The sequence below is a fragment of the Pleuronectes platessa genome, chromosome 8 (genome assembly GCF_947347685.1).
Source record: "Pleuronectes platessa chromosome 8, fPlePla1.1, whole genome shotgun sequence".
Classification (NCBI taxonomy): Eukaryota; Metazoa; Chordata; class Actinopteri; order Pleuronectiformes; family Pleuronectidae; genus Pleuronectes; species Pleuronectes platessa.
Genome location: NC_070633.1, coordinates 16,795,032 through 16,858,096, shown reverse-complemented (window position 1 = coordinate 16,858,096; position 63,065 = coordinate 16,795,032). Strand labels below are relative to the sequence as shown.

General features: G+C 42.1%; 5 protein-coding genes across 7 annotated transcripts; 4 read left to right on the top strand and 1 right to left on the bottom strand.

The window, feature by feature from the left end:
- Positions 1-2,366: 2,366 nt before the first annotated feature.
- Positions 2,367-15,972, top strand: kdm2ab (lysine (K)-specific demethylase 2Ab). The gene is made up of 23 exons (XM_053428730.1): positions 2,367-2,602; positions 3,048-3,086; positions 4,533-4,671; positions 4,787-4,865; positions 5,025-5,071; positions 5,184-5,362; positions 5,645-5,751; positions 5,858-5,951; positions 6,048-6,201; positions 6,509-6,624; positions 7,180-7,306; positions 7,410-7,702; positions 8,145-8,222; positions 8,545-8,805; positions 9,076-9,204; positions 9,357-9,443; positions 9,637-9,861; positions 10,242-10,271; positions 11,444-12,462; positions 13,357-13,520; positions 13,701-13,847; positions 14,011-14,226; positions 14,345-15,972. Exons 2-23 carry the CDS (start codon positions 3,051-3,053, stop codon positions 14,524-14,526), a joined length of 3,909 nt encoding a protein of 1,302 aa, XP_053284705.1. The 5' UTR covers positions 2,367-2,602; positions 3,048-3,050; the 3' UTR covers positions 14,527-15,972.
- A 3,562-nt stretch (positions 15,973-19,534) lies between these two features.
- Positions 19,535-28,192, top strand: ankrd13d (ankyrin repeat domain 13 family, member D). 2 transcript variants are annotated; one of them, XM_053429540.1, is made up of 16 exons: positions 19,535-20,140; positions 20,257-20,392; positions 20,470-20,594; positions 20,824-20,869; positions 21,681-21,824; positions 21,947-22,136; positions 22,402-22,468; positions 22,913-22,994; positions 23,188-23,249; positions 23,352-23,482; positions 23,956-24,113; positions 24,473-24,586; positions 24,691-24,863; positions 25,264-25,340; positions 25,866-26,099; positions 27,638-28,192. In XM_053429540.1, the coding sequence occupies exons 1-16, from the start codon at positions 20,057-20,059 to the stop codon at positions 27,699-27,701; spliced, it is 1,887 nt and encodes a 628-aa protein (XP_053285515.1). In that variant the 5' UTR covers positions 19,535-20,056; the 3' UTR covers positions 27,702-28,192. The 2 variants fall into 2 exon arrangements, 1 of the variants encoding a protein (XP_053285515.1); XR_008339580.1 differs by lacking the exon at positions 27,638-28,192 and having other exon boundaries at positions 25,264-25,497; positions 25,866-25,975.
- Positions 28,193-31,282: 3,090 nt separating this feature from the next.
- LOC128445400 (signal-transducing adaptor protein 1) lies at positions 31,283-38,544 on the bottom strand. 2 transcript variants are annotated; one of them, XM_053428035.1, is made up of 10 exons: positions 38,423-38,544; positions 38,146-38,329; positions 37,497-37,568; positions 37,190-37,306; positions 36,933-36,989; positions 36,258-36,460; positions 35,928-36,059; positions 35,223-35,292; positions 32,545-32,641; positions 31,283-32,475 (listed from the first exon to the last, which is right to left on the bottom strand). In XM_053428035.1, exons 2-10 carry the CDS (start codon positions 38,245-38,247, stop codon positions 32,273-32,275), a joined length of 1,053 nt encoding a protein of 350 aa, XP_053284010.1. In that variant the 5' UTR covers positions 38,248-38,329; positions 38,423-38,544; the 3' UTR covers positions 31,283-32,272. The 2 variants fall into 2 exon arrangements, with proteins under 2 accessions (XP_053284010.1, XP_053284009.1); XM_053428034.1 differs by having other exon boundaries at positions 31,286-32,475; positions 38,146-38,300.
- A 4,934-nt stretch (positions 38,545-43,478) lies between these two features.
- LOC128446077 (zinc finger CCHC domain-containing protein 7) lies at positions 43,479-48,802 on the top strand. Its single transcript, XM_053429033.1, has 8 exons — positions 43,479-44,263; positions 44,578-44,630; positions 44,949-45,059; positions 45,573-45,743; positions 46,007-46,042; positions 46,277-46,381; positions 46,677-46,794; positions 47,862-48,802. Exons 1-8 carry the CDS (start codon positions 43,888-43,890, stop codon positions 48,332-48,334), a joined length of 1,443 nt encoding a protein of 480 aa, XP_053285008.1. The 5' UTR covers positions 43,479-43,887; the 3' UTR covers positions 48,335-48,802.
- A 298-nt stretch (positions 48,803-49,100) lies between these two features.
- On the top strand, positions 49,101-61,206 carry LOC128446076 (E3 ubiquitin-protein ligase RNF38). The gene is made up of 12 exons (XM_053429032.1): positions 49,101-50,610; positions 53,962-54,014; positions 54,166-54,347; positions 55,056-55,488; positions 56,175-56,312; positions 56,428-56,616; positions 57,717-57,878; positions 57,965-58,068; positions 58,590-58,671; positions 59,003-59,124; positions 59,503-59,602; positions 60,223-61,206. Exons 1-12 carry the CDS (start codon positions 50,322-50,324, stop codon positions 60,283-60,285), a joined length of 1,917 nt encoding a protein of 638 aa, XP_053285007.1. The 5' UTR covers positions 49,101-50,321; the 3' UTR covers positions 60,286-61,206.
- The last annotated feature ends 1,859 nt before the right edge of the window (positions 61,207-63,065 follow it).

Genomic DNA, 63,065 nt, shown 5'->3' with positions numbered 1-63,065 from the left:
TTTTTCAGTGCAACCACAATGAAGAGACACAGTCACTCCTCACCCAGGCTCCTTCAAACGGAGCCTGGGTGATGTTTTTCATTCAGCTTGTGAAGGAAACACTTGACAATGAGAGGCCACCAGCTTGATCTGTACACCAGTGCAGTCTGCTCCGTCTGGCTTCTGTCCACAACCTTTCAATCCTAATGCATCTATTAACGGGTTTTTCTTCAGCACAGGCTGCAGGAAGAGCTCAGCTGAAACTGTTGGAGTCTGTTTTTAACTTAAATGCCAATGATTTTAATGGTGATTAAAGATTTTATGTTTTTTAACTACTGTTTGAAGAGTGCTTCATTTGCAGAGTCATGCTCATCTGCCCAGCTTGACTCTGTTAGGGACACAAGGTAAATATGTAACTGAATTTTTACTCTTTTTGGATGACTGGAGGATCTCTGTGAATGTTTTTTGTGGGTGCAGCATGTCTATACAGGATATTTTTTAACCACTGTGTTGCAAAGTAAAACCTTTCAAAGACAAGTGTTAAAGAGGAGGTAGGTTTTTCAAACACACACACATGCACACACACACAGACACCCCTAAAACCACTCTTACCCACTTCTCCTTTTTGCTCGATTCATTTCCTCAAACCGTCCATACATGTAAATTATTGTCTTGCTTTGTGTTAACAATCATGACTCGCAGTTTAATTTGTGTTTTTTATTTCCATCTTTTAAAATCTACAGAAAAAGATGATGATTACTTTGTGCTGTGCCATCATTGGGATTGTTGGGTTCTCCTATCTCTACAGCTTCTTCTCATGAGCGCTCATTCACAGGTAAAACACCTGCATCAGCCTCTAGCTTTATGAATTCTCTACTTGCACTTACATGTAAATACAAAAATTTGTCTTTATTTGCTGTTTTCTAGGAAAGATGCTGTCTCCAAGAACAATAATATTTCCGGATATGCCCCCAGTTCCACCCTCCACATTATTTGAATCTGTTATAAAAAGGTATATTGAAATTTTTTAACCATATCTGTCCTGGACACTTACCTCTGTATTTAATATTTGATTTAAAAAGATTTTCTTGCTGTATGAAGTGTTTGAAAACGTGTTATAAGTGTGTAGATCTTTCTCAAGCTGCCACCTGACGAGTAATTGTTTGGGGTTGTAGTCTAATGCCCCCTGGTGGTAAATTAAGGTAAATTTTATTTAGAGAAAATTTGAATAACGTAAAATTATTATTATGCTTTAAAAGAATGAACGTGATCCTTTTCCTTGCCTTGTAAGCCACCAACGTCAAATCTTTCACATATATAAATTATGAAGCTCTGGTCATACATATATCACATTAAGTAGTATTTTTTTTATTGTTTGATGTCATTATTATTTTAATGACTTGTGTGATTTTGTTGTTGTGTGTGATCTGTATGAGTCTGTGTTGCTGCAATGCTTGTTATAATGGTCTTCTGTGTAACTCGCTCACTGGCTGTGTGTCAATCCAGTAAAGCCTGTTATGTAATAAAAGATGTATGTGCGTTAAACCAAGTGTTGGTTCATGCTTCCTGTGTGTGTGTTTGTGTGTCTATCGCCTGTTTGCACTGAAGGATCCAAGATTCTACCGCGCAACACATGTTAACTGTCAAAGCTCTGTCCATGTAATGTCTCGTTTCATATGTTTATTGTTCATTTGAGCGCGACATAGCATCCGTGCGTGAAGCTTTTCTGACCTAATTTCATCCCTCACCACGGAGCCAGGCCCCGCCCACCAATACTGCGTGGGGCGGGTACTACGCGAGGGTGCGTTGGTTTTTCTGCTTCGTGTTTGGAGGAACCTGGAGCAGTAAGAAAATGGTGTCAATGGTATGAAGATCTGTACACGAGCTGATGAATCAACTACTCAGCAACAATCTAAATTATATAATTATTTACCGTTTTTAAAAGGGTAAAATGTTTTCTGTTACTAATCCATCAAATGTGAAGATTGTATACGTTTCTTAGTCACATATAAGTAACATTTATATTGTTGAACTGTACAATAATAATACATATGAAGACGTCACCTGTTGGGGCCTCTTTTTTCTGTGACATTTGTCTGCAGTTGGAAGACAAAAAAAATAATTAATTGAAAAAAAAATCTGTAGATTTGTCAGTGATGAAAATTATCACGAGTTGCTGCCCCCCCCCCCCCCCCCCCCCCCCCAATATATATTATATAATATATTTTATTTGTATTATTGCGGAGGGGCCATCACACCGGGGAGACTGAACCAGACACACTTGCACTTTAACATATTGTAATCTTGTTTAAAGAGCACCTGCATTGACCAATGAGAGCGACCCTATGCTAATCTTCAGTCACAGCGGTGGCAGGAGGGGGGCGGATCCTGACGGTTTTATTTTCTTGTGGCGTGTGTATGTATGTGTGTGTGTGTTCTGCACAGCTGAAAATGGCGGCTCGGAGCGTCGAGTCGTCCTAACTTTGTCGCACCATAATAAACACAACGCTATGCACAGCTGTTAGCTCATAACATGGGGACGAACTTCACCGATAGGCCGCCGCCGCTCTAGCTGGGAAACGTTACTTTGACCAGTACTGTTGAAAGGAGTTACACCGACGAGGTAATGACCAAGAAGCCTTCAGTTGCCGTATCGATGCTAACGTCAGCTAGCTGGCTAGCCCCAGCGTTAGCCGACGACTTATGAAAGGGATTGTCAACTGAGCTAGTTTGCGTTAGCCGATAACGCTAACGAATAACGCCACTAAATACACATGTTTGTTGAGTATTTCTGCTCATGCGCCTTCGCCGACACATGTCCTCAAACAGAGACTCGTGCTCAGCGTCAATGTTTGTAATTGTGTGTATTGCTATCATTAGCTCGCAAGCTAAAGCAACACTGGAAGCTATTGCTAGCAGAGCTATGTAGCTAGTCTGTACACAGGGAGCGATGTGTGTGCGTTTCTGTCCGACAGGATCTAAAAACACACCATAACATCTCAGCAGCCATTGACTATTTAACCGGAGTGATTTAACACGACTCGCGCAACTTTGTGTTTCTTCCACAGATTATGGCGGATCCTCATACGCGGTACAGCAAACGCCTGGTGAGTAACTCAACCATACTGGTAACTCCCGGAACACTTGTTCTATGTACACAATGCAATTGTTAGGTGTTTCCATCTCCGCTCGGTGTGTGACATTAGCATTTATACTACATACGAGACTGTTCAGTGGATAAGAATGACTGGGATGGTCCACGGCACTTTCTGTCGGGGCTTCTCATGGCAGAGGGGCTCTGTTGTTGTCCCCCCTGATAACGGTAATGAACATGTCCGAGGACTGGGTTCAGCAGAGGGTCAGGTTCACGGTGTGACCTGAGCAGCTTCTTTACTGTGACATCTTCACCCCCTGACTGTCTATCACCTCTTTGCTGTAAAGTGATCCACTCAATGCTTACAGACTAATCTGTGTGCAACCAAAGGGCCACAATTAATACTAGGGTTTTGGAAATTAAATTTTTAATGGAACTTAATTTTAAAATATGTGAAAAGATGGATTCGGCCATTGTTGACAGGACAGGTTTTGGAAAGCATTTGAACACGGCCAACACATTGTTAGTAATTTAATGATATCCTTTATTATGTTAGAATATTCTATGCACACAACAGCAATTAAATAGGGTGTGTTCAATCCTCACTTATCAAAGTAAAGTACCATCAGAGTTTAGATCATACCACATTAGTCGTACAGCGATGGGGGTGGGGATATCTGAGAGTGGGGGGTATTGTGCTTGATTCATCTGTCTAGTCAAGCAGAGCTGCATAGGGTGAATGGTAGAAGGGGGGTAAAGGGAGGGGGCTGTGTGTGGAAGATTAACCCCAGCTATTGTTTGCAGTATTGTTTGGTCCCCACATTAACTGATCTGGTGGCTGACTGACTGGCCGGCTTTGATTGATTTATTGTGATTTATTCCCCTTTTTTTTTTTCTTTTCTTCATCTTCTTTTTTTTCTTCTTTTTTTTTACAAATGGCAGCTTTAGGTTCTTTCTGTTTCACTTATAATGGACAGCTCCCGTGGGTGTCACCTTATGTGTTTGAATTTTTTTCCCAACAAGAACATTAAAAAAGATATTAAACAATGCGTTAGAGGGTTGTTGTATCAACAAAATTATAAATCTGTCTTAGCTTGATAAGCTTCAAGTGGTGGATCGGAACTACTCCCTCAGTCAGGGAGTTTTTCTTACTATGGGTTGTTTGGTCAGAAGTTACTAATTACGCAAATTCCCTCTGTGTTGTGAATTTGAGATGGATTTTGAATTTGTTTGCAAGCATTCCTTTGATGTCCCTTTTCAGTGTTCTGTTTAAAATATGTGATCTTGAAGTCAGCATTGCTGTCTATTTGATATGCTTCTATAACCCAGTGTATTAATGCACCCCATATTCGTCACTGCCGGAAGCTCCAGCCCTCTCCTCCTGTCTCCTTTTTTGTTCTGTACAAATCATAGTCTCCATGTCTGACAGAGGTTAACAGAAACTTTCTTTTGTCCTCAGCGTACAGGCACGCGGCGCCGCTACCAGGACGATGGAATCTCAGATGATGAAATTGAAGGGAAACGAATGTTTGACCTGGATGAAAAGTTGCAGTGCGACCGTTTTCGGTCAGATTTGGTCAAACACATGGACGGCAAAGGTGAGATGTATAAGTAAACATTTTCTGTTCCACTGAAACCATCTCAACATATTTGCGTGTTTTTTAAGTTGTCTTTGTCTTTTTTTTGTATGTCTCTTTATGTATGTCTCTTTAGATTTCACATTTGAATACATCCAGAGGGAAGGGCTCAGGGAACCAATCATCTTTAAGACAGCTGAAGGTCTTGGTCTACAGTGAGTCAAATTATTATAATGTTTAGTTGCAGGTTAATCTCTCATATTTGCAGGTTATTTTAATTAAAATAATAAAAAGCAGATACCAATTTAAAAAAGTGTCCAGAGAAAATGTAAAACTGTAAATATATATTACAAGGAATTGTGTCTTTTTTGCAGAATGCCAGACCCTGATTTCAGTGTGAGTGATGTCAAGCTGTTTGTAGGTAAGTTTAATGTAACATATAAGATTTATCTTGTAAATTTCAGGGCAGAAAATTTGATTTGTATTTAATGACTTTGTTCTCACTTGTTGAAATCCTTTTTAATCTCCTACAGGTAGTCGACGAATCGTAGATGTGATGGACGTGAACACTCAGAAGGGAATCGAGATGTCAATGGCTCAGTGGCGACGCTACTATGAGACGCCACCATCAGAAAGAGAAAAACTCTACAATGTCATCAGCCTGGAGTTCAGCCACACCAGGCTGGAGAATCTAGTCAAACGTCCGGCTTCGGTAAGAGTATACAAATGCCAGATATGAGCAGGGTCACCTTCACACCTGAGGGTTTTACAGCAACCCACATGCGCACATTGATAGTCAGTGCTTTTACCTACTGCCAAAGTTAAAAAAGGCGCATCAGGAAATGACACTTAAACAATAGTTTTTCAAATGAATGTGTTTGCTGGCTTGAAAATATTTTTATCTACATACAAACAGTGGCGTAACTTATCAGGAACAATCTTGGGTGTGGACAGTTTGTAGGTTTTATACCTATTTTATCTCCTAATCATCTAGGTTGACCTTATTGACTGGGTGGACAACATGTGGCCGCGTCATCTCAAGGAGAGACAAAGAGACTCCACAAACGCCATCATAGACATGCACTATCCCAAAGTACAGAAGTGAGTAAACCAGAAGCCTGTGGCCTTATTATAGTAATGTACAACACTCACATCTCAACTGTCTGTCGTTTACATCAAACTGTTTGTGTTTTTTGTTATCCCTCAGGTATTGTCTCATGAGTGTGCAAGGCTGCTTCACAGATTTCCACATTGACTTTGGAGGCACTTCAGTCTGGTACCACATCCTGCGAGGAGGAAAGGTCAGCATGGGTGTCACAGAAAGTTTTGAGTCAATCATAATGTTAAAATTTAAGTAAACTTGATTGTGGGCTAACTTTTACCTGTGGCTCCTGCAGGTGTTCTGGCTGATTCCACCCACACCACAGAACCTGGAGATGTATGAGAACTGGGTTTTATCAGGAAAACAGGGAGATATCTTCTTGGGGGACAAGTGTCATGACTGTCAGAGGATACAACTCAACCAGGGCAACACCTTCATAATCCCATCAGGTCTCTCTCTGAATACAGCATAACACATACAGCATACAACATGCATACAAAAATCCACATAAGCCATTTTCAGGAGTATTGGATACAAACTTTACCCGCTGTTTGCTTTTCACATATACACAACGCAGCAGGAGGTTCTCTGCACATCCGCGTTCACAATAGCATCTCTAAATAAGACTTTTGCGTTTCACATATGCACCTTTTCCGGAGAAAATACTGAGGCTATGCGGAGCTCAGTGCATGTCTGAAAGCAGTTTTCCATACAACGCCTAAATGTCTCATACATTTTGTATCTTGTACCCCGTAGGGTGGATCCATGCTGTGTACACGCCAGAGGACACGTTGGTGTTTGGGGGAAATTTCCTCCACAGCTTTAACATCCCGATGCAGCTCAACATCTACAGCATTGAGGATCGCACACGGGTGAGCAGCTACTCACGTTCATTGTAGAATTTTGATATAGTTGATGTATAACAACCCCGCTTGCCACATATTAATAATTGCTTTCTGTGACAATGTGGAATTACTCACAATAAAGTGTAATTATATCAATGTTTCTCAACAATGTGACTTTTAATTAATTTTGAACACCCATAAAGAGATGCTTATATATTGCTTTCTTCTCAATCCCAATACCCAAACCTTATCTCAGGGTATCTGCGGATACTAAGTAATTATGAGCTGCCAGGGCTTTCTTTTCTCAGCTTTATCATGCCAGTATTTGAGTATAGAATGTCAAAGAAACTATTTGTAATGTTAATTGGCTGTCTCATATTAATGTCAAACACTGTAACAACTTATGACTTATACTTCTGATGAAGAGAAACTGCTTCAGTTTAGTTTTTTTGAAAAATACTTAAAGCAACAGTAGACATACTAGACATTTTACTCTCAATGATTTTTTAATATGAGAGTCTTGGATATGCTAATATTAATAAACTGATTTTTACAAATCTGTTGTCTGCTTCTCTCCTCTAGGTGCCAGCAAAGTTCCGTTACCCTTTCTACTATGAGATGTGCTGGTATGTCCTGGAGAGATACCTCTACTGTCTGACAAAGATCTCCCACCTCACACCTGAGTTCCAAAAATACTCCCTTGGCAAAGGTGAGGAGAGATTAAGAAAGCAATGCTGCATTCATTTTATTCAAACAAAAAAAAATGTCAGTACATAAACTTTACGATAACTATCATGTCCTCCTTTTTTTAGGACTGACACGGGCTGACGTTGAAGCAAACGATCCTCCTGGGAATGGCAACTCCAATGGAATTGACACTGAAACTGAAAATGCGGAGATCACATTAAAACAACAAAAAGAGGAAGAAGAAGAAGATACAGAAGAAGATGGAGCAGCTCAACTTACCACACCACAGCATTTGATGACCCCATTTGAGCTGGAGGGACTGTGCAACCTCTTGGGGAAACTGGAGGAGTTGCCAGACCACAAAAAGTGTGTCCCTGCAGGTATCCAGGATGCTGCAGCCCTGCTCGAGGACATGAGGGTGGGTGTCTCCCAACTTCGTTGGGCAGTTCATATCACAATATTCTCACCTTGGTTACACTACAATCATTCATGCCTCACACACACAACATTAATTCGATTTTTCTCTGGTAAGAGATAACGTAAGAGTGTGTGAACTGTTCAGGAAATCGATGGTCTTGTCATATTCTAAAGTTGGAAAAAGAGGGTGGAGAAGTTGTCTGCCAACAAATATCTGTTTAAGAGTATATTCACACAATGTTAATCAATGCAATGTGCCCCCCTGCTACTACTTGTTGTGTAATGCTCAGTACGGTCAGTTAATGATGCTCAAGAGCGAAGAGAATTTTAGGGAAAAGGGGCAAAAGTTTTACAACTGCTTTATGTTGCTGTGTCAAGGTGTAAGTCCAGATATGTTTGATATATTTATGACTGACTGATTTCTTGTTTAACTGCTGCTCCAGGCTGTTCTGAAGGAGCATTCAAACGATAACCCCAAGCTGTCCTACACTGGAGAGCCGATTGTCAAGTGGCCAAAAAGAGTGAGTAGAAAACGACTTTTCAAACTCTTTCACTGCGAATAGTTATCACCACCCCTCAGATGTTATCTGTTTGTGAGCAAATATTGTAGATTTAGAGTAAATGCTTCAGGTCGTTTCAAATCTTCTTTTCTTATCTTATAATATACAGTTTCAGTATTGGTAGTGAAAGCTTCAATTATTTTTCACATTATTTTGACAGCTAATATAGTTGTTATTTATTTATTAGTTTTTCATTCAATTTCATAAAACAAAACTCATCCCTTTTTATATATTTGCGGGACTTAATTCTAAACAACCTTTTCTTGCTGTGTCCCTCATACAGCCGTCCTGGTACGAGCCCTCCACTCCTCCTCCCCCTGTCATTTACCGTCCTCGCTTGGCCCCAAACCTCCACAAGCCTCTTGGTCAGCAGCCCATCAGACGCTTCTCCCTCTCTGCCCTGAGGAGAAGACGGGTGCGGTGCAAGCGCTGTGCCGGCTGCTGCAGAAAGGAGTGCGGCAACTGCCAGTACTGCCACGACATGAGGAAGTTTGGTGGGCCTGGACGCATGAAGAAGGGCTGCCTCACGAGACAGTGTATAACGGTGAGTCGTCAAATCCATCATTGTCTTTTTGTTAGGAACCAAATAATACTGCACCTTGGCACATGTGTGGCCGCAGCGTACCAGGACCACATAAAGGACCAGGGACCGACCTTTTTTTTTTAAGTGACTGATGTCTAACGTAATGTCTATATTCTTTTATAACTGCAGAATTATTTTTAATGAAGACTTTTAATCACAATAATCTGCATCATGTCTAATGTTTCCATATGATTTACTTTCAGTCTAAGTTACACTTATTTCTTCCTCCAGCCTGCTTTGCCAAACACAGCTCGATGTGCCATATGTAGAGAAGGTGAATTAGATGAGTCGGATCCGAGCACTTTCTCACTCATGGAGTGCTCCGTCTGCTCACAGATTGCTCATCGTCAATGCATTAAGGTAATCTGCTTCAGACACATTGAAGACCATAACATTTATACATAATCCAATTTTGCATGATCTGGTTTGCTGCCTATAGACATGTATTTTAATATAGTAGGAGTTTAATTGTTGGTGTGTCCAATTTTTTTTTTATCTGCGCTCTCTTTCAGGAACCTGGTGAGGGAAAGATCAACGACGATTTACCCAGTTGCTGGGAATGTCCCAAATGTTGTCAAGGCAAAGGTTCAGGATCAGAGGTAACCGAACATGTCTTCTCCTTCTCATTTCTCTCTCTGTGCATTCTCTCTTATTAAGACTCTAGGACACGTTTCCTTTCCTCAGCAAAGTTTAATTTTTGTGAAACCTCTGCCAGATGTTGATACTCAAAAGAACAATGTCACCTTTTTTTTCAACCACACCTTCCATCTCTTCCCTTCCTTATCACTCCAGTCTTCCAGCGATGAGGATAGTGGGGAGTCAGAGAGCTCATCGTCGTTGCCACCATCCAAACTTGCGTACCGGGAAGGCATTGGTGTCAGCGATGAGGTGAGACGAGGGGAGCGTACCGGACCACAATCCCGACCCACAGCACCACCACCTTCTCAGAAACTCTTACTGCAGCATCAACAGAATCGCAAAAGAGCTAGTGCCCTGGAGCTTAGACTTAAGAAGAAGGTAAAGTGTAACTTTTAACTGGATTTAAGATGCATATTTAGATGATTTTAGAATTTTACAATGTTGAAATGATCAGAAGCATGTATTTATTTGAAATGTCTTGATTTAAAGCTTTTTGTAAAGTTTGTCTTGATTGTTGGCATATCTCTTGTTTAGCAATACCCCAATTAGTTTTCCTTTCAGCTGGTTCAAGAGTAAGATGTCAGTCCTATTTTGTTTCAGTTTAACATTGGTTTTGATCTGTGAGGTCACTGAAAGATCTTTAAAAATCGAAAGATATAAAAAATAAATTGGTAGATGATAATCTTTCAGTGAGGATTATTTGTCTGTACTTGATTATTATTTCTTATCTTACCCGAATCTCTTTCTGTTTATTACAGATAAAACTGGAGCGTAGCAAGCTCTTAGTGGTAAGTAATTTTTAGATTTAGATGCATTTATTCGTCCCAAACACATGCACAGTCATGCAAAGGCACACTCATGCAGGTAGGGAAATTTAATCTCTGCTTTTAACCCATCTGGTGCAGTACACACAGAGCAGTGAGCAGCCGTGTACAGCGCTCGGGGAGCAGATGTTGGGGGAGTAAGGTGCCTTGCTCAGGGGCACTAGACAGGGTAGGGAGACTCTTGGATTTTTGGACAGATCAATCCAGGTTCGTCCTTTGTTGTCTCTCCGTGGAGTCGAACCAGAGACGAACCAGAGACCTTCTCTGCCCATAGTCCAAGTTTCTGCCACTAGACCACCGCCTCTCCCTTAATAGTAATATATATATATATATATATATATATATATATATATATATATATAGTAATATACTTTTCCTTCAGCGACTCTATTGCATTGAAGTAATACAAAGATAAAACTTCTCTCTCGACAACAGATTTCCATCAGTTGGATTCAAGGGAATGAAGATCAGTGTAGTACTTAATTAGGGGCACTAACTAGAGGAGACTGTTACACCGTGATCCCGTCATCTGTACGAAACAATGAGATGTAGAATGCAGGTTATTAAAAAGGACAATTAATCACCAAAACACCCAAATATTCATGTAGGCTGAAGGCGTGTAGCTACACTTTTTCTCAGCTGCCTTTACCTTTTTGCTGTCATTGGGCAGTGGCTTCAAAACTTTCCATTAGCAGTGGCTGCCTGCACAAAACCAATTACTCATCTCAATTTCAGTAAATAATTATATTAATAAACTTGATAATTGTTCAGTCGTCATTAAAAAGTTTAGCATTTACCATAAAAACCACACTGATATTTTAGGGGCTTTATGAATATACAAGTGAATGAATTATTTACATTGAACGTTTTACAAAAGAGTCACTAAGATGGATTGTAAAGTCACTAAAAAAAGGCAACAATGTCAAAGAGAGACTAGACATGTTTTATTACAGGAAGGAGGTGAACACCAACAATTTTGTTTGTCAATGATGCAGTCCATGCATGAAAGTATTTTTTTTTTCATATAATGAAATTGGCACTGGGTAATTAAAAAACGGTTGTAGTTGGAGCACTGTATTTGAAACATCCATGCTCTTGTTTAATTGGCCAACCTTTTATTTTTTCACTACCTACAGAAACAGTCAGCACTAGATCGTTCTCCTAGGCTGCTGAGCTCCAGGCTGCTGTCCAGGCTGCGCTCTCCAACCAGCAGACTATCTCAGGGCAGAGGTCTTCACCACGGCTCTCCAGGAAGGACCCATTCCGTCCTCCAGCAGCAGTCTTCCCGCAGTCTGGTACCTGAGTCTAAGGGAGAGCCCCGCAGAGAGAGGGGAAGAGGGGTCAGGCTGCGGGGAGGAGGAGCAGGAAGAGGTTCTGGAGGTGGCAGAGTTCATGGAGACTTGCAGGAGGAGAGTGAGGACAGCAGCAGCAGCAGCAGTAGCTCCACCAGCAGCAGCAGCAGCAGCAGCAGCGACGAGGAAGAGGAGAGGGAGCAGAACAGTGGGAGGGGAGGGGACAAAGAGAACCAGCCTCAGTCAAGAAGAGGACAAGCAGCCAAAGAAGAAGAGGAAGCGAGCGAGGTGGCCAACCAAAACGGTCCAGAGGATGAAGATGAGGAGGAGATTGAGCAAAACAGTCAAACAGGGGACAAAGATGGCTCATATCTTAAAGTGACACTCCAAAGGCCAACCAAGACCAAGCGGGACACATCAACCATTGTCCCCAAGCTAGAGGCTATCGCCCCTCAAGCTGCTGCTTCCACATTAAACAATCAGACTAGACCCCTCGCCAGACCCCCAATTAGAATTCGCGGCCCCTGTCCTGATCAATTCTCCAATGGACACACACCCCCACATACTCGTATTGGACACACAGACTCTCGCACATCCCACTCAGAGAGGCTGGAGGTCTCTAAAAGACAGAGGCCAAACAGGCCAGCTAAACTGAGCAATGGTGCTTCCTGTTCTTCATCCTCAGAGCTTACCCATCTCCGCATCCCTCTTTCCGCCCTGCAGGAGGGAGGGAGTGAAACAGACCGGGAGAGCGGTCTTAGTGGGCCGGGTTGTGAGAGGGAGGTGTGGGTGTCTGTCTTCCGCTACTTAAGTCGAGCAGATCTCTGCATCTGCATGGCTGTCAGCAAGAACTGGTACAAATGGTAAGACCTCTAAGACGATATCTGTCATATTCTTTGTAGGGCTCGGTTGTGACAAGTTTTATTTTTGATCTTTTTACAGAGTCAATTATCCCTCTGTTTGTTAATTTATTTGATCTCTCCTCATTAGCTTAAAAAGAAGATACTCTCAGACCTCCACACTCATTGCTCTAAAGCTACTGGTCACTTCTGCGTTGCTTCAGATTAGATGGGGTAGTGGGTTGTGATTGGATTAGAGTGTGATAGGACACAAACGCACTGCATTTGTGTTTGGCAGGGAGATGTGTCGTCGTGGTTCCGTCTTTGTGAACTGAAATTAGAGACTTCTGGACCACAGTGGCGGTTTTGGTTCGAGAATTGTTATGGCCTTAGTTCTGATCAACATCACTGGAGGCAGATCAGATCAGCTTCAAGTGTTATGTGCACTCTGCAGCCAGTGTCTATTAATCCAAATATTGATTGAGGGACGAGAGATATCATTCTGTAATGCCACCTACAACTGTGAGTGAATGTGTTTAACTGGGATGAAACAGTGCAATGAGTTTTACCGCGGGAAAGCATCCAGCTTATCACCTCAAAACAGTCCATGAGAAATAATATCTTTCTATCTGATCAACTCAGTAGTTCTGAGTCAGCACCTCATTTATATTACTTAAAGATTCAGTGGGTTACAGCATTAGTTTATCATTTCATACTGTTGAGCTCATTTTCAGGTTGTTGGTACATTAATATTACTTAATAATATGTTTCTATTGTCTGTCAACAAAGGGTGACTCTGAATTGTTATTTAGTTTCCTACAAACGTTATGAAGTTAAATCTAATGAGATTCAGAGAGGATTTGGATTTGATAAGTAGATTTGGATGGACTTATTCTTCATGTGTGTTTTTGTCCACAGGTGTTTAGACAAGCGGCTTTGGGCGCGGATTGACCTGAGCATCAAGCGCACTGTTACTCCTCAGGCCCTAACAGGCATCATCAAGAGACAGCCTGTGACGCTCGATCTGTCATGGACCAACATCTCTAAAAAGCAGCTCAACTGGCTTGTTGGACGCCTGCCTGGTACATAGACACGCACACTTCACTATATTCTTTGAAAATATTATTATTTATGTTTGTGCAATTATTTCACAACAACAGGTATAATTGGCAATTTTTGAGTGTATAATCCCAGGGTTTTCAGCTGAATTACTCCTGTTTTCACTTCACATACTATGTTGATATCTTGTCTTGATTTGGCAGGGCTTAAGGATCTGATGGTGGCAGGCTGTTCCTGGTCATCTATATCAGCTCTCTGCTCCTCTGGTTGCCCTCTCCTCCGGTCTCTGGACCTGCGGTACGCAGACGGGGTCAAAGACTCTCAGATCAGGGATCTTGTCAGCCCTCCAGGTGAGGAAAGAGTGCACAACATCACTGCTGTTAATTGATTAAGTTGTTAGCTCCTATATTTTGTTATTTTGCTCATTTCATTTCCTTTTACACTTTTCCTCATCAAATAATTTTTCACAATCTCTGCATGCTTTCTCTTCTCTTCCTCAAATGGCTCCTCCAGGCTGCGACAATCGCAGTCAGTTGCGGACCATGCAGTGTTTACGACTAGCAGGCCTGGACATCACTGACTCCACTCTGCGCCTGGTGATTCGCCACATGCCCCATTTAACTAAACTGGACCTCTCCCACTGCAACAGCCTCAGTGACCACTCCATCAACCTGCTCACAGCAGTGGGCTCCTCCACCCGGAACACGCTGACAGAACTCAACCTTGGAGGTGAGAGATTGATTGGATTAGCCAATATGCACAATGCAAAACTCAATTTTAAAAACAAAGTACATGCCCACATGTTGCTGTGGTTTTATTCAACGACTGATGTCTTCTTCTTTGCCAGGCTGCAGTAAACTGACCGACACGTGTCTAAAGTATCTCCGCCGCCTCTCTTGCATCTCACTGCTTGATCTGCGAGGCTGCGAAGGGGTCTCCCGCAAGGCCTGTGAGGCCTTCATCTCCGAGCTGTCCGTCAACACGCTCTACTGCCTATCGGATGAAAAACTGATCCAGAGGATATCCTAAGCGCCTGCTTCCTCTCACCGCAGCGCTGATTTCAGGGGCAAAAGCAGGAGGAGCGGATCCTGATATGAAACTGTGACTCAAAGGACACAGTCAGGCAGCGATGTTCACATGCGCCTGTGTCGCGTAAAATAATTGGTGGAGTCTAAACTGGGAGTGTGAACTCACTTAGCTGGTGTTGGTAAAAGGGGGTGTCGCAGCTATAACAGTGTTTCTTTTCTACACATTTTTTCCTGTGTACCTTAAAGAGACTCAGGAGCTTCTTTTTTTTTTTAACGCTGTTGTTCATTTGGGAATAAATGTTATGTGGAAAAGCATGTCTTTCATTACCAGGAGTGGGAGAACAAGCAATTAATTAGCTACATTAGACTGCACAAACTGCTCAACTCATTTTTAGTTTATCTCTTTTTGGACAGATGCCATGGTAACTCCCATCATAAACTCCTGCCTTGAGAAAGAAACATTTGAGTTTCACCCTTTTGGGATATATCTGCATTGTTTGGCTGATCCCTATCAAGTCTTATTTATCACGTGACATATGTAAACTTTTGATTTCCGCTTCATTTTGATGCTCCAACTAGATGGTTATATTTTTGTCAGATTCAAAAGAGCTAACGTTAAGTCGTTGGATGACTTTCGCTTCATGCACAACTCCTACGTGTTGAGATTTTCTCTAAATAAATATGACTGAAGGTGACAAGTTTTTCACATCAAGTCTTCGAAAAGTGAGTTACTGGAATGGCCTGTGTTTACCAGCTGTGTGTTCGGGTTCATGAGTTGTTTGGGTGAGACAATAGTTCAGCAGTGTTCTTGATAAGTACACATGGACTCTGAGGATAAAAAGACTTTGAGGGCGGTGGACTTGGCAACAAGACCTCACCGGGCGAAATGTATCAGGTGTACGGGGTTAAGCCAAGGATCACGTGTTGGATAAATGGTGCATTTTCAACCATTAGACTTCAGGTGCTATTATTTCCAAACTCCTCTTGCTTTGCTTTTGTACAGAGACGATATTTAGAGCAAAATTGTTAATATTCTTGATGAAACAACTCCCCACCCCTCTTTGATACATGTGTATGTTCTTTTCATGGATGAAATACTATCTACTTTTCACTGAGTTCATGACCTCATCTGATTCAACAGATATCTATGATGTTCTTTTTTTTATTTTGTTGGATAGGTGGGTGCTTGCTCATTACTTTGTTCCCTTCATGTCCAGTGGTTCTGTATCAACAATCTCTCCTCCCTGACTGCCCCCCTGTCCACATCCCTCCGTTGAATACGAGTATATAAATATATACTTTTGTCTAAATGTGTTGGTTTTTGTCTTCCTCTTTTAGGTTTGCCAAAACGGGAATCCTGTAGCAATGTAATTATTTCCAGAAGCCTTTTTCACTTTATGTTGTTTATGTTATTTTCAAGAAAAATAAAAAAAATTATAAACAGTGAGAGATACATCAAGCCCGATCAATGTCCACATCATTAGTTCATCTTCCTGGTAATATCGCAGTTTATCTGCACAGTTGGATCGGATATCAATTTTCCCAGACTCCACCCAGCTGCACTCCGTAACCTGGAAATATAGCGCGGCCAGAACAGAAGAGTAAACTCCGCTGCTGCTGTAAATACACTTGATCCTGACGAGGCTGGCTGGGACACAGTGAACTTTGACAGATGTGGTTTAATATCCGGAGAGGGGCGTGTTGTGGCTGCAGCAGCCGCCTCCAGCTTCGCCCTCTGCTCCAGTGACCTGGATGTGAAACAGGAATACTGGAGTCTCGCTTTATTTTGATGGACGGTTCTAACCCTGCTGCGATACAAACAGGGGATGGGTACCGCTGTTCCACTTTAACCGGTGATCATGGAAACTGGTGATACGTTGTCTTTATTCCAGATGTTGCCGGTCGGTTGCAGACTCGGTCGCAGATTCGTCATTTTCCCAAAGCGCCTGTGTCTGGAGTGCGGTGGCCTACTGAAGGTGTCGTTGGGATACTGCGGTCAAGCCAGCCGACAATCGCGTCTCTGTGGTCAAATCAGCCGACACAGAAATTCTACTGCATATACTGACATCTATGGTAAACGCATCCAAAGCGTTTTTTCAAAATAAACTGTTGACATGGAGCATGTAAAAAATGCATATTTGAAAATTAATTGAATTGGATTATATTCACAAGAAGTATATATCGTCTGACGTGTCATTCTTATGTATATATTTGGAGATTTTTCAAAGTAAAGTCCAACCTTTTCATTGTGGAATAGATCATTTCAGGATACTTCAAAGTACTGTAAAAACACTTTGCTCAATAAGTTCAGAGACAGACTGATATGCCTGTTTTCAGTACCTCCCTGACTACCTACATACGGGAATATTAACGACTTTTACTGAATATATTTGGAGATTTTTCAAAGTAAAGTCCAACATTTTTAATGGTTACAATTTTTCAAAGTAGAATAGATCATTTCAGGATACTTCAGCGTACTGTAAAAACACTTTGCTCAATAAGTTCAGAGAGAGACTGATATGCCTGTGTTCAGTACCTCCCTGACTACCTACATACGGGAATATGAACGATTTTTACTGAATATATTAAGAGATTTTTCAATGAAAAGTTTAACATTTTCACTGTTTACAGTTTTTCAAAGTAGAATAGATCATTTCAGGATACTTCAGCGTACTGTAAAAACACTTTGCTCAATAAGTTCAGAGAGAGACTGATATGCCTGTTCTGGACCTCCCTGACTACCTACAGTTGCAATCAGAAATATTCAACCCCCTCACCTCAATAGACATTATAGTGATGTGGATGACAGATAATGATAATAAGGATATTTATTGATGCGTATTTTAGTTATTTTGACAACAGAATTTGACTTAACTTTGAAGTTCAAATGAAAAATGTAACTCTTTCAACACATGTGCATGTGCAGTATTATTCAACCCCCCAGCTTCATTACTTTGTGGCGCATCCTCTAGCTTTTATAACTTCTAAAAAATGTTTTCGGTAAGTGCGGACAAGCTTCTTACACCTCTCGATTGGAATTTTTGCCCATTTTTCAAGTGCAAAAGCCTCTAGATCAGTGATGTTTGATGGCTTCCATGCTGCAACTCCCTTCCTTAAATCCCACCAAAGATTTTCAATCAAATTTGAATCTGGTGACTGTGAATGCCACTCCAGGACGTTCCAGGATCTTTTTCTCAACCAAGCTTTGGTGGACTTGGAAGTTTTGCTTTGGATCATTGTCTTGCTTGAAAGTCCAATGATCACCAAGGTTTAATTTGTCAACAGAAGGCATCACATTCCTCCTTAAAATGGCCTGGTATTTCTGTGAATCCATGATGCCATGTACACAATAAAGATTGCTAGTTCCTGCCGCAGAAAAACAACCCAACATCCTCTTTGACCAACCTCCATGCTGGACTGTGAGGATAGAATTCTTCTGGTCCTAAGCCTGGCCTTTCACACGCCAGACATACCGCTGGTCCATACGTCCGAACAGTTCCAGTTTGGTTTCATCAGTCCATAGAACTGTCATCCAAAACTCAGTAGTCTTATCCAAATTCCTCCTGGCATATTCTAGTCGACTTTAGATGTTCCTTGTGGTCAAGAGCTGAGTGTGTCTTGAAGCCGGCCATGAAGTCCTTTTTTATTCAGTGCACGTCTTATAGTTGCCACTGACCCATTTGTACCAGCCTACATCAGGTCATCCTGTAGGTGTCTTGCAGTCACACAGGGGTTTATCTGAGTTGTTCTGACCAAGTTGCTGAGGGCCCTTGATGAACTGTTGGGCTTTCTTCCACGGCCAGGCAGGTTTGAAGCTGCTCCATCAGTTTTAAACTTCCTTATAATGTTCCCAATTGTGTCTCTTGGAATATAATCTTTGGGGGAAATCTTCTTCTACCCAAGGCCTTTCAGGTGTGATGAAATAATCTCCTCTCTCAGCTTTTGTGGAAGCTCATTTGTCTTTCCCATGATTGCAACTCACCTTGAATACCTTCATGGGTAGGGTTTATATATGCATCACAGCTGAAGCAAATGAAGGATCAGTATAGAGTAATCTTGCTCAAAGAGCAAGATTCTGTCAACTTTAATTGATAAATCCTTAAAATCTTTGGGGGGTTGAATATTTCTGATTGCAACTGTACATACTGAATATCAAACATATTTACAATAAAGAGATTTTTCAAAGTAAAGTCCAACATGTGTACAATCAAATCAGTTCATTTCTGGATATTTCAAAGTAATATAAAAACACTTTGCTCAATAAGTTCAGAGAGAGACTGATATGCCTGTATTCAGGACCTCTCTGACTGCCTACATACAGACTATCAAACATATTTATTCTATAGAATAAATATGTTTGATATTTGATGCTCATCGTTCATAGGAGACACAAGGAGTTATGAAGAATACACACACATGCCCAGCTCCACGCAAAGTGCTTTCGTTTGACGCCGGTGATCATTACAATAGGCAAACAGCTGTCATATGAAAACATCCCTCACATCAACCAGGTGGAAGCTTGTGCGGTGTTTTAGTGAGTAAAGTTGTTGAAAGTGCTTCTAATGGATTTACGCGGGTCACTCACAGGATAAGTTTCCTTACGATGGCAATACCATGTTCATTGTAGAAGAGGAGATGCTCTTCCACACTTTAAGCTGCACAAACCCCTTCTAATGCACAACATGGGTAAAAAATTTGCCATATTCATTTCCTGTGTTATTTCATGCATGGCTGAGTGTTTCTGGAAATGAATACTAATATTATAATATTTAGTACTAAATTATTTATTACCCATATGATGTACATGGTTGTCTCAACGTGATGCTTACACGGACACATTACATCAACTCGTGAAAGTGTTTTTAGTTTTTAGTTTATTTCAACGACAACTTCACAAGCTCATCACACTACAGACACAGGCGCTTTGGGAAAACGACGAACCTGCGACCGAGTCTGCAACCGACCGGCTACATCTGGAATAAAGACAACACATTACCAGTTGCCATGATCCCAAGATAAATTGGAACACCGCCGCCGCCGCATCAACACACAGCTAGCCACCCTCCCTCTATGTCTTTTTCTTCTTCTCAACGAACACATGCCGCGTAGGAGATTACCCGAGCCGGCTGAATTAGTTGTCTCGCTCTGGGCAGAATGGAAAACATGTGCCAAGACGAGCAGGAAACAATTCTGTTATTAGCCAGTTAGCTAGCTGTAGCCCCGCTAGCTGCTAGCTAAGTACCTCAAATTAGTGGGCTGAGTTAGCATCGCCTAACTCAGCCCACTAATTTCAATAGACGCACACAGCGCTTGGGTGTGTTTGCTCTCTAGCCTCGGCCACTTTGATAGATTTACTCAGCGACAGGTTTATCCACTGACACATTTCTTAGTTTTGGCTTTCGGCGAGAAAGACTGCTAGCAGGCTAACCAGCTGTGCGGATCATCGCTGTTGTGGTGTCACTGCAATCTGTCGGCTGCACGAGCCACAGTCCGAGCCTAGCTCTGCTCCGGGGGAAGTGTCCGCGGCGGCCATGGCTCAGGAAGCGTTTCCTCTGCACCTTCTGGTGTGGAACAATCAGTATCTGGAGCTGGATGTGGAGCTGCAGAAGAAAGAGGTACGTGAGGGGGGGCACGGTTGACAGCAGTCGATGGTTGGTGGGGGTTTTTCTAGGTACGTTTGTTATGGGGCACTGCATTGCGCTGATGCTGCCTTGTGTGTTTGGTTCTGCAGCAGGATGCGGAGCGCCTCGATGCGAGGGGTCGCACCCCGCTGGAGCTGGCGGTGTGTCTGGGCCACCTGGAGTCCGCCCGGGTCCTGCTGAGACACGCCGCAGACCCCACGCACAACAGCGCACAGGGCTGGACCAGTGAGTGCTCTGCCGGGGCTCCCCACTTCCCAATGGCTGCACCCAGTGTCATTAAACGTGGATGCGTGTTTTTTCAGTCTTGCAGGAGGCGGTGAGCACCGGGGACCCTGAGCTGTGTCAGCTGGTGCTGCAGTACAGAGACTTCAAGAGAGCCACGGAGAGACTGGCGGGCATCCCTGAACTGCTCAGCAAACTCAGACAGGTGAAACCGCCTCTCAGCGACTGAAAAGTTCCTCGTGTTTACCTGTTGCACAGAGCGGCACAGTCCATCCCCAACCTCTGCTTAAAGCTTTGTCACAAGGTTTCCCCAGTGGCTGTTCACTGGATGTTCCCAGTCTGCCCACAACATCGCAAGCTTCTGTAACACAAGACAACACAGGAGGAGATTGACTTTTGTCTCAGTGTAAGAAGTTTCCCTTGGTGTCTTCCAGGCGCAGGACTTCTATGTGGAGATGAAGTGGGAGTTCACCAGTTGGGGTGAGTGTCGTTTCATTCACGTGTTCTCGGAGGGGTCAGTTTCAGCACCACAGTGGCTGGACAGCTCCGCCAGCTGTCGTTCAGTTTGAAAGACAGGGAGGTTCCTTTCAATGTGTATAACGAGTGGTATACTGCTTAAAGTCTTATCTCTGCTGTATTGAACAGGACTGCTTGGGTTCTTAACGTGGTTTCCTTTGATTGGATGATTGGAAGATCCTCATCCAAGCAGTTATTTACATCTTGCAGCTTATAATTTTACTATCACTCCAAACCAGTATTTAAAATATAGATCATAACGCATTTAACCTCAATATATTAATGCATTTTAATGTGTATCTTTACAATACCTGGTGACTTGAAGCAGAACATTTTAAAGCAAATTTCTACAATTTCATTATATACACATTTCAGTTAGTTTTAAAAACTGGTAGTACTAGAATTCAAGAATCCTCTGGGGGCATGTGTCAAGCAGTAAGGCTACAAATAATTACAGTAATTTTTGGGAAACGATTCACTCGGTCTTTTCTTAATTGATTATTGTGGGGGGTTTAACTGTTTGTCAGTATACAAATAGGAATTTTAGGGCGTTGTGTTTCCAATTTGAATTGGTCATTCATTGTCATAACGAAAACAATCATTGGTTGCATCTTTAGAATAACAAATTCTACTTAAATACTTCAGGAAAAATATTTGATCTTCCCATGTATACATGCTTTTCTTAACACACATCCCCAGGTGGTTACCTCCTTTTACTTTCCCGTTTATCTTCTTTTTCTAAAACTTCACTCCTTGTGTTTACCTCCCCTCTCAGTGCCTCTGGTGTCGAAGGTGTGTCCCAGTGACGTCTACCGGGTGTGGAAGAGTGGCTCATGCCTCCGTGTGGACACCACCCTCCTGGGCTTCGAACACATGACCTGGTTGAAAGGACGACGCAGCTATATCTTCAAGGGCGGAGGTGTGCATTATATTCCCAAAGAACAACATCCCATTCGTACAAATAACTGAACGGCTAAGGTTGATCAACTGATTTTTTGCTTTGAATGCTTTTCCAACACACACTTTTCCTGTGCCCCTCAGATGAAGGGGCGGTGGTGATGGAGGTGGACCACGATAAGCAGGTGGTGTACACGGAGCCTCTGGTGTTGTCCCCTCGTGACGCGCCCTCCCTCCTGGCAGCCATGCAGCCGTCGCAGGAGAACACGGCACAAAGACTGACGGCACCCATCGTGTCCACGCACCTCAACACACGCAACATTGCCTTTGAACGGTAACGAGAACGTTCTGTCCACAAATATGCAGACAATTAATCTTTTTTTTTATGTCCGTGTTTGTAAGCCATGTGCAGATACCTGTCTCCCTGTCCTTCATGGAACTGCTAATTCACCCTTTAAGTTTCATTAGTTTGGTTCAGTGGAGTTTTATTTCTTATATGTCTTGAGATTTTTACCCTGTTTGCATATGAGAAAACTTTAAACCTTTGAAACATTTCGGTTAAGGTCTGTGCCTCTGACTTAATCTCTTTTCTTTGTCAGGAACAAGTCTGGAATCTGGGGCTGGCGTTCTGAGAAGAGCGAGGTGGTCAGCGGGTACGAAGCTAAGGTACGTGTCTGCTCAGCCAACATGGCTCAGATGCTTTCTCAGAGTTAGCAAAGCAGAGCAGACAGATTATTCATCATGGCCTTATTCTCTTGACAATGATTTATGTGGGTTTAGATTATAAACCGTGTCAAGTGCATTCTTTTTCATTTTTTCTGCAAAAAGATAAAAAAAAAAGCTCTTTTGAATACATATAAAGAAAAGTTTGATTTAAGCAAGGAACCCTTTATCTGAATCTAATGACAGCCATAGAGAGGATTTTTCTATTTTCCTTTCTCCAGACTGTCTTTTTAAGAATTTAAAATAATTTTTCAAGGTAAATACAGAAGAGAACAGAACATTTTTAGCGTCTGTTGTTTGCACTCACTTAACATTTCAATAGCTTGAAGGAGTGTAAAAATTAAGCCGAATTTTGTTTTTGTTTCTTTAATGTGTCGATGTTTTTAGGTTTTCAGTGCTACCAATGTGGAGCTGGTGACGCGGTCGAGGACAGAGCATCTATCAGATCAGGACAAATCAAGAAGCAAAGGTGAAAACACAAATCTGTCGGCCCAAAACTAACTTGACAGCAATATGAGAGATTTTTTGTAAGTGGATTATATTGTTTTTGCCTCATAAAACCGACTCTAGCGTGTTTAGTGTCTTGTGCTTTCCACAAAGAGAACAATTGGATTTAAAGTAGAGCAAATTGATGATGATCTCTCTGCATTGTTCCCACTCAGGCTCAAAGACTCCTCTGCAGTCCTTCTTGGGGATTGCTGAACAGCACACAGCTCACAATGGGGTAAGAGTCTCCACAGCACCTGTGCAGCCTATCTCCGCCCACACCGCCTGCCGCCTCCCCTGACAGACAGCATCACTAACTGTCTCTCTGTGTTTCTCTCAGAGCAACGTGTCACAGTGTGCGAGTCCTCACAACCCCACCGCGATCACAGCCGAGGAGTACTTCAACCCAGAGTTCAACCTGAATGGCCGAGACATCGGACGTCCCATAGAGCTCACCAGCAAAGTCCAGAGGTATGGGGAAGCAGCAACACAGATGTGTGTCACCAAATCAATGGCAGAGATGCCACATTGTGGACATTTTCACACTGGATAAAAAAGTTGTGACAACACTGATGCTACAAATTACACCGGCCATTTTACAAGAAAAGGCGTGTGTCAGCTCAGTATCTGTCAAGCTCTTAGTTTGATCCTAAATGTTACACTCCCCCCGTGGGCAGCCCCAGTCTGGCATGGAGCAGACACCGTCTCTTTCTGTTCCAAACTGCAGCATCAGACTATGTATTGATGTATAAAACATTTTTATTTGATGAATATGGGTGCTTCTACTTATGTGTAAAATTAACCAAATGGTTTTATGTTTATAAAAATTTCAAACAGACGGTAGGGCCAGTGGGCGAGTTGTGTTATGGTAACGTGCCCGAACACAGACCAGGTCTGCAACCTGAAATGACCAGAACATAAAACTCTCTGTGCCTCCTCTCCAGGTTTAAAGCTACTCTGTGGCTGAGTGAGTCTCACCCTCTGTCCCTGGCCGAGCAGGTGACGCCCATCATCGATCTCATGGCCATCTCCAATGCTCACTTCGCCAAGCTGCGTGATTTCATAACTCTACGCCTGCCGCCAGGATTCCCTGTTAAGATAGGTGAGTGCCAGAGATCAACTCAGAGTACGTCTTGTGAGTAGTTGGGTCAATGACCCGAGGGGTTGAAGCCCACCTCTTGATCTAAACCCTGATTCCAGATCAGCTCCAGGCCACTTTGTCTGTGGATGTCATTCTGTACAACAGCTGCTGCTTGACGTTCACATATTAGAACTAAAATAATGAGAAATAAAACATTACACGTTTTGCATTTATGATTCTTACTGAATGTTTTTTGGATCGGTAAAAAAAAACTTTTTGTCTGGTGGTGGCACCTCCACTTTTTTGAGCCATTTCTTTCAAATAGACATGTTCTCAATGTTGGTCATGAGGATGGTGTCTGAATTTAACTCGTCTTCCAGAAATTCCCTTGTTTCACGTGTTGAACGCCAGAGTGACGTTTGGTAACCTGTGTGGCTGCGATGAGCCGGTCAGCTCGGTGACGGTTCATACACCAGAGAGCTCTGAAGAGGCTGGTAAATACAGACTCACACACACACACAAAGAATTCTAGATAAAGAACAAAAGGCCTGGTGACTGGTATGGGACTCCACTAACGCTGTAACCCTTCTCCACTCAGGCCAGTGTACCCCTCCCATCCACTGTGAGGTGGACCCCTCAGTGTTTGAGCCCCCTCCAGACTACACCACCCTCGGTCCAGGCCGTACTGAGCCAATGAGGGACGAGGATGACAACCTGCTGCAGTTTGCCATCCAGCAGAGTCTGTTGGACGCCGGTACAGAGAGTGACCAGGTCAGAGAATTCATCTTTTTTTATTTTTGGCAGGTCACAATCCCACGTCAGAAAAAAGATTACATTTTGTACTGGCCACTGATTTAGCTTTTTCTTTCCTTTTGTGCCCCAATAAATCATTTAAAAGCTGATGGTAGTTTTTTTACATTACATAACATTACATGTCATTTGCATGACGCTTTTGTCCAAAGCGACTTACAATTATTACACTCAACATTTATGAGGGGCCATTTTAGGGGTTCAGTATCTTGCCAAGGACACTTCGGCATGCAGATGGGGAAGAGTGGGGTTTTAACCGGCAACCTTATTGTTGGAGAACCATCACTCTACCCCCTAGGCCACACCCGACAGGGTTCTCTTGCCTGAAATAGCAGTTGAGTGGTTTCCGTCTGGTTTTTAGGTGACCATCTGGGAGGCCCTGACCAACACTCGCCCGGTGCCACCTTCTCCACTCTACGAGGATGACTCGCTGGAGAGGTGAGCTGAGCATGATGTTGCTGGTCCTGTTTTCCTTTACAGGGAGATTCACTCTGCTCAAGCTGGAGCGGCGACTCCTGGTTCATAGTTACTCCGGTAATTTCATGAGGCCTTGAGCAATAACATCTCTACAGAAAGCCGAGATACAGATAAAAGGGTAAATATATTGTACTTTATGAACAGAGAATAACAAAAGTGAGCATTAGAAAACAAAAGTACTGTTCAATGTCTATTTACGAAAAAGGAGCTTTTGTAGTTTTCACTGTAAATCCATCAGGTTTCATTCTGCCTGTTCATGTTTCTAGTCGTATTCAGGGGAAATCTCTGGCTTATGATGTAATTTAATTAAACTTCTCCTTATAGCATTCAGTGATTAGCTCTTTCTTTCCGCCTTCTCTTGGGAACAGTGTCTCCCAGTCATCCTGTAATGAAGCCCGGCAGTGGCACATTTCTGTAATATACCTTTCCTTGTTTAATAATGTTTAATTTAACGTCTTAAAATCCCTCAATTCTGTCGTTCCTCAGGGCGATCCAGGAGTCTCTGTCCGTCTCACTGACCAGCAGGGAGGACGAGGACACGGCCGAGCCCAGCCAGCCCACCTCGGTGTCCCCACTGGAACCCACCGCCAATTCCCTGCTTTCATTCAGCACGGTGACCGAGCCCCAGTTGCCGGGCCACTTTCCCGAGGTGGCGAGCTTCGACGAGCAGCTGCGTATCGCCATGGCGCTGTCGTGCAGGGAGCAGGAGGAGACGGACAGGTGAAGCAGAGGAAACACTAAACTGACATTTTGTCTTTTGGTGACAGTTTTCACACGTTTTGATTTAGCTGCATCATGACTGCAGTGAGGGGATTTTAGATGCTGTTCAGCCAAAGAGAACACAGAAGGAAAACAGGGAAACAATGTCCGTCCATTCATCTGGTTCCTATAATCTCTTTTCTTAAGTCGATTTGCCACCCTGTCACAGATCTAATGTAAATTTAGGCAAGCAAACATAATTGTCCGGACATTTGCCTTTCACATATGAACAAAGTAGCAGTCAAATGCGTTCATGACACAAGAAAATCTCATGACCTATAAATTCCACTGGGATGTCACATGCTTTTTATTTATCAAAACATCTGGTTGTTCTTCCAAGTTGACATCTTTTTCATCCTGAGATATTTTTATATTTTTCACTTTTGTGTCCTTCACTGGCTCTAGTTGAATTCTGACATTATCCTGTTTTCTCACATGGGCTCACACAGATTCTCCTGACTTTTTAATCGACGGCTGGCAGGAAAAACTTTGTGCTTGTTAAAAGCAACTGACTCTGAATTTTGTTTTCTCACATACACCCCATCCAATAATGTCAGGAGAAAATCCAGAGTTCAGTGCATGTCTGAAAGCAGCTTTGAATTTCCATCTGTGAGTCACACGGCCTGCATGTTTACCCTTTTGACTGTGGGAGAAAAACTAGAGCACCCAGTGAAACCTCACACACCACTGCAACACCACCTCCACACAGTTTAAGGAACAGTGTTTCCTTCAATTTCTTTAATCAGTGACCAAGATGAAATTCTGGGAAACGGGGATGATGGTGTTCATGAGGAAACTGTTATTTTTCCTGGTAGTGTCTATTTACTGAAGCATATATTATCTGCTGAAACCAAGTAGCCTTCTGTGGCCTAATCACTGCTTCCATGCAACTATTGGAACTAAATAATAAACTCCGACATTAAAATATCACTGCATAAACGTTTTTGCTGCTGGTGGTGGTGGGGGTTTATTCCTGTTATTTTTGTGCTAATAGCAGCTTACATTTGAGTTTTTCATTGCATCTGCCAGAAAATCTTCAACCAAAAAAAGTTGATCACATTACACAGAGTCAGATTGACAATGAGTCAGAGTTGATGTATGCAAATGTTTTCCTTCCTGGTTAAGGAAAGCCTCAGGTCAGCACAAGTTCTGATCACATACAACCATTCAGATTATATCCATCTGGAGAGACTTCAATTAAAAAATTAACACAACTTATTGCCGTGCACATCAGAGATGAAAGTGATGTGATCTAGATGAGTGTTTGTTTGACACAGATCTCTCGTGTCGTGAAGGTTGAAAGAGGTTGAGGTTGGGCAAAGTAAGAGGAGGAAATTTTATACTAATATGAATGAAAAACATCATTATCTGATGTTCTTTGTTTGAAATTAAACTTCAACAATGGTTAGGAAGAGTAATCTATTCCTTAAAAATATTAGTACTTTCAGTATGTTCATTTCTTTGACTGACGTACTTTCTTTTTTTGATTTTTGTTACAGGAAGCAGAAGGAGGAAGAGGAGGAGCTGGAGCGGATCATTCAGCTGTCACTCACCGAGAAGTAATGTAACAGCAGCAACGGGGCGGGTCTTTAGTGGGGGAACAGTCCTCTTTAATTTATTCAGTTTATTATTATTTTTTTTAATCCTGAGATATTAAGTTATTGCATATATTTGATATGTCTTTCACACACACACACACACACGAGGGCTGCTACAGAAGATTGTACGGGACCAGAGCAAAAGAAAATGTGAGTGAAGCAGGTGGGAGGGATGAAAAGAAAAAAGAACAGATACGGAAACACACTACAGCAAAGGATGAGACAAAAGGGAGATTATTTGTTTTTCCTTTTTTTTATTGACTATTTTTCACATTCTTGCTGTCTTTGAGTCATAAATGATCCTGAAACTTTAAACCTATGAAATGATAATGATGAAATAAAAAAAGGAAAATACAATCTTAAAGGAATAACCTATGAGGATATGATTATAATATTTAAACATTTATGTTGGCTTACTCCTATGTGTGAAAAATAAAGGATAATGATCATCCTGGAGTATTGTTATTTCCTTTTTCCTTGATCATGAACAAAGAAGGAAGCAGAAGATCCATGTGTATCTGACACGTGATATTTTTACAGTTTAATCATTTTTTAACTTCAGTAACAAACATTGTGATCTGACACAAAGACCAGTGACACACATTTTGAATACAGTAGTTTGTACATTTTTATTGAAGGCAAATTATATCCAAACAATGATATTCAGTGTCATGTAAAAATCTTGTTTCTACAAATTGTCTGCGGTTTTGAAGAAGAGGTCTCAAACTAAGATCTGACCATGTTTAGATTCTGTTGTTGTTTTAATTGTGTTATTTGCTGTAAGGCAGTAAACCTGAACATTTTAAATAAGCTTCACTATAGCTATATAAGATCATTATGCTGGATTGTCTATCTGCCCCTCTGAAATATTTCTTTATTAATTATGTAATTTTTAGAGCTGTGAAAAATAACGCGTTAACGCGTTATGATTAAATTACAGGATTAATTCGTTTTTTTTTTTAACGCATTTAACGCATGCGCAGAGGGACCTTCCAATTCCGCCGCCTCTGCACTAGTCGCCGCTCCGGGTTCACACCGGACGTGGAAGCGACGCCGAAGCGAGGCGTAAGCGCAGCGCCAATCCTCTGGCTCCCATCCACTCCCATGTTAAACCGCAGCGCTGAACACACCGGAGGCTGAAGCGTAGCGTTGTGCCGCGGCTGCCTAGCGCCGTGAAGCGATCGTTTCGGCGTCGAGTCTATTTTTTCCGCTTGACGCGAGCGTATCGCGACAGGAAACACACTGAAAAATGATTTTAAACATATAGATGACATATTTTATATGATATAAATGATCAAATATGCATCCCATACTTTGTATTCACGTTCTGTTGTCTTGGAGTTTTAATTTTACCACTTTTACCAACCACATTATTTAATGTCCCCCTCTGCCCATTCACTACAGCCACACAAGCAGTCATAAAGATAAAAAGAGAGAGGGGGGGGGGGGGGGGGGGGGGGGCTACGTATTCTCCACATAGGCTTGAGTGGAGAATACGTAATTTACCCTCGACACCCGACATTTAACGGAGCTAACAGCGGAGAAGTTCTTCAACATGGATGACATTAAATTAATAATTGAAGTGGAGAAGTAACTTGAGTTGTTGATTCTCAGCATATGTTGTATAAAGACAACACCAAAAAAGACACATGTTGGGATGCTGTTGCTTAATGTTGGAGCAACAAGTAAGTATATGCTTGAAAAAAATGATTAAATGCCGTTTTTACTGCAGGCTGATAACAGCAGAAGTATGTGATATTATTAGTAATGCGCGGCGCTTCGGCGTCGCTACCGCGTCCGGTGTGACCAGCCAAGCGCCGGCGCGCCAGGGATTAGCGCTTACGCCACGCTTTGGCGTCGCTTCCGCGTCCGGTGTGAACCCGGCGTAATGCAGTCAGACGGCAGCTGCCATTCAAACAAACAAACAACATGGATAATTCTGATGAACCTGAGGACCTTCTGGACGGGAAGATCGTGTTCCAAAAAAACAAAGATCGAACATTCAGTAAAACCAAGGTGATATGCACACTCTGCGAGAAGACGTTATCGTTTCACCGTAGCAATACCCGCCTAACCACCGCAACGCGAAGCATGTGTTGGTCGGCGAGGGGCGTTCAAGTGGAATGCGCCAAACCAGACTCACTCGCCGGACACATTGTGCAAAAGAAGCGGTCAGCTTTACTGTCAGAGAATTTGAACAAGTTAGTTTGCCTCACCAACTGGCTAAAGAACGAGTAGCTAAGAGGGCCTTTAGAGGCATTAGATTGTATCATGGTGTGGTTAATGGTTGTGTGACAAAAAATATAAAAAATGTCAACCATCCTATCGCTAAGAAGCTCAAATAATTTCTGTTTAATTTTAAAAAAAAAGTTTTATTCAACCACACAATGGCTAAGGAACCCGAATTCTGTTTAGGATGAAGATTATATTAATGTTCCATATGGAAAAGCAATGATAACTGCTGAAGAACTGCTGAGTTGCAGCACAAAAGAAAAGTTAAATGTAATAAATCTTGTTTTCACAAAAATATTCCGAAAAAAATCGGTAATGTGATTAATCATGATTAATCCATAGAAACCTGTGATTAATTTGATTAAAAATTTTAATCATTTCACAGCCCTAGTAATTTTGTTTCATGATATGTGTAACAGATATTCATGGTCCCTAGAGGGTCTATTGACTCAGATGATCTGACATTCCCTTTAGTACAATCTTCACAAAAACAGTTAAATCTACAAAATGGATTAACACCAAGTATGTATTTGAAATGTTTTTGTTTTAACTCTGTTGTGAAAGTGTGGGAAACCTTTTCCAGTGCCCCACACACTCAATGAAACAGGAGCTCATATATATATATATATATATATATACAGTGCCTTGCAGTATTCACCCCCCTTGGACTTTTTCCCATTATGTACTGTTACTAACTGGAATTCAAATAGACTTAAATAAACTTTTTCCCGTTTGATCAACAAAACATGCATAGTACTTTGGAGGTGCAAAATAAATTTTATTGTGACACAAACAATAATGAGAACAAAAAAGTTGACATCTGTTGGGTGCATAAGTATTCACCCCCCTGTGTCAATACTTGGTAGAACCCCCTTTCGCTGCAATTACAGCTGCAAGTCTTTTGGGGTATGTCTCTACCAGCTTTGCACATGTAGAGATGGAAAGGTTTGTCCATTCTTCTTGGCAAAAAAGATGAAGCTCAGTCAGATTGGATGGAGACCGTCTGTGAACCGCAATCTTCAAGTCTTGCCATAGATTCTCTATTGGATTGAGGTCTGGGCTTTGACTGGGCCATTTTAAGACATTAACATTCTTTAATCCAAACCATTCCTTTGTAGCTCTGGCTGTATGTTTAGGGTCATTGTCCTGCTGGAAGATGAACTTCCGCCCCAGTCTCAAGTCTTTTGCAGACTGCATCAGATTTTCTTCAAGGATTTCCCTGTATTTGGCTCCATCCATCTTTCCCTCTATTCTGACCAGTTTACCTGTACCTACTGAAGAGAAGCATCCCCACAGCATGATGCTACCACCACCATGTTTCACTGTTGGGATGGTGTGCTCAGGGTGATGGGCAGTGTTGGGTTTTCGCCACACATAGCGTTTTGCATTGAGGCCAAAAAGTTCAATTTTGGTCTCATCTGACCAGAGCACCTTCTTCCACATGTTTGCTGTGTCTCCCACATGGCTTCTGGCAAACTCCAAACGGGATTTTTTATGGATCCCTTTCAACAATGTCTTTCTTCTTGCCACTCTTCCATAAAGGCCAGATTTGTGGAGTAGACGACTAATAGTTGTCCTGTGGACAGATTCTCCCACCTCAGCTGTGGATCTCTGCAACTCCTCCAGAGTAACCATGGGCCTCCTGGTGGCTTCTCTGATTCATTTTCTCCTTGTCCGACTCTTCAGTTTGGGTGGACGGCCTCCTCTTGGTAGGTTTGCGGTTGTGCCATATTCTTTCCATTTTCTTATGATGGATTTTATGGTGCTCAGAGAGATGTTCAAAGCTCTGGATATTTTTTTATAACCTAACCCTGCTTCATATTTCTCCACAACTTTATCCCTGACCTGTTTGGTGAGCTCCTTGGTCGTCATGATGCTGTTTGTTCAGTAATGATCTCCAACAAACTCTGAGTCCGTCACAGAACAGGTGTATTTATACTGAGATTAAATTGCAGACAGGTGGACCCTATTTACTAATTATGTGACTTGCAAATGTGATTTGTGAATGCAATTGGTCGCACCAGATCTTTGTTAGGGGTTTCACAGTAAAGGGGGTGAATACATATGCACTCAACACTTTTCAGATTTTTATTTGTAAATAATTGTGAAATCCATGTAATATTTCCCCCCACTTCCAAATGATGCACTATTTTGTGTTGGTCCATTAAATAAACTCACGATGAAATAAATTTTAATCTGTGGTTATACCATGACAAAATGTAGAAAAGTCCAAAGGGGGTGAATACTTATGCAAGGCACTGTATATAAACACCTTGTCTGCTGTGCTGAGCAAGACCAATACTCTCACTCATTCTCACCATGACATAGGTTCTGGTAATCAGGCGTGTGATCCTCAGGAACCACATATTCATCCTCCGCTGGCTTACTTAGAAGGAACTCGAGCTCCTTCTGGATTTGCGGGCACAGCATTGGCGCCACTTGTGCCTTGGGTATCGTTTTAGGTGTAGGTGAGGTGATGCTGATGCAGTTTGGAGCAGGTGGATCCTCTGCACACATAAACACAGTGAGAAGCTGTATTCTCATACTGAGGCTATTTCTGCAAGCAGTGTTCTCACCAATGAGGAAGTCGTAGGGCTCAGACGTCGCATAGGGACGGCTCTGTGTCTTTTCAATGAAGTATTTCAATACTTCATTCATGGAGGAGACCGTCACCTACAGAGAGGAGGAGATGCAGAAAGAGAGGCTCACTTTATGCTGTCCATCGCAGGCAGAATTTTGATTATCTTTTATTTGTATATGTATGTTTAAATTCTCTATCATGACTTCACAAAACAGAATTCCATTTTGTTCACTCTTCCAAACAAAAATACAAATACACAATGCAACCTAAGTCAACACACTTCAATACATTACTTAACAGTAACAAATCTTAGCAAATAAACGTAGTGAGGAATAATGCTGTTGCTAATATAATCAGGGGGCCTGACATTAAAATATCAAACACAACACAGCAATACTTTCATATTACTTTCTTCATTTCACATTCCCCTTAAATTTGATCAAATTTCACACACTCTGTGAAATGAATTCTTTAAATAATCAAGATCCATGAATTATCCCCGGGAAAATGGTGGAAATGCAGAAAAATTGCAATGTTCAAGAAAGTAAAAAATCTAATCCTGGACCTGTCCCCTGATTTGGATTTGAACAAAAATGGAATTGGTTCCTTTTAATCCATCCAGTAATCTTTGTGTTATCTTGCTAACAAAACAACCAACAGACAGGAGGGAAAACAGAACCTCTTCTGCAGATGTATTGAGACCAGATGTAATGACAGTAGTTATTATGAGTCCTTGTGAATACAGATTCAAAAATCTTACAGTCTCTTACTGCAGTAATTCATCATTTAAAATGGGTGTAAACCTATCATTTTGGATCCTTATATACAGTGCCTTGCATAAGTATTCACCCCCTTTGGACTTTTCTACGTTTTGTCATGGTATAACCACAGATTAAAATTTATTTCATCGTGAGTTTATGTAATGGACCAACACAAAATAGTGCATCATTTGGAAGTGGGGGGAAATATTACATGGATTTCACAATTATTTACAAATAAAAATCTGAAAAGTGTTGAGTGCATATGTATTCACCCCCTTTACTGTGAAACCCCTAGCAAAGATCTGGTGCGACCAATTGCATTCACAAGTCACATTTGCAAGTCACAAAATTAGTAAATAGGGTCCACCTGTCTGCAATTTAATCTCAGTATAAATACACCTGTTCTGTGACGGACTCAGAGTTTGTTGGAGATCATTACTGAACAAACAGCATCATGAAGACCAAGGAGCTCACCAAACAGGTCAGGGATAAAGTTGTGGAGAAATATGAAGCAGGGTTAGGTTATAAAAAAATATCCAGAGCTTTGAACATCTCTCTGAGCACCATAAAATCCATCATAAGAAAATGGAAAGAATATGGCACAACCGCAAACCTACCAAGAGGAGGCCGTCCACCCAAACTGAAGAGTCGGACAAGGAGAAAATTAATCAGAGATGCAACCAGGAGGCCCATGGTTACTCTGGAGGAGTTGCAGAGATCCACAGCTGAGGTGGGAGAATCTGTCCACAGGACAACTATTAGTCGTCTACTCCACAAATCTGGCCTTTATGGAAGAGTGGCAAGAAGAAAGCCATTGTTGAAAGGGATCCATAAAAAATCCCGTTTGGAGTTTGCCAGAAGCCATGTGGGAGACACAGCAAACATGTGGAAGAAGGTCCTCTGGTCAGATGAGACCAAAATTGAACTTTTTGGCCTCAATGCAAAACGCCATGTGTGGCGAAAACCCAACACTGCCCATCACCCTGAGCACACCATCCCAACAGTGAAACATGGTGGTGGTAGCATCATGCTGTGGGGATGCTTCTCTTCAGCAGGTACAGGGAAACTGGTCAGAATAGAGGGAAAGATGGATGGAGCCAAATACAGGGAAATCCTTGAAGAAAATCTGATGCAGTCTGCATAAGACTTGAGACTGGGGCGGAGGTTCATCTTCCAGCAGGACAATGACCCTAAACATACAGCCAGAGCTACAAAGGAATGGTTTGGATTAAAGAATGTTAATGTCTTAAAATGGCCCAGTCAAAGCCCAGACCTCAATCCAATAGAGAATCTATGGCAAGACTTGAAGATTGCGGTTCACAGACGGTCTCCATCCAATCTGACTGAGCTTCATCTTTTTTGCCAAGAAGAATGGACAAACCTTTCCATCTCTAGATGTGCAAAGCTGGTAGAGACATACCCCAAAAGACTTGCAGCTGTAATTGCAGCGAAAGGGGGTTCTACCAAGTATTGACACAGGGGGGTGAATACTTATGCACCCAACAGATGTCAACTTTTTTGTTCTCATTATTGTTTGTGTCACAATAAAATTTATTTTGCACCTCCAAAGTACTATGCATGTTTTGTTGATCAAACGGGAAAAAGTTTATTTAAGTCTATTTGAATTCCAGTTAGTAACAGTACATAATGGGAAAAAGTCCAAGGGGGGTGAATACTTATGCAAGGCACTGTATGGTGGAGGGTGAGACCTGTCTCTTAGCAAGCACATTATCACAATTATTCACTCTCCCACTGCTACAATATTTTATTTTCCTGAATAGTAAACCCAGCTCGCTGTGCTGTTCAGCAGCTAATTTGAAGAACTCAGATGCTAAGATTTTCTTTCCCCCGAGGCCATGTGAGATGCATGTCCTCATTAGTTCAAAGTTATGTAAAGAGCTGCAGGACTTACTGGTGGGAGGAGTTCGATGACATACCCTGTGTTTGTGCAGGCCACTCTGTAGTTCTTCATCAAAGGCCCTCTGAAAAACACAGGGAGGAGGAGGAGGAGAAGAACAACCACCTGTCAATACGTTGATCACCTTTGAGTCCAAATGCAAACTGGTCAAAATCTGTAGGCCGACTTGATCGTGCTCAAGGGGCCAAAAACTTAATTTGTGAGGCCACGGTGAGTGTTGACCTTTGAACACCCATATCTAATAATTTTATCTGTGAGTCGAATTGAAAAAGGTTTCCTTCGAGGCGTTCTTAAGATATTGTGTACATGAGGCAAAACGTTTTTACGGTTTGTGAGGTCATAATAGCCTTCCCATGACCTTTGACCCCCGAACTCTAATCATGTCCTCCTTGAGTCCAAGTGAATATTTGTGCCTGATTTGAAGTAGTTCTTTATCATGAAGACTTGTCACCATTTATTTTCTGTGTACATCTTCTTCCTTTACACCCCCCTGTTAATTGTCAACTGTATGCAAAGATCACATGTTTGCATACAGTGGACAATACAATACATCTTAATTTGTTAAGGACACTTCTCTTCCCTAACACAAACACTGAACTCAAGTAGAACTGAAAAGCCAAGGATTTTTAATTATTTGAAAAGTTGAGCTAAATATATACATTCCTATATTGGTCTGTAATGTCAGAGGCTGAGATCGACCTGGGTGTCAGTCGTCTGATGGTCACAGCGTAGATGTTGTTGAAGCTGGACGGGCGGATGATGATGCCTCCGTACTCTGGGTTGGCCTCCAGCATCCTCTCAGCCTCCTGCCGCGTCACATCGAAGAAGCACCTGCAGGAATAAGAGGACAAATAAACACCTGGTAAAAATATGCAGGTATTTTCATTTCAGAGAGCCGGGGACAGGAAGCTGACAAAATGTTCATCAGTGTAGGAGAAAACAAACTGTCTGTTATAGAATGGTTGTCTATAATAACTATTCATTTGTATTTGAATGTTTTGTATTTGTGAAAGAGAAACATTTTCTCACGCAGGCTGGTCAGGGGTGATGTAGTCTGGATGGTCCTCAGCTGGTTGAGAGGAGGGTGACGATGTGGAAGAAGGGAGGAAGGATGGTCGGGGCGGGAGCGGTGGGTGTGACGCGGGGGGGTTTCTCCTTTTCTCCCTCGCCAGAGCGTCAAGCAGCAGCATCATCTGTCCAGGCAGCAGCTGAAGGTCACCGGGAATCTCCCTCTACAAGGAAACACGAGGAAACAACTGACTGATGCCCTACGTGCCGACGGAACAGGAAGCAGGATCATGTTTGTACCCCTGTCCTTTTGTGTGTGTGTGTGTCGATACTATAGATAGCATAGATTCAACCTAAAGTTTATGCATATAATTCAGGATCATAAGGTAGGAAAACTGTGTCCGTAGATATTCTTCCTCTCTTGCTTGTAATCTTGTCAGTCGTAAGGGAAGTTGGTCCATTTGAACCGTGTAATTATCACCTAATTATTAACCAGGAAATAATTTATTATTCATTGTATTTCTAAAAGAAGAATTCAGGTATAATTTTCAAAACGTGTCCAAAACATAAAGAAAAAACTACAGTTAGTGTTTGATTCCTGTCTTTGGAGCAGGTTTGTTAATGTACTTTTTACAAGCAGGAACACACATACACTGTCAGCATAGTGTGTGTTTGTGTGTGTGTGTGTGTGTTTACTTTGACCATAGTCAGGATGTAAGCCCTCCACTCCTCTCCTGTGTAAGGATTGTCCATCTGCACAGTCACACAAACAACAAACCACAAACAAAGAAAAGATGCAAACATTGTTTTGGTTATTTCAATCAACCAGACCACTGCTGTTAGGGTGAATTTGAAAATTAATATCACTTTATAGATCGATCTAGTTTTTGAATATTTCTGGACCTGGACGCTAAAACCATGTGAATGAAGAGAAAAAGAAAAGTTGGTCTCACCTTCAGCTGCACCTCCTCTGTGTGCAGGCTGAGGGTGAAGATGGTCGGCGTCTTCCTCTGATACGGACAATTTGACTCCATGGACGTAAGCTGCTCCAGGTCCAGCTTCTCTATGTACTGAGAGAGAAAACGAGTTACGTGGATCCACTACACTAAAACATGCACCATTCGATCTAAATAAGTGTTTTACTTCTTCTGTGGCTTATTATTGCCCCTTAACAGTGTTTCCTTTCTTCATAATATCTGTTTTATCATTTTCTTAATCTAAATAAAGAACAAATTTAAATAATATAGAAAGTTTGCTTACTGTATCCTGTGATTCATCGTTGTACAGAAACAGCGTGGCTCCACGGAGCTCTCCATAGTAATTCTTGAAATCCTAAAAATCACAAATGTCCCTTTCAACTAATGTTCTTCAGCATTCACCTTCTCCCAGTGCCGGAGAGTTACTGGGTTATTTACTGATACATGCACATAGGTGAAGTTTTGGGGGACTCATGCTTTCTATGTTACTTTTTTCGAAATGTTTGTAAAGGTTTTTGCCACTTTATTCTCTCACTTTATTGTAGTTTTGCTAAAGTTATTGTAGTTATTTTTCTCCAGCTCTAGTTACTATGTACTTGGCAGATTTCACAAAAATCAGTTCCTAACGTGTTAATGAAAGAATCCAGTTAGTCACTGACCATTGATCTGGATAGTGAGCTATATCTATATTTACTATAATACTAATGTATTTTTTATACACATTTATAGTATTTATCAAGGACCTCTTCAATCACTGCCCTCGCGTATGAAGCTGAATTAAATGCAGTCATCTTTACTAACCATATTCTTAGATACTGAAATTTCACATCATTGCACGGTTGATCATTTCTTTAATCTCCTGCTTATCTGATTTGCTTCTCATCATTTGGCTCTGCTTGTACACTGGGTATGTTTCCCATCTTTGTCCTCACCTTCTCACTGGTGTTTTTCTTCCACAGTTGTCCAGAGTAGTACAGAGGCAGAGCTGTGATCGTCTCCCTCCTCTTGTTGACGACTCTGGTGTGAGCAGACATTATGTCTGTGCCTCTTTTCCGATGGTTTGGTTCAGTTTGGCCTCCGCTCGCTTCTGTTGGTCCAGCAGTATTTTCATTAATGCTAAAAAAAATAGAGTGACGCTTTGCAGTTTTCTCCACGTATTGTTTCCTTGCGCAGCCCGAGTCTTCAGTGTATCTGAGATGATTTTCTTACCTACACACCTGCAGTGAGGTATCCTCCCTCTCTTCCTTCAGTTTAATTTCTTTGTGAAACTCTGCAGTGATTTAAGATCAAGGAAGTAACTCTATTAAAAACACATGTTTGGACTTTGATCCACACACACACGCACTCACGCACACACACACACACACAAACACACACAAACACACACACACACACACACACACACACACACACACACACACACACACACACACACACACACACACACACACAGAGACACACACAGAGACACACACACACACGCACATACCAAGCTCAGTCTGAATGGGCATACCAGATTAATTATTCTACTTTAAGATGTGATTTGGGTAAACTGAGAAGTTTTCATGGAACCTCAGTATCAGTGTGTGTGTGTGTATGTGTGTGTGTGTGTGTGTGTGTGTGTGTGTGTGTGTTTGTGTGTCTTGAGAATCAGCTCAGTGCACAGGAACTATTCTTCTTTTTCAGTTGTACTCTTTTACTATAATTGTTTCAGAAAAGAACAAGTAATTCCAGATGTCTAGATGTCAGATTTATGTGTGTGTATGTGTTCGTGTGCTTATATACATATACACATTGAAAACATTTGCCACCCCGAGCCTGTTCACCACATGCCTCCTGCAGACTGATGCCCACTGCTGGTCAAAGATTTCTCTCTCGGCTTCGTTCTTTGACCCTGAACGTCCCTCCGGAAGCTCCCATCGACTCCTTTAATCCCTCATCCTTGAGGGCAGGCCAGAGAGAGACACACGCCGGGGAGAAAACACAGCCACTGTTCTCCATCATGGGGCCTCTAATGATGCTCCACTTCCACCACTGACTGGGGAGAAAATGGCCACAGGGGTGGCAGGGACAGGGGATAATGCATTGTACTGATGATGCTCTGTTAAGCCTCCGTAATAGCAGTATACATTTTGAGCCCAGTTTATGTAAATAAAAAGTCAAAAATGAGTCCTGTCATTTCAGATTTATTTGAACTCATTTGCAAATTGTCATGAAGGGTTCTATCTTGATGTATTGATCTTATTCTACGTACAATTTCAATCAAATCCAAAGATCATTAATTTTCTTTCTCCCGGGATATTTTAGATCGTCCTTCAGCTTCAATAACATGAGGACCCTAAACAAGAGAGAAGATCCTTAGAGAAAACACACTCAAGCCTGACTGACACATGACATAAGTGTGTGTACTTTGATGAAGACTGACCTCCTGGCTCTGGATTATAACTGGCTGGCAGGCTGGGGTAAAAGGTCAGGCTGGAGACAGATGTCAAGCAGTGGGCAGAGTGTCGCCAGCCGTCAGTGGAGGAACGTGGCTGATCCTGGTACAGGAAGCAGGAAAAGTCCCTTCCTGGAAAACAAAACACTTTCGGTCCACGATCACTTTTATCTCAATCTCCCTACTGTGACCTTTCCTCGTTCTAATTAGAGGAATGACGAAACGCATGCATGTCTGCACATTCCCATGTGCAACTGTGTGTATTTATCAGCTTGATCTGCAATTCTAATGATCTCGGTGATGGAAGAGTGGAAGCTGTAAGCAGGCCTGTAATGAGAGGCAGAGGTGAGGGGGAGGCAGGGAGGAGCACGACGCCTGCTGGCTGAGAGGACAGAAGCCCCGGGCAGTGAGGTGGAGCTCCTGCTGCGGAGGTTGTTTCATTCAGACTAATATTAACACAACACCCTCAGCTTTACTCGTCTGTCTGCTGTGTGGTCTGATAGAGAAACCCCTGTAATCCCTTTCCTCTCTGGAAGTAAATCCCTTTTCAGGAGACTTAAAATCCAAGCTGAAGTCTTACTTTCTGTTTGTAATACACAGGAAAATATAAAATGGAGATTTCTGGTTTCAGAAATGCTCGCGCATCGCTGTCAATTTCTACACTTAAGTTTAATTCAATTTAATTCCTCCTCAAGATATTAATCATTTAATTTAGATTCTCATTTCTTTTAATATATGATGTTGAAATACCCTGTTCCACAACCACACAAATGTGCAGCGAAAAATGGTGGAGCTCCTGACAAACAATATGAACAATGTAAAGAGAGCTTGTGTTTTATAAAAATAATTAAAAAACAACATCATTGAATATTTTGTACCATTAATTATTTGAACATTGATGTCTTGTACTCCAAATGCCCTTGTTTTGGTTGTAATAGTTAATAAACCATTTTCACGGCAGATATTTTGAGAACACAGTTGTGTACTTTTCCATCAAAGTTAAGTGAAGACAGTGTGAGAGTGAGTGAGCTTAGACAATATCAGTGCTCTGAACTGAAGCAGCTAAATTGGAATTGATGGTTTTCTTACTGTAACTTACTTCTCTAAATGTCTTCATAAAGAAGACCCATCAAACACAATCAATCAGGTTCATGTGTGTTACCTTCTTTATATTTGCCGCTACACTTCCGGATTCCAAGTATCCCACTGATGGAATAGGTGGACTCAGAGGACTGGACCTTTCCCACGGCAGCCGATGATGCTGATGACACTGCAGGGGCAGAGGTCAGTGTTAGGAAACATTAGAGAGAGGCAGGTAGATCAAGAGTGAGGAGGAGGGACAGAAACACTCACCAACTTCACGGGATGCAGATTGGACTTTGCTTCTTATGATTCTGTAAAGACCGAGAATGAACTCACTCAACTCACCTGTTATTTATCGGGTCACACACACACACACATACACAAGGCTCTCTGTACCTGTTGATGGAGCTGATGCTGGGTACGCTCTCACGGTCACACACTCGCTCCAGCACCAGCCGGTCTCTGATCTCCCAGGCGAACATGGCGGGGTTGGTGTGTTTCCAATGCAGTATCATCTGCACAACTCTGGGTGTGGCCACTTTGGGCTTGGAGCCTCCGATCACTCCTGGTCTGATGCTCCCTGTCTCATTGTACCTGAATGAGCAATTTCAGGAGAGGTTAACATCTGACCTGAGCGCAATGAGTTGGACCAAAGTGAGAAAAAGCTCAAAGCTCCTCTGCAGATTCAAAGACAAACACATCATCTCGAAAGAAATGAAATTCTGAATAATGCACCTTGGGATGGCTGCATGTATATTTATCTGTATAAGTCTGCAATCATTGAGCTCTTTACGGAACACCTTTACAGTAAAGGTAACAGCATGATAAGATGCGGTAAAGTGCACGCAAACACACACACATACATGTGCATTTATCTATAGTTGTAAGGACACTCATTGGCATAATGCATTCCCTAACCCCTTACCTTAACCTTAACCATACAAACTAAATGCCTTACCCTAACCTAAGCCAAGTCTGAATCCTCAGCCAATTTAATTTTTGAGGACCAGCCAAATAGATCTCACAATGAGGTATTGAACCGAAATTGGCCCACATGACTATAGTTAGACACACGCACACACACACAGTTTACCTGGTCAGTATTTTGCTGACACAGCCGTGACTGACGCGCAGGCTGCGGGAGATCTCACACGGGCGCACTCCCAGTTGTGCGAGCTCCACGATTCGCTGCCTCACCGCGTGTGGCAGCGGGCGCCCGTTGATGAAGACTCCGCCGAGCTGGTTGACTCCGCCGTGCGCTGAGCACCGGAGCGGCCACGACAAGTAATACACACAGTTATTACAGTTATTATAGATACACCAGCAAGTGTCCTTCAGTGCGTGGATATCTGTGCACAGGCTGCAGGTGACTCCTTATCACTTTAAAGTAAAAAATAAACATCTTTACTCACTGTGCGTGACGGTGAGCGGCACCTGTTCGAAGCGTACTTCCATCACACGCTGTAAAAGTCTGACGTCCTGTCTGCACTTCACACGCTGCTGGGGACTAAGTGTGAATGTTTTAGCCGATCAAACATTTTCATTCAAACATTAGAGCCAATCAAAGAAGTTCTCCAGAGAGCGCTGTTCAGATTGTGTCCCTGACTGACAGGATGGAACATGTACCTCTGCTTTCAGCACCTGAAGGTGGAGAGCGGCACGAGCCTGCCTCTGATTGGACACACACACACACACACACACACACACACACACACACACACACACACACAACACTATCTGCAAAAATTCGGGGTGGAGTAATAGATCAATAAATCGGTTACATTTTTGATGGCCTGTATTTAAATTGAACTATTGCGAGTCTACGATTTTGGGATCAGTCCATAAAACTCCACACTGTGAAAGTTAATTGTTTTTAATTGGAGAATGTGCACTGATAAACCAGATTAAAGCTCTGACATTCCCATAAAAAATACCAAGGGAGTGACATCACTGTCCCTAACAGCAGTAGCCCTGCAATGGAATCTAGTTCATATTATAATCATTAGTGTTGTTTTGTACCTTGCACTCTGTAATCTTGTTTAGATAAGTGCTATACAAATAAAGTTTTCCTTATTATTGATATTTTCTCAAAAAAGGTGTCAACAATGTATTATATTGGGAAAAGAAGAACAAAAAATAATTATTGTTGTTCACACAGTCAGGAATGCTGCCTTCTGCACAGATATCTTGTAGTTTATGATACTGAGATTTGAATATTTCTAATAAAATATATTTCAATGACATTACAAACAAGCTACAAGAGAGTACCAGTCCTTACACTCATTGTAAACACTTGTTCCAAATGAGGAATTAATGATATTTCGTCATTATAAAGGAAATGCTCAAGTTTTGTACCTAATAGTTTTATCATACCTTAGAATAGCCCGTTGTAAATACAAACCATACATTAACTTAACTTAATAACGTAATTGTTCAGTCTACATATAGCATCTTTCACATTACCTTTATTTGTTCTAGCTCCCATAGCCATGGCCACAGAGTCCACCCTGCTAATGTTGGTTTTAAGGTTTGGAGTCATTATTATTTGAGACATAGAATAACTATAGCATAAAAACCTTTCCTAAATGATGCCTTTACAAACTGGCACTGTTTTCTGTTATAATCAGTAATTCAACATGACTTGTGATGTGTAAAGGCATGATTTAACTCCGGGAAGGGCATTATTAGCCAAACTTAACGCTGGGTTCAGTTTTTGCTGGCCAACATTTTTTGCACGGCACCGGGTGAAGTGCTTTTCATAAACAAGCGTGGAGACACCAGCCCGCTGCTGCTGTTCGGAGGGAAAACCGTCATATTAGTACTTTATCTGAAGCCACGACCGAGAGGTTGTGAACTGAAAATGGGCAAGGAGCAGAAAATACCTTTACTGACTTTATTTGACTTGGATTTGTCCCCTAATTTAGCGACCTTAACACTCTTGGCTATTAGGGAGCTAGTTACCGTTAGCATAGAGCTGGATAGCTTAACGGTTGCTTTTGTGTGATTACATTTCACATGTTTGAATTCAAAGTAAAGAATATAAAAAGTATATTAAAGGAAGTTAATCTATTTCTGCCCGGTTAGTTGGACCAGCTATAGCTGTTTGATAGCAGATCAACAAGCGGCCGCTGTGTGGCGCTGTTCCGTAGGCAGTATGGACCATAAGGAAACAGAGGAGAGGGAGGAGGAGGAGGATGGCGAGGAGGCTCTGTTTGTTAAGAACTTCAGTAGTTCAGCTGATGAAGGTGAAGGAGTGATGGAGTTAAGTGACCGGATACAAGCTGCACGGCTCAGCAGGGATCCCTCTCCTCCACTTCTCCTGGCCCACTCCATCTCATCTGGATGGGCTCCGGAGGACAGCAGCGCCAGTCCAGCCTCAGGTGCTGAAGTGTCCCAGGTGGAAGAGGAGGACAGGGAGCAGCCTGTTGAGGAGTGGATGATCCTGGGAGGAGAGGAGCAAGTAGGAGACTCAAGCATTCATCTCAACCTGGGCTACTGGAGTGACCCTGAGGATGAGTCTGGAGCTGAAGGTAAACACTGTCGGTGTTCTTGTCTTCCTTTCTGTTTGAGTGTCCTGAAATATTTTCCAGAAGGAAAAACAAGTGAGGAGTTATGTGCACTTGAAGGTATTCACGCTTGATTCATTGAAAGTAAACAAGGTTAAGACAGTTGTTACTATTATATTATACAGGCCTGAGCTGGGCGTTATGGGCAACAATAACATCAAGATGAAATGTTTCATATATTCATATTTTTAAGAAGTATCCTGCGTGAGAGTCTCCCGTTATACCTGTCATCCTAAAATGTCTGCATAACTCTGTTCTCAATGGATTCTCCTACAAAGATCCAAATGTGATGTCAGATGAAGATGCTTGGGCAGTATCAGTGAAAGACAAGGTAAGTTTTAATAACTAAATTGAGGTTTACTTTATTCAGGAAATTATGTCACTACTTTCATGAACAAGCCTATAGGACTTAAATCTTGATCGTCAGTCAATATTTTTTTCCAAAGCAAATATTCTACACATATAAAAAAAACAAAAGCATGGCAATGATTTTAAGTAAAATCAGCTTGACAACTGGCAAAAGAACGTATGGAAATATTTGTTTGAATGGCTTCAGTCAAATATTGCTGTATGATATCAAGATTATGACTTTACATTATTTGTTTTTTTAACTCTGACTGTCATCTCTTTGTCAACTCATATTATCTAGTTTGGTGCTGATCAGTCTCGGACCAGCCGTTATTTTTACGCCGATCGTAATCCGACCTGTAACATCTGCAACAGAGCGGGACACGTTGCCAAAAACTGCTACTACCAAAAGGTAAAAGAAGACACACCCTTTTCTCTCACATGCAGAAAATGTACTTTTTTTTTTTTTAAATGTCCAATGAGTTTGATACAGTTGTTGGTTTATATACATGTTTTCCACAGGATCTTAAAAAGTTTGAAATTCCATAATCAGAATTTTAGGTCTCAAATAAAAATGTTTTAGTTGCATACAGTTTGTAATGTTTCCATGTTGTTATTTTGTTCTTTCTCAAAAATTCTGAATTGAGCAGATATATTTTCAGAAATTCAGGTACTCTGACATTTCTTCATGTCTGTCCAATGTTACAGGTCTTAAATTTATTTCTGTGTGTCCTTAAAAAGCTTAAATTGAACCTATTGACACCCGCACAAACCCTGTATAAACACCCTGCATCACCTTTCCTTACAAGCTGCCATAAACTGTGTGGAGACATCCACACTGTTGAAATCCCATGGTCACCTGGAGAGGATGACTGAAGCTCATAACATCCATCTTAAAACCCTTGTATAATTTGTTTTCCTGCAGAAATGTCCCACCTGTGTCCTTTGTGGGATCCAGGGCCACAGCCAGAGGGACTGTCCCCGCCGACCCTGCCCCAGTTGTGGGCTGCCCAAACATGGCCTCAGGCATTGTGAAAAGCCCCCCATATGGAAGCAGCTCTGCCAGCGTTGCGGGATGAGAGGGCACCTCTCTGATGTGAGTTTGCTACGTTGACCCCCCGGGTCTTTTGCCCCATTAGTGTGTTTATGTGTTGCTCTGTTGAAGGAAACTTTGAAAGCATTGGTCAGTTATGTGTGATAGATTTACTTTTTTAGCCCCAGGCATGTGTGGGCCCCGTTTATGATGTGACTTTTGATCTCGACAATCAGCTCCTCATCCCCAGTGCAGTTACACACTGCTCTGTTTTCTGTATTCCTGACCAAGAGAGTAATTTTCGCCTTTTTCATGGGTTTCCTCAGTTTTGCCCTGATACATGGCGACAATACCACTCGACGGTGAGTTGAAGTTTTGACTTTTTTGCCCTCATCACACTCTTTTTCATAAGTAAACTTCTGAACATTAAGTTTTTTTGTTTTATTGTAAAGACTCTGCTAGTTTGGATTTTTAGTGTTTTTGCTCAGAATTATGGAAATTAAGTTATTTTTAAACAGAAGATCCTATGTTTTACATGGTGATAATTGTCCCTTTCCAATGTTTAAACCTGTTCTTTACTTTTACATTTCTTCAAGATTCGGTCGCAGGTTCCTCTCAGACCCAAAAAAATCCAGAGACTCAAATATAAGAGATGCTTTGCTCATTGTTACAACTGCTCTAAGAGGGGACATCATGGTTATGTAAGTAGTGAATGAAAGGAACCCTTCCTTTGCTTTTATTGTCTTTCGTGCCTTTTTGGCCTCTTTAATAATTTTTCCTTGCAGTCTAATCTCTTTTCTCTTCTTAATATTTATGTCCAAATTACCCTCACCCCTATCTCTCTCTGTTTCAGACTTTAATTTATCTGCTCCTCTTTAACTACTCTTTCTTCTCTTACCTAAATTTTCCTTTTTTTTCAAACATTTTGTATCCATCTTTCACCTTTCTTTATAATCCCCTACCTCTGTGTTTCTGTCTCTCTTTTATCCATATCAGGAGTGCACCAAGAACAGGATGGTCAGTGGGACATTTCCTTCACTGCCTTATGTTTGCCACTATGACACCATGGAGGACATACTCCAGGATGGTAACAGAAAGCATGGAAGAACCAAAGGTGACGAAAACATTATTTTATCCTTGATCTGTGCTCTTTACTGATGTTTTTAAAGGGTAGAGGCTTCAGAACTTATTGTATATGATTGGAAAGACAAGAAACCATATCAACCAAAGGGATAATCTTTCACAGATATACGATGACAAATTTCTCATATTTTAACAATTAATAGTGGCTAAATAACAAGAAAAACTATTAAAGATTGACCACATCAAATTGTGCATATAGCTTTTATACTTCTGGCATTTTATAGGAGTTGAACGTAATGGCAAATAAACATGGTTTTTGCTTTTTCTTCTTTTCTAACTGGTTATTATTGTGTCCTCTATAATGTGTGTGTCCTCCAACTCTAAAGGTGACCGGTTATCTAATTTGTATTGGTCATGTTGCCCAAGATATAATCACTTGTGCATGTGTTGCCTCCCTCTGTGGTTGAACGATTCCAGCCCGTTTCACCGCTGCTTTGTTGAATCTGTAACCAGTAGCACTTTTAAGTCTAAACTTTGGAGGGAAATAGTAACAAAGTTTTTATGAGTTTACTTAATTTAAGTTCCTATAGAAAATAGTGATATTGTCACTTGGGGTCAGCAAATCAAGCTGTAAACACAACATTGACATATTATCATGTTATTTGGCTGTTTGTATCCAGCTGATGTAAACACAGAACATAAGCAGTCATGTGTTTGGCCACTAAATGGATTAAAATCCAAGATTACATTTTTTTCCGTTTTGTTTTGGGCTCCAACACCTCTTTGGCTCTTTGTCTGTTTAACTTGCCATCATTTTCATCAACTGATTGCGAACTCATCAGGTGGACTTATAGGAGCTTTGTTCATGGATACAGCTCCCAACTGTGACTGAACACATAGTTGGTTAGGGTGGAGAAGTAGAGCTGAGGGGAGTTGGTTGATAAATATTTGTGGGTTAGTAAGTGAGTAGCCTCTTTCACATTGCGTTTGACCCATTGTTATATATTGATTAGAGCAGCTGTAAACACCAGCCTTTATAAAGGCTTACACTGATTATTAAGGGAAAACTAATTTCACAATTGATGTCTGCTTTTTCAGAGCTTGGAGGCGCTGGATCCATGCAGCACCCATCTGAACCAACAGGGCAGCCAGGGGAGGAGAATCAGCTGGTCCTTTCGAGGAGCGGGGTAAAGCAGGAGACATGTGGCCGAGCAGGCAAGAGGAAGACGTGGCCAGAGCGGCGCAGAGAGAGACAGGAGGTAAAGAAACTAAGGAGAGAGGCTCAAGCCAGAAGACAAGGAGGTCTACTGGGGAGGTCTCGTCATCATTTTGATGATGAAGCAGACCCCTTCAAGTCCAACTGTCATCATCACCGGCAGTCCACACCGCCTCCGAAATGGAAAAAGAAGGATGAGGCAGCTGTTAAAAAGAGCCGGAAGAGCAGAGAGACCGAGAGGTGGAAGAAGAGAGGAGGGATGAAACGTGGGGAAATATATCCTCATGGTGATGTCGACAAGGGAAGTGAAAACCTGCTTTCTCCAAAGCAAAGAGTACGTCACAGAAGAAGATAAAACAAATGTTTTAAGTGACTTGCAACTGGATAACAAAAAGGTGAATCGTACCTTAATGTGTTTTGATTGATTGATTTGTATTTATTGTTAACACAAAATACTGTAGAATAGCACATATAGTTAAACTATTTTCATCTTCAGTGTACCCGGTTTGAATGTACCTTTGTACTTTAACCTTGTTCTGTAAGAATATTTAATTATTATCCTGGCTGGGCCAAAATTTCCAATGGTTTGTTTTGTATTTTGTGATCAGCTTTTACACGGGGCTTTTTGGCTCCGTTGTAAAGTGTGTTTCGTTATCTCATTAAATTCATAGCCAGTTTTACAGTAACTGTAAGTTCCTGTCTTTAAAATATTTGAAATTGGTTCAGAGGCACAAACCTTTGATTGTCCTTGGATTGGAAAGCTTACGATGTATTTTTTTTTATTGTAGATACAACTACAATAAACATGCATTTCCAGGCAAAACCACGTATCATTTGTGTTCAAAAATGTATTGTTGTTTTACGTTAAAACACACGAGAAAAGGGGGTTTGGTTTGTGTAGTGCATCGCAGCAGGCTTCAGACGTGAGTGTATCATCCCTCTGCTGTGAAGCTGCTGAATTATTAATGAGCTGAGCAGCTGCCCGGGGTTTACCAGACCAAAGCAATCGACTCTGATCACAAGCTGCCACTTAAAACTCGACATCTGAAGCTGATAATTAAACAAATGTGAATTTGTCAAATGTTGTGCGACCTTCCACGTCTCCTCGCTCGGGGTGTGGGTGATTTACTCCTAAACAGGAGGCGGATTTCCGTGGAACCCAGCGTCCCGTCTCTCTGCGATCGATTGGTTGCTACTCGGCAGGGACGTGAAACTCCCACTGATCGATCTCCACTACGCTCCCTGCTGACCAGAGAAAACAGCGAAAGCGAGAGGGGATTTAAATGGGACAAACATCGTCCGCCGTGTTTGACGGATAACGTAGCTATCTGCGCCCCCCCCCCCCCCCCCCGCGCTACCCGAGGTAATCCGCTATTAGCTCCGTTGGACGACGAGCCTCACGTTAACACGGCGCGACGCTAGCTAGCTTGTAATGTCGGCACTGTTGGACTTGTTTTCCCCTCCAGACCCCGCTTCCTTTTAGCCTCGGGCTAGCTGGAAAATCGTTATTATGCCAATGAACGCGCAGGTATAGTTAGCCGACGCGAAGGGGTGTAACCTGACCTCATACCGCGGGGTGCTCGTCGCAGTTGAGCCGCAATTTATCCACGAACCTATGCTAATAACTTTGCTTCACGGCCAGCTACCAGGGCGGCGGGTTTCTTTTTAGTTTGCTAACGCTCGACAGCTAGCCATCTTGCCTGAGCTGGGGTATCTAAGTATTAAACTTGGCTAGCTTTGGCTGGGAAATATATTTACTTCAACTTAGCAGTTGCCTTTTAATGGATAATTATCTAATTTGTTGAGGACCACATTGCTTTCAACCATTGCCTTTAAAAACACTTTATTCTACTGTGTGAAAGCCTGACACTGGTCATCCGTGCACAGACAATAGAGAACCTGAGACTTGCTCAGTTGTTGCTCCGCTAACGACGGAAACTACCGATAACAACACAGAATAATGATTGTAGTTTGTTACTAGTTTAATGACTATATTTTTATACGTATGCACTTTCATAAGTCGTCAAGTCAATACGCGTTTTTCGTTCAGTTGACGCGCACGGACAGCCAGGGGAGAGACTGGATGGAGCCGCTGCTGCTTGTGCGACATACGAGGTTTGTGCTTCCCTGAGCCCGCTGCTCCCAGGTGTCTTCCCTCGGTCCATTTAAACAGCAGCTTTAAATGTGTAAGAAAACACGAGCAGTGAGCGGTCATCACCAGCGGTAACTCGGCGGATCGACAGACGCGCAGAGGCGGGAGGCTCCTGTCCGTTTCTCCAGCCCACCTTCATCACGTCCATCCACCACCACCGCCCTCATCATCTTCCTCCTCCTCTCCAGCCATGGACCCCCCGAGGACTCGGTCGCGGTCTCGGTCTGGCTTCTATCATTTCGGCATGAACGGCAGCGTTGGAGGCAACGGCAGCGGTAACGCTGTCGGCAGCGGGAGCTTGATGAACGCCAGCGGTGGAGCGGTGAGCTACCCGCCGCAGAGCAACCCCGGCTGGGCGCCCCACCACCACGGTGGTCGGAGCTACTCGGAGGGCCAGCAGCAGCACACCCAGGGGAGCTACATGTCCGCGGGGGCGCCGCGCCACTCCTCGCTCGGAGCTCACAGACACCCCGGGGCCGGTAAGCTGGCTTCAGTAAACAGGGCCTGTAGCCCGGGCTAGATGCATCATTGCACACACTCGCACAGGATACACCCCCTGGGGGATGCATGCGGACCACTGGCAGCTTAACAGGCTTTGAGACATTTAACTAAAAGGTTTGGTGCTTTCACTGCCAGGTGTTGTTTGAAAGGCCAGCTATATGCCAGGTCAGTAGATCCAACAGAGGCTTAGCTTTAGAGGGTTGAGTAGCATTTACCTAAGTAAACAGAGCGCACCAGGTTCCTGAACTTCCTGTCCTGGCTGTCACTACCTGGCTTCATAGTGGCAGTGCAAATGATCCTGACCCTCAGTTGGAGTTATGCACTGCAAAAAAAATCCCCCTTGCAAAGTCCTGGAATGGTGTGGCTGAAGGCCTGAGGGTCATATTGTGTTACTCATGTGGAGTCCAGGGATATATGCATTTTCCAAGTGGTTTAACCATGCCACATAGTCCCCCCCCAGTCTCTATTAGATCTATGTTTGAGTAGAGTCTGATTGAAAGAGCACACACAGTCCTTGAAGTTGTTTTGAAAAGAGAGATCTGTCTAGATAGGGATTTTCCATGCTGCCATAGTCGTCATAGCAGTTCAGCATATATCTTCATGCTGGTCAACTTACATTTAAGCCTATATGCAAATCTTTATATTGTCCCAAACTAGCCGAACTGGTTTGTCATCAATGGTTCAGCGCTGAGCAATGATTAATGTAGTGCTTTAAAAGCAAACGTATATAGACAAGGGAATTAACAGCAGATTGGATGATGGTTTGTTAACCTTAAGTCAGATTTATTTATATTGCCCAGGATCACTAAAACTGGAAGTCAATTGACTTGTAATGCCCATAGCAGAAGTAGGTCCCTGCTGTCAAAAAGAAAAAAACTCCCCAAAACATTTAAGGAATTAGAGAGAGAAACAAATGAAGCTGATAGAGCAGCTAATTAAACGCAGAACCTCAGATCAGCTTCCTTTCATTGATCTCATAGACACCAGGTTGACAGCAGGTTTCCATTGCTGACTATTGGAAAGTGTCTGGAGAAACCTTCTGTTACACCAGATTGGATCCCCTCAAAGGCTAAAAAGTGCTTTGAATGAATTAAAGCGGCCTTTTAATGGGCCTCTGTAATAGTAGCACTGTTGCCAAACACCAAAAATAGCCCAGACAGAGGGGACACGCACACAGAAACGCATGCTTCTTAAATTGAAAGACTACAGAGACGTTTGCATGTCCCTGCTGTGTGTGGTGCTTTCTTCATCTTAGCAGCTGCACATGCCTCTTGGTCGAAGGCTGGGGTCTGCGTGTGACGTGTCCCACTTGTATGGTGTAGATTGCAGATTTCCTCTTTGCCCATGCTGCTTTGTTGTCGTACATGTCCCAGTATTATGCCCCTTGGTATCACTGTATGCAGGAACTTTCAGGATTGGTTTGGAGGATGTTTGGAAAATGGGTCCGTGTCAAAAATGTTCTCCTCCCCCTCTACCACTCCCCCACTTTCAAGAAATGACTGTTGCATCCCACAACGTGCAAGCATTGCAATTTAATAGCAACCGGTTTTCTGAGACCTTCATTAATACTGTCAAGAAACCTCTACAGGATATGCGGGTAAAATAGGCTGTTCTTTATTTTTGGCCTGTTTCTTATAAATAATAGTTCACGTCTCTGTATCTAAGAATAAGAACAGAATGCTACTATAAGAAGAAAAATGCTAGTTGGTGACAGCTGATACTCAAAAGTTTTCTGCTCTGCCTGAGTGGGTGTCAGTCTTGAAAGAAATGGTGTCAGTCTTCCCCAGCAGCCATGCTCGGAGGAAGCAAGGTCATGTGCTCGCCAGCAGAACCCATCCAGTCTGGCTCACCATCCCCTCTCTTGTGGCCCCCAGGGTGAATCAGCATTAACAGACCTAGTTCTGCTCAAAACAGATCGGCGCCCGAGTCCCAGAACCCTATGAGGTTTAAAGAAAAAGGGATAGCAGATGAATAGAGATGTGAGCCAGTGTGTTGGCCCTCCTGTCGGCTTGTCAGTCAACCAAGCGTCCCTCTGTTCTCTGCAGCCACTAGCAGGGCGTCTTTGAGCTGTCACTATCGGCAGACTTCACATGGCTCTGGAGTGGTGTCGTAAAGACAAGAAAAGGGTGGGGGGGCTGGATCCCAGATTTTATTTTTTTTCCCTCTGAGAAGGCTGAAGGGGCTGTTTGGATGACGGAGAAATGGTGTGGGGGGGATGGGGGGCAGAACGAGATGAGGGAAGGATAATTGTTTTTCTCTTTTTGGTGATTAAAGGTTTTTGGGGGGACTGCTTAGAGGAAAGTCTTGTCAGCTGCGTTCAAGGACATCCTTCTTAAGCTGCTGAAATGTCTGTGCACATGCTGCATCTAGAATGCACATGTGGACTCCCAGATAAACAGCTGGGAGGGCATTGTGTTGTTCTGAGATTATGTTCGTGGCCTCAGAGCTTTATTCAGTGATGTTTTTGAATGTTTTTTTTAAATCTCATTCAGTCTTTTTGTGGTGGCCTCTTGATATTTGGAGAGATTTTTATGACTTATTCCTCCAACACGAGGAAAAATACAGGCAGGAAACATTCAGCTTTCTGCTAATGGTTAATTTCGAAAGGAAATACTACAGTTAAAAAAGTTTATTTTTATTTTTATTAACTGTCCAAAACTAGAAAACATTTGTACAATAATACATATTTTACATCTGACAAGCTGAAACCTGATATCTGTCAGGGTTTTTGTTTGATAAAGCACTTATGCAGATTTACCTTCTTTCAATGGACTAAATCAATCCATGACCCTCTACATAGTACACCAAAAGTGATGTTGACGAGGAGCTGATGTCAGAAGACAAAAGTTATAATCCAGAATCAACCTATAACATGTGCTGTAACTTGGCCATGTTTGATTGTGGAATCTGTCAGTTACTGGGAGTTTGGTAGGCGGACTTTCATGTTGGATCAGAGGGAAGGATTTGTCTATGAGAGCCAGAGAAGATGAGTCCATGGTGACATCATCCAGAGATAGCTTCCTTCCTTGTCTTGTCGGCTGTCCTGGAAGACAGGCCCTAAGTGACAACAGGGGACCAAGACATTTCTTTTGTCACTGTTGGATATGGTAGTGCTGGGTCTGTACGACTGTTCAAGCAAATCAGCCAGGCTGCAACAAGATATTGACTTTTTGGCATCCAGTGTGGCGTTAGAATTGGGATACGAAAAACCAAAGACAACCAGCTGCTTGTGTGTTTGTTCAGAAACTGTATGTCCAGGTCTCTTGTGATGTTTTTTTTTTTTCAGTGCTCTTATCTGATTGTGATTTTATTTCCTCTGTGGCCTGCAGGAGGATTGCTTCATTTTCATCCGGATAATGTGTGCAGTGACGACCGGGACAAAGTAAGTAGGAAACATGACCAGTGTCCGTTGCCTCTGCTTTGCTCCTGGTTTGAATAGAATTTGTATGTCATTGTTTTCTCTCCCATTCATTCTCCTCTTTTGTATGCCCTCTTTATCTTTTGCCCTCCTCCTCCCTCACCTCTGCGTGCAGATGGAAGACAGCCCAAGCCCGAAAAGGCAGCGTCTTTCCCAGCAGTCCATGTTGGATCTGAGCTCTGCACCTCCCTCCACTCCCTCCTCACCCATTCGTCCATGGGAACTGCCTCCCAGTCGCAGACCGCACCCCCACTACATGCCAGAGAGATGCCACACACCTGTTCGCAATCGCCGCAGGTAAGTATGTGTACATGTGTAATAATACATATTACATTATTTTAATTACTAATCTGGGGATTGCTGATATAAAATGTCAAAAATATAATGCTTACTACCATCACAAATTAAAAGATCCCAGATGTAAATCTTGAAATGACTTGAAAATTTGAGAATATGGAACAAATGATGAATGTTTTCATGCAATAGACCAGAGTTCCCCAAAATGAGGAGGCTTGAGCCCCCCCCAAATATTAATATATTAAAATATTATTGTGGCCAAAATCGTGTAGCCCGATCTTCTATTCACACATAAATTATAAACAAATCATACTTTAATAGACTATAAAAGTCTTGCTATACCCCCAAGGCCCACCAGTGGGCCATGGCCCACACTTATGGAAAGTGCAAAAGACAGAGGAAATCATATAGTTATCTATCTGAATTTGATTTTATTTATTTATTTAATGCCAAATAGGCACTTTTCAAACATGCGTTATGGTGAAATGCTATAAACTATGTATTCGCATTCTCCATTGTCAAAGGATCTGTCTTTCTTGAACACATGTGGTAGAACTCTGAAGGCAGCAAATTTATTTTTTCTTAGTCCTGCTGAGTGTTGGTTTAGTGTGGTCAGAAAGTTATACTTAAACTGAACATTTTGCAGTATGTGGCAGCTCCAGTATTCATGCTGAGAGAAATGAAGAGCTCTTCTTTTTTCCCCTTCAGCCCTCCAATGAGACGCCAGCGTGGCCGGAGAGACCGTCTGACCCGCCACCACCACCACGCCCACAACAACCACCACCACTACAACAACAGTAACAACAACAATCACCACCACCACCACCATCACCACCCCAACGCACACCATCATCACCACCACCACCTGCACTCTCACCACGGCCCGTCACCAGGCCACCAGGATGAAAACTACCGTCATCTGGCTCCTCCTCAGGGCTACCCACCTTACAGCCAGCAGCCACCTCGAGGACCTGGACCCGAGGAGCGTTCAGGTTACCATCCCCCAAACCCCTCCCCGAGACCCCTCCACCAGTCACCAAACCTGTCTCCGAGGCTGCTGCACCCAGCAGCCCACCAACAGCACCCACACCCTCACCCATCCCAGCATCAGAGCAGTGTGGTGCTGGACCTCCATGAGCAGGTGAGCAGCACATATAGATGAGAAAGGACTAACATTATTCTAGAAAAACCTTGAAAATGAGAAAACATGACTTTGTGTTTATGACATGAGTTTGATTCTCAAAGGTCGTCCCTTCTTGTGCATTCTTGTTTCCTTGTGCTGGACCAGAATGACACCCACTCACAAACACTTTAGAGTAGGGAAAATGAAACCCTTATTAACCTTAACCTATTTTTAGCAAGATGTAGAAGATGACAACTACTGTATTTCCATTTTAGTTAATTTACCTTGGTGAGAAGTGTTGTTTGTGTTATTGAACTTTTTAGAACTCCTAATACAAACAAATATATTTTTTTCGTAAGCATCTTATCCTGTATTTGACAAATCGCTTTTTTCATTCATCCAGGTTCCTACCAGAATTGATATCCACACATTAGTGTCAGTTACAAAGGGAAAATCCACTGGATGTTACACCAAATACAATTTTAACTTCATGACTTATCCCACATCTAATTGTTCAGCTTTAAAATCAAACAATCTTCAGTTTATTTTTATCGGTTTGAAAATGAAAGATGCAGACAGACATTATGAACCAAATCCTTTCATAAGCATCATTAAATCACAAATGCTTTATTTGGTGCACAGATGTTGTGTTCTAAGTTTGCATGTAACGTTTGGAATCTTTCCCCCTCAATGTCCATATTCAGGGTTCAGTTCCTGTGTCGTATTCTGTGTCTCCCCCGGGAGCGCCGCCCGGGCTGCCTCCTCGCTCTGCCCCTCAGCAGATCCCAGCGTGCTCAGTGGTTTTCAGTGGACAGCACTATCCCGTCTGCAGCGTCCCTCCCGTAAGAGATTAAATTCAGCTGTTTACATTTGACTGGGTTTTCCTTTATTTGATGCTTTCATTGTTGCTTACTTCCTTCATGACAGCATGTCTTTTTTTTTTTTTTTCTCCATCAGGTCCTTCAGACCTGTTCTGTGCAGCACTTACCAATGCCCTATCCCTTCCCATCCCTGCTGTCCACTGACCCGACCTTCCTATTACCCCCTCCTCACCTCCCTCATCCCCCCACACACCTTTCCCACCACCCACCTCACTTGCCTCAGCCTGGACAGTTTGGACCCTATCCGACACAGCAGGCACGATCGGTGAGTCAGAACATGCATAGTATGTTGTGTTGAGGTGATTTTTATTTCAGCCATAGCAAATCAATTGCATCTTTGTGAATGTTACAAAGAATGACATCGCTTTTTAGAGATTCATGAGACGCTGGTATTTAACTTTCTATGTGCTTCTGCCAATTAATTTTTTTATATTAACAAAACCCTGTTTTCTTGTGGAGAAGTCAGCATCTTTCAAGAGCTTTAAATGTTCCACTTGCTTTAAGTGGAACATTTAACTATATAAAATGCAGCAGTAAATTTGCCCCACTATGTTAAAGTAAAATGGGTGATGCATATTTTACACAATGAGCTATTTTCTTTCCTCTCCTCAAGCAGTAGCAGATAATTGGGGATGGTTTACGGTTTTATAATGTATGAGGACTCGTAGTAAAATAGGCCATGGTGGCAGCATCATTTATAATAAAATGAGGTAAAACCACAGATGAAAAAGTAGACACATCTATGCTATTGGCTGAAGAGAGCAAGGAAAATATTGATTATCTGCTAATAACTCAATATTATGCTACCATGTTCAAATCCTAATTTAAAAACCTGTATGATCCCTGAAGTTCAAGCTTGTTTAACTCAAGCTAAAATATAATGGAGTTTTTTTTTAAATGTCGTTCATGTTTGCCTTTTCTTAGTTTTTTTAATTTTGACTGCAGAATACAAAGCAGTTTGAGACATTAATTGTTCAAATTAAATTAATTAATGCACCAGTATTTATATTCAGTCGAACATATCTTTGCTTTATGGCTTGGATTTTTGTTATATCTATGTAGTGTACTATAGTTTATGTTACATCCTGGGTGCCACGGTGAGGAAGGGGTTCGCACTCTTGTTACGACAAGAGGGATTCTTGGAGTTTACGTGTTCTCTTCGTGCCTGCGTTTGTTTTCTCTTGTTTCTCCAGTTTCCTCTCACAGTCCAGAGACATGCAGCTGAAGTTGAATGCTGAAACCAAGTAATTTGTTTCCTCTGATAGACTGGAGACCAGCTGATTAGTTTGGATAAGCTCATTGTGGTTGAATTTTTTTCTGTTGATGTGATTGCATGAAATTACGCTTTGCTCTGCTCTTCCGCAGCCATTACAAAGGATAGAGAATGACGTAGAGCTGCTGGGAGAGCACCTGTCTCTGGGTGCTGGGCTCCACTATCCGCCTGCCACACACCCAGCCCTCAACCCACACTCCACACAGCTCCACTTCCTCTCCCATGATCCCCTGCCACAGGAGTTCTTCGGAGTGGTGAGCAATAAGAAGGAGTTGTTAAAATGCATTTTAATGTTTTCTTTACATAAATGATCCGACATATATTTGTTTTCACCCCTCAGTCCTATCCAAACTTCATTCCTCGGCGTCTACCGGGGCGACGGTACCGTTCGCAACAGCCACTGCCACCTTCGCCTTACCACCCCAGCCTCCTGCCTTACTTCCTGTGAGTAGATCAGCACATGCATTTACTAAGATGAGACAGCTATGGTGACATTTTATTTCCCTTTCTATTAGCAAAATAAACAGTAAATTACCTGATTTGATTACTTATACCTGAAGAGCCATATAAAAGATGATATCAAAACGTCAGATGTGGTAGGATCATTGTATTTTGTTGAAACTTTCAATAGCAATATATATTTCCAAGTCTTTCCAAGAGAATAAATCTTTGAGTGGTCCTTGGTTATAGTTAAATTGTGAAAACGGAAGAGAATCAAATGATTTAACAAAGGATTGGTTGCATAAAAAGATCCTGAGCCTTTCTCAGGCAGTTTCAAATCACGGTGAATAATGAATAAACAGAAATGTATAAAGTGAGAATAAATATTTAATGTAAGTTGGTAAAATATAGTTTTTGGGGGGCAATTAACTATTCATCTTGGATGCGAAGGCTATCAGAGCTTCTTTTTGTAGCTTTGAGTGAAGCTACTGCTACACCTTATAGCTTCACATCTCCTCCTGCAGTTCAATGCTGCCAGTCCAGCCCACAGGTCCTGCGATCAGCCTGGAGCTGGATGTCGACGATGGAGAGGTGGAAAACTATGAGGTTGGTCTTCATCTGTTTGATTCTCTTGTTTGCTGGATGCAGACTCTGATTCTTGTGTTGTTACTCCTGCCATGGAGGTTATGTTTTCACCCATTTTTGTTTTTCTCTTTGTATGCAACACAGGGAACATTTCTGTTAACTTTTCTGGCATTTTCCACTGTTTAGGAGTATATTTTATGACAAATGAAACATTTAGATTATCAAACCACTTCCTTTTTTCCTTTAAATTTCTATTACAAGAACCAGAAAATCCTTTGTAGGATTATTCTGCCTTGTCTGAGGCAACGGCTCTACTAAGTACCGTTCTATTTGCTGATGATTTTTCCCTCAGGCTCTCCTGAACCTTGCTGAGCGTCTGGGAGAGGCCAAACTCAGAGGACTGACCAAGGGAGACATTGAACAGCTCCCCTCCTATCGGTTCAATCCAAATAACCATCAGTCTGAGCAAACACTGTGAGTGCCTTTTTACAGCCACAAGGTCATCAGCTGCTGAGAGGCTGAATTATTGTTAATTACATTTTCTGTTCACCGAGACAGAGAAGAGGTGAACATAACGGTTACAATGTCCTAATTCTTGGCACACGTTTCACAAAGTATACGTTTATATACACGTATAAAATGCTACATGATCATAGACAGTTTCAGTTCTCTCAGAATAGATTGAAAACTCATTTACACGTAAAAACTTTTCAGTCTCCAAGAGACATGCTCTCTTGAAAAAACGAATTCACCACATGATGTAGTTTTCACAGTCATATTAAGTGTCCTTTGTGTCACCTGTGGTTATTGTGTTGCAATATTTTGTTTCATCGTATATCTGTTGTGCTGCAGGTGTGTGGTGTGTATGAGTGATTTCGAGTCCCGTCAGCTGCTGCGAGTCCTGCCTTGTAGCCACGAGTTCCACGGGAAATGTGTCGACAAGTGGCTCAGGGTAAGTGTGTTTACCTTCCATGGCAAATCACGCACTGTTCCTTTCCATTTACATAGAGTAGATGGGTAAGTCTGGTTTTTAGAAAGCGACCAGGCAGTGCTGCGTTAGGAGTTCCAATCCGTAAATTCATTTTTTGTTCAAAGACACAAACACTCTGTACAGGTATGCATTAATTAAATGTCAGTAAGTGAGAGTGTCGATTTTTCCAGTGATCTGTCAGATAATATAAACAAACATCAGGCTTGTGTGCAAGTGTTCCTAAATTCAGCTCAGAGTGAAACTTAAAAAACACACTAAACCCCAGGAACACCGGAACAATCTGTTCTACATGTCTCAGCACAATATTTCCTGCTGAAAAAGGGTTAAAAGAGGCTGTGTTAACCATGACATGGTCTTGTGATTTTTAGAGGGGTGACTCATTTTCCCAAGTGTCTGTGTGACTTGTGTTATGAAGATAGCAGTTCAGCAACAATTAAATTAGAAATATCTTATATTTCAATGCGCGACTAGATAGTTTAGTTGTTGTTCAAATATTGTATAAAGTTTTAGGAAGCCATTTTGTATGATTTATATTATAACCTGCTTCTTAAACCTTACTTTTTCCCTCTGTCTGTCCTCAGGCCAACAGGACTTGTCCCATTTGTCGGGCCGATGCCTCAGAAATTCAAAGAGACTCGGAGTGACCACCAGAGGGAGCCAGATACTCCTCCACTGTCTGTCCAACACATTCAGTACTGCCTGCTCCTCAAAGCTACACCTGCGTGCTTGTACACACACACGCACACAAACACACGTGCACCAGTTCTTTGCCTTTTTGTACAGCACCCTCTCGTCCTTTGTTGTTCTTCCATTAATTCTGTTTAAGTTTCACTCTCCCTGAGATTTTTCCTCTTTCTCTGCCCTTTCCCAGTCAGTCTTTTTCCTGCGATTTGTTTTTCTTGTACATGTACATACACGCCGGTCCTCATATTTCTCAGTGAATGACCCAACATCCTCCAGTGGTGTGTATGTGTGTGTTCACATGCAGCACAACTGTGCAAGTGTCGTTTGGTCGGTCCTAGAATGTGTGTGTGTGTCAGATTTTCTAGCTGTCCTGGAGCATGCCTGAGTTTCTGTTGTGTATCAGACAAGAAAAACATCTGCGAGTGACTGACTTGACTTCCTGTTTGTACGTTGATGCACTGTATGTCTGTATGCATACTCTGTCTGTATGTATGTTAGACTTTAATCCTTTTCTCTAGTTTGACACTAAGGGTCCATGCTGCCACTATACTTCTAATTTGCCTATTTGATCCGTTTTGTTGCAGAAGAGTTATTGTTATTATTATGATTATGATTATTATTAGTAAACACGTATAGGTGATTGTTTCATGCCTGGCGGTTACCTCATCTTTCTGGTTTTTTATTTTTCATTATAAGCGCTTCACAGTACTTCTTTGAAATTAAGCACAGTATATTATATATTTTTCTTTTTGTTTGATAGCAAAATAAGTTTGTCTGTGACTTTGCAGTGGCACATGTGTTACATATATACATATATATATACTGTATAAATCTATGAATATCTGTATACCAAATAAAAGGCTTGATATTAACTTTTTAAACTTAGCATTTTGTATATGTTTTAAAATATTATTTCTACTCAGAATTAAGAACTAGTGAAATAAATCAGGTGGTGTTTTTTCATCCCTCTGTGGTAGTGGTGCTGTTATTGAAATATAACATTAGACAGATTAACATGGACACCAACGTTCTGATACTAAACAACAATATTCTCAATAAGACACCGCCATGGAAACTTTCTGATGATCTTAACCTTAACCTTAATATAGGTGACGTAATCTGGCCTTAGTCGCATTACAACGTCCTATTGGAGTTTGCAATTACAAAAAAAACCACTCGTAGCACAGGTAGCTTTTTGCATTCATCCAGTTCAGGCTTGGGTTTTTAAATCCTGGCGGGAACCTGGAACACATGACCTAGAGGATGCAATGCTGCCTCAAATTTTAATCAGATTATGCTCTCTAACATGCAATAACTTCCATTAGCAACTGGTGTTCACATCATAATCTGAGAAATTCAATAGTCAGATTATTTTTGCCATTTACCGCTGTGTGTACAGGTGTATTAGCTTCAGACTGCCACTAGGCGGTGACACTACTCTTTTAGAACACCCTCACTCTATATCAGCCCAAGCTGTTAACGGTTTGCATCCCCTCTGGTTCACATGTAGCCAATATGTATGAAACACAATTTCAATACAGCAAGTTGAATAAAAACCATTACAGCACAGACTTATAAGACAATTATAGGTCTGTGTTTTATTCTTCATTCAGTCTAGGCTGTGTACAAATGGGCAATGTTTTATGCTTCTGTCACAAGACAGGCAGCCTCTCTTGGGGTTCCCATCTGATGTACTGGGCTGGAATTAGAGTTTACACATGCAGAAATAAATTCGAAATTCTAATTTGTAGATGAAAAATAATACTTATAAAGTAATTACTGTTTTCATAATAAGCCTTAGAAGAATAATCGCAAGACTTCCATTTCTGAGGGGCCCAAGGGGTCAAGGGGCTGACCTCATGTCTATGACTTGCTACATCTGGTCTTCTTAAATCCTGATATATAGGTGTATATATGTCTGATTACCACTAGTTTTTACTTCCTGTCTATATCTGCGTTTACTGGTTTGTCTGTTTGTTAGTTAGCAGGTTAATGCAAAACTAAGCACAGATGACACTTGGTTGAAGGACGCAGTATGGGCCGGGGAAGGAACCATTACATTTTCAGTGGGATCAGGATCAGGGGGTGGATGCAGGACTTGTGAATGTTTTTTAAACCTTTTCATTGATTTCTCAAAAACTAATTCATGGCTATAGATGAATGTGGTTTCACAAGGGGGACTGTTTGGCCTTGGTGGAGGTAAGAACTCTACTGTGGCCGCACAGGGAGGTGCTGCTGTGTGTCATCTGAAACTCACGGAAAAAAGTGAGATAGTTTCTTTACTTTGAGAAACACTGTTGATGTATGTTCCGAGTTCAAGTTTAATTAAAGGTGAAGCCTCTTGGCCGTGGCCTGCTGACTCACTGTCCTCCTGTCCCTGTCTTTCGCTCTGTCCAACTTATCTGAATCTCTTAACCCCCATTTTCTTCTTTTCTTTCCTTTTCCTCCACCGCTTCCATCCTTTCCCTCAGTGACTCTTCGTGCTCTTGTCCTCTTCATGCACTCTCCTCTGTTTTTTAATTGATTCTCTCTTTCAGTTCTCTTATTACTCTGTTCTTCCTCTCCTCTAATCTTTTCTGTTCTTCCACCCTCTCTCCTCTTCTCCTTCTATGCCTGTGCTGAGAACACCACCCACTCCTTTAACCCGCTTCCACTGTGGAGCGCTGAAGTGGAAATGATGGGGTTTTCTGCCTAAAACTGTCTTACCAGTTACTCAACTCAGGGAATAAACATTATTTGT

Excerpts from the sequence above, each read along its gene's own strand:
- kdm2ab (XM_053428730.1), top strand. The coding sequence starts at position 3,051 with ATGGCGGATCCTCATACGCGGTACAGCAAACGCCTG. Across the intron at positions 5,363-5,644 it reads TAGTCAAACGTCCGGCTTCG|GTTGACCTTATTGACTGGGT; the intron begins GTAAGAGTATAC and ends CTAATCATCTAG. Across the intron at positions 9,205-9,356 it reads CTCATCGTCAATGCATTAAG|GAACCTGGTGAGGGAAAGAT; the intron begins GTAATCTGCTTC and ends GCTCTCTTTCAG.
- ankrd13d (XM_053429540.1), top strand. The coding sequence starts at position 20,057 with ATGGCTCAGGAAGCGTTTCCTCTGCACCTTCTGGTGTGGAACAATCAG. Across the intron at positions 20,393-20,469 it reads CAGCGCACAGGGCTGGACCA|TCTTGCAGGAGGCGGTGAGC; the intron begins GTGAGTGCTCTG and ends GTGTTTTTTCAG. Across the intron at positions 24,114-24,472 it reads AGGATTCCCTGTTAAGATAG|AAATTCCCTTGTTTCACGTG; the intron begins GTGAGTGCCAGA and ends CTCGTCTTCCAG.
- LOC128445400 (XM_053428035.1), bottom strand. The coding sequence starts at position 38,247 with ATGTCTGCTCACACCAGAGTCGTCAACAAGAGGAGGGAGACGATCACA. Across the intron at positions 37,569-38,145 it reads AGAAAAACACCAGTGAGAAG|GATTTCAAGAATTACTATGG; the intron begins GTGAGGACAAAG and ends TGTGATTTTTAG. Across the intron at positions 32,642-35,222 it reads TCATCGAACTCCTCCCACCA|GTGACGGTCTCCTCCATGAA; the intron begins GTAAGTCCTGCA and ends TCCTCTCTGTAG.
- LOC128446077 (XM_053429033.1), top strand. The coding sequence starts at position 43,888 with ATGGACCATAAGGAAACAGAGGAGAGGGAGGAGGAGGAGGATGGCGAG. Across the intron at positions 46,382-46,676 it reads AGAGGGGACATCATGGTTAT|GAGTGCACCAAGAACAGGAT; the intron begins GTAAGTAGTGAA and ends TATCCATATCAG. Across the intron at positions 46,795-47,861 it reads AAAGCATGGAAGAACCAAAG|AGCTTGGAGGCGCTGGATCC; the intron begins GTGACGAAAACA and ends CTGCTTTTTCAG.
- LOC128446076 (XM_053429032.1), top strand. The coding sequence starts at position 50,322 with ATGGACCCCCCGAGGACTCGGTCGCGGTCTCGGTCTGGCTTCTATCAT. Across the intron at positions 54,015-54,165 it reads GCAGTGACGACCGGGACAAA|ATGGAAGACAGCCCAAGCCC; the intron begins GTAAGTAGGAAA and ends CTCTGCGTGCAG. Across the intron at positions 56,313-56,427 it reads CCGTCTGCAGCGTCCCTCCC|GTCCTTCAGACCTGTTCTGT; the intron begins GTAAGAGATTAA and ends TTTCTCCATCAG.